At 41.2% G+C, this 67,194-nt stretch overlaps 1 protein-coding gene and 1 non-coding gene across 6 annotated transcripts; one reads left to right on the top strand and one right to left on the bottom strand.

The window, feature by feature from the left end:
* Window positions 1–3,409: 3,409 nt before the first annotated feature.
* On the bottom strand, window positions 3,410–3,513 carry LOC127215857 (U6 spliceosomal RNA). Its single transcript, XR_007833977.1, has one exon. It is a non-coding gene; the product is annotated as a U6 spliceosomal RNA (small nuclear RNA).
* An 18,963-nt stretch (window positions 3,514–22,476) lies between these two features.
* Window positions 22,477–51,969, top strand: Cpsf6 (cleavage and polyadenylation specific factor 6). 5 transcript variants are annotated; one of them, XM_051176198.1, is made up of 11 exons: window positions 22,477–22,582; window positions 30,452–30,661; window positions 32,299–32,402; window positions 34,439–34,584; window positions 35,326–35,499; window positions 35,630–35,740; window positions 36,143–36,647; window positions 36,957–37,072; window positions 38,041–38,194; window positions 40,694–40,886; window positions 47,173–51,969. In XM_051176198.1, exons 1-10 carry the CDS (start codon window positions 22,523–22,525, stop codon window positions 40,881–40,883), a joined length of 1,770 nt encoding a protein of 589 aa, XP_051032155.1. In that variant the 5' UTR covers window positions 22,477–22,522; the 3' UTR covers window positions 40,884–40,886; window positions 47,173–51,969. The 5 variants fall into 5 exon arrangements, with proteins under 5 accessions (XP_051032155.1, XP_051032156.1, XP_051032157.1 ...); XM_051176199.1 differs by lacking the exon at window positions 47,173–51,969 and adding an exon at window positions 40,971–41,327 and having other exon boundaries at window positions 22,483–22,582; XM_051176200.1 differs by having other exon boundaries at window positions 22,486–22,582; window positions 40,697–40,886.
* The last annotated feature ends 15,225 nt before the right edge of the window (window positions 51,970–67,194 follow it).

A 67,194-nucleotide genomic window follows, 5' to 3' on the forward strand; every position in this document is an offset into this window, starting at 1 on the left:
CATGGAATTTACAAGTCAAATTAGAGAAACGGATCGCCAATAATAACACTCCTGATAAATAAGCCGGAGAAAACGCTATAGAGAAGGAACACCAGCCCATCCGGAGCGATTACCATGGAGACCAGGGGTTCCAGAAGGTCGTTTGTAAGGAAATGACCCGGAAGCAGAGAGCTAAAAGATGAGGAGTTAAGTACATCGAGGGAGGTTGGGGAGGAGGGTAGCAAAGTGTGCCTCAGGGGACTGAGAGCGATGGAGCTTGGGGGACCGATTAGTGCAGAGCCCATTTTGGGCTAGAGGAAGCAGACATCACTGCAGGCTTTGTAGATAACAAACGTGGGCTTGCCTTTTAAACCGGAACCACTACTCCCTCACCCAGATGTCACATCTCATCCTGCATGGGTGGGGACAGCACAAGGCGCAGGTTAAGGATTAGACATGGGGTAGAAATCGGGAGACTGCTGTCCATGGTCCGGGTAAGGGCCCAAGGGACTGGGCTCATGAAGAAGAGCGAGCCCAAGAGCGCTCGGCTGTGATAGCAAGGTGATTCGGTCCCTGCCTCGATGCAGCCTGTGGGGAGACAGTGAGACATTTTTCCGGACAGGGGTACATACGGTGGGACTCGAGTTGTCTGAGCAGACGAGCAGAAGTTCTAAAACACCCGGCTGGACTCTGTCCTGTTCTATCGTCTGTCTCCTGGGCTGGTCTGGCCCCACACAGCCCTTTCAGATGAGCCCTGCTCCTGCAATCCCAATTACAGGGTTAGGGATCACCACACCTCAACTCTAACTAGATCCTTGCCCAGATTTCAGAGTATCTCTTTGGGGATTTTACTTGTTTGAAAAAAGAAGCCAGCGTGTGCTTAGTCACACAGTTCCGGTCTGTATCCTGGTTCGCGCTCGTTTGCAGCCTCAGGTCCAGACAAGTGCCTACTAAATGCTCAAGGATAGCAACTGTGACACCCGCAGGTCCAACCAGCCTAACATCCCAGCACCAGACCCACCCAGTGGGGGCTCCCAGCATCCGCAGATCCACGGCGGGGAGGGGGTTCGGTCTGTCAGCATCCCAGGCACCTATCCACCTTGGGGGGTTGGGGGGTTCTCAGCATCCCAGCACCTGATCCACCCACAGGGCCAAGCCCTCCTGCCCTCTCTTCGTGAGTGAGACTCAACCTCCCTGCTCTCCCCAGCTGAGTCCCACTGGCTCCAATTCAAAGGTAGGAGCATCTTCCTCTAGCTATGATGGGAGAGACACTTTTACTTCATTTCCAGCTTCTAGGAACCAGAATGATGCATCCTCACGGTAATAGACTAATAACTGGTTTGCTGAATTTTTTCACTCTGGTGAAACGATTTTAATGCTTTTACTAATGTACAAGGAGGCGGAGGAGGGCGTTCACACCAAATTCTTACTGACACTCTCTTCTGAGATAGGCAACTTTCTGGAAAGGATGGAACTCTTCACGGTTTTTGCATTAGGGTTCGGGGCACGGAAGGGAAATGACAGCTTGCTAAAACTCCCAAGATCATCAAAGTAGGCTAGAACAAAGAAACAAAAAATGGAATTTTACAATAAGCAGTTAACTGATTTTTGCAGGAATAAATTCGCGTGCAGGGCTGCATAGTAAAAACCTCCCCGAGTGTTTAATAGTGTATTGGTGAAGGACTATTTACACTGATTGTGTCTTCGACTAACCAATTCAGGCAAACTTAATAATGAGAAGCTTGAGGAGAAAATAAGCCTCTGGCTAAGTTGGAATAATGATTAATTCCCAACTGCAATTAGCACCTCAGAAGGTCTCCGCAGAGACAGAGAAGCTAGCTGGGTGTGCGGCGGCAATGACGTAATTCAACTGTTTATGTCTGGACGGAGCCTCATTGATGGAGTTGGGGGCAGGGTACAGACTGTCTCTTTTTTAAAATTCGTATTAATTTGTTTTGTGTACGTGCATATTGGAAAGGAGGAAATTCGTGGAGAGGCAGGTCTCTCCTCGGAACACATGGGCTCTGAGGATCAAACTCAGACTGTCCAGCCTGGTTGCATGTGTTCTGCCCACTGAACCATCCCACCAGCCCCTCTCCATCTGTGTTTGTTGTTGTGGTTTGTTTGTTGTTTTAACGTGTATATCGCCTGCATGTATGTCTGTATACCACCAGTGTGTCTGATACCTGAGGAGCCCAGAAGAGACGAATGGATCTCCTAGAATTGTAGTTAACAGTTGCAAGCTGCCGTGTGGGTGCTGGGAATGAAACCTGGATTCTCTTAAAGAGCAGCAAGTGCTCTTCGCTGCTTAGCCATTTCCCCAGCCCCCATTTCTCTTCTCCTTCTCCTTCTTCACAGAGTTTCTCTGTATTGCTTTGGAGCCTGTCTTGGAACTAGCTCTGTAGACCAGGCTGGCCTGGAACTGACAGAGATCCGCCTGCCTCTGCCTCCTGAGTGCTGGGATTAAAGGTGTAGGACACCAACGGCCGGCTCCTTCTTCTTCTGTTTTAAAAGATGACTTCTAATTTTTTTTTTTTTTAGATTTATTTTCTTTATGTGTATGAGTATTTTACTGCAATGCATGTCTGGGTATCATGTGCACCCTGGAACTGGTGTTGTGGACAGATAGGAACCATCGTGTGGGTGATGGGAATCAAACCAGGATCTTCTCTAAGAACAAGTGCTCTTAACCACCGAGCCGCATCACCAGCAGCCCCACCTCCACCCATCTCTGTTCTTAAAGAAGGTACCGTCTTAGTAGCTCTTTAGGAGCTAGGTTCATACAATGGTTTGTATTAGTGCCTTAGGTTTCTGTTGCTGTAAAGAAACACCATGACCACAGCAGCTCTTACAAGGAAAGCATGCTGGCATGTAGGCAGACATGGTTCTGAGATGTAGGCTGGTCTGGTCTTGAACCCACAGAGAACTACCTGCCCCTGCCTCCAGGTACTGGGATTAAAGGTTTATGTCACCTTGTCCTGCTGAGATTAAACAAACAAACCAACCCAAAAAAAAAAAAAAAAAATGTGGACAGACTCTCACACCAGAAATTCTGATTTAAGACTTAATTGATTTGAATGGAGCCCTAGCTACTGGAAAGTGTGTGTGTGTGTGTGTGTGTGTGTGTGTGTGTGTGTTGCTATATTTTAGATTTTCTCAGGTGACGGCACAGACATTTAATTCTATTAGTCAGGAGACTGAAGCAGGAGAATTACAAGCTTGAGGCTAGACTGGGCCAAGCAGTGAGACCAGCTGGGGTATACATACTGAGACTGTCTTTGAAAAGGATGATAGGGTTTGTCAGAGGGAGGGGGAGAGAAGGAAAAGAGAGGAATGAAAAAAAAAAAAACAAGAATGCTTACCCAAAGACAGTGGTACACGTCTTTAAACCAGCTAAAACTAGAAATGAGTATCTACTTTCTTAAAATTAAAAAATGTGGAATGCTTCATGAATTTGCATGCCAGCTTTGCACAGGGGCCATGCTAATCTCTGTATCATTCCAATTTTAGTATATGTGATGCCAAACTGAGCACAGAAATACTTGCTTTTAAGAGGCAGGATCTCACTGTGTAGCCCAGGCTAACCTTAAACTCACTGTGTAGCCCAGGCTAACCTTAAACTCACTATGTAGCCCAGGCTAACCTTAAACTCACTGTGTAGCCCAGGCTAACCTTAAACTCACTGTGTAGCCCAGGCTAACCTTATGTAGCCCAAGCTAACCTTAAACTCACTGTGTAGCCTAGGCTAACCTTATGTAGCCCAGGCTAACCTTAAACTCACTGTGTACCCAGGCTGCTGTCAGCCTCCTCTTTAGTGCTAGAATTACAGATGTGCACCCACACCCAGTTAATTTCTATTTACTTACTTGTTTATACATTTTATTTAGAGGCACGGCCTCACTTTGTTGCTCTGGTTGACCTAGACATCACTTTGTAGACGGGGCTGGCCTGGAACTCATATAGCGCTACCTGCCTCTGCCTTCCAAGTTCTGGGCCTGGATGTGTACAACACCACTCCTAACATCTATTTCTGTTTTAAATGAGGTTCCCAACTGGTATTCTGGTAGAAGTCACTTTAAATAAAGATGTTCTGGTACATTCCCATCTTCTTCCTTTACATTTATAATGTATATAATCCCATTCAGCCTATACAACTGATGAATTTGGAATTCATCAAATTTTATCTAAAGTCCAAGATGAAGTAACAATGGGATTTTTTTTTCTTAGTGTGAAAACATTACCTGTCTGTTGAGCGGTGGTAGCACATCCAGTATAAGACAGATTCTCTTGGTGTAGCCATGTCAGTAAAGGATTCGTGAGAATTGTCACCACCAAATAGGAGTTTCTGTCTTTATTTATGTCTGAAAAAACTCAATGGTGGAAATATTAACAGGAGGAAGGGTTAACTGAAGAACTTGCAGGGGTGGGTTTTAGGTGGTGTCATCGGGTTTTAGATGACGTCACCAGCTCAGTGACATGAATGGACACAAAAATCTGCTTGGACATTATGCAGAGAACAAAAAAAAAAAAGCTTTCTTTTTATATATACAGGAACTGTCTGTCCCTACAAGGACTACAATCTTCTCAGGACTAATACCAGATGGTTACACAGTGTTAAAATGATTATTTCCAAAATAACACAAAATTTGGACTACTTTGTCAAAGACTCTGGTGAATTATATATGAAGTTATTTCCTACTAATCCAACCTGATATTTGAGACTGACTATTTTACTCACTTTTGGGTTTCAGGCCAATACTGTGGTAAGCTGACAACAATCCAAATATGATTTCAATGTGGTTCCGATCATGACTTCCAGGAACCCAGAAGCAAATGCACTCTGTCATTTGATGCCCTACCCCATGGATTGGAGCAAGAGCTGCTACCTCAGTTGGGACCACTTAACTGGCAACTTAGGATCTGTTTACAAAATTAGATGTGCAAGACACTTTGCTCACCCAAATCATCTCCACAGAGAGCGTGGTTTGACCTTAACTAGCTCACAAATTGAATCTTAGTTTTTGCAGACAAAAGGTTAATCAGCATCGGCCATCAAATGTAGTGGTGTGTGAAGATGACATATTGCTTCTCTGAGACCTTAGGCAACATGATCTTTTGGCTGTCAACTTGATGGGACCTGGAACCACTTGGGAGCTAAGCCTCCAGCACACCTCTAAGGGATTATTTGGAGTCTTGGGTGTACCTTGGTGAATACGCTGATCATATTAATGGAGTTAGGAAGACCAAGACTAAAAGCGGGCGGCACCTGCCCCCTCACTTCGAAGAAAGGAAAAAGCCACTGAGTATACTCTTACATCCTTCTCCATTTCCTGGATACAAATGCAATGTGACCAAGATCCTGTGACTTCCCCACGATGATGGATATAGGACAGTGACCCAGAATAAGCCCTTCCTTCCTCAATAGCTTTTCCCTGGTGTGGGTTACCACAGCAATAGCAAAAGAAACTGAAACAGCAGGCTACCAAGTTACCAGACTTTGTTCTTTCACAACCCATCCTGTCTGGGTCACTGCAGAAAGGGAAAGAATTGTGTCTATAAAGTATCTGACAGTTTCCAAGAGAGACAAGGTATTTAACACTACTGCTTCCTGTTAAGAGCAGTTTTCCCACAGCATGGTCCCACCGCTATGTCGGCCCCAAAGAACACACAGAGATGCCATATTAAATATAAAGCCTGTTGGCCCGTTACTAGCGTTTCTTATTGGCTAGCCATTTCTATCAATCTAAGTGTTTCCACATGGTCTTCTCTTACTGGAGAGAGGGGCTGGACTCCTCTCTCAAGTACCTACATCTTGAATTTCCTACTACATCTCCCAGAATTCTCCTTGTCTCCTAGTCCCACCTATCTTGCTTCCTATTGGCCAATGGTGCTTTATTCATTAACCAATAAGAGAAACACATTTACAGACTGACAGCTCCCATCAGCTTCTTCTCTACTCCTTGTCTCAGGGACACCTGAAAATATTTCTAGAGATGAACCCATGGCAAATGCTTGACGAAGCATCACTCTATCTGAGAAATGTCCTAGCCTTGCAAAGAAAGTGCAAAGTGAAAATTCACACAGATTTGAGGACAGGTTTTGTTTGCCCCACCACGTCAAACTCTTCTCCTTCCTGTAATTACGAAGTGTGACAGCTCTCTGACACGACCTTGTTTCCTCTGCCTAGTACATTCTTAGGACAGTGGGTTGAAGATCTACGCCTGTGTCACTAAAATTCCTATGTTGGCCCCTAAGCCTCAGTGGGACGGAGTTAGATGGGGCCCCTGAGAAGTGGTTAGTTGATGAGCACAGTTGAGCGGTATTAGTGCCCTTATGAAAGGACTCCAAACGCTGCCGACTCTGTTTCCACCATCAGACCACACAGAGACAATGACAGTCTGTGAACCAGGAAGCAAGCCCCCAGCGGACGCCGAAATGAATCTTCCAGCACCTTCATCTTGGATGTTCAGGTTCCAGAACTCTAAGAATTAAATGGTTCCTGTCTAAACCACCCTGTCCATACTTGTTTGCTACAATAACCTGAACAAACACTAGGTTAGAGACGCCTTGGCAACCATTCATCACTCAGTGTTGGAAGCCACTAGATTAAATAAATTTTAAGATAACTTTAAATAGAAGATATTATGTAGCAACAACAAGAAAATCAAGATAGAAATGGCTAAAAATAAGTGTAGTAGGTGCAGAGCTAGCTACCAATTGGGCAATGAGGGAAGCAGAAGACTTATAATTGCACTTTAGACTATCCCAAACTATTTATTTTTTGCATGTGCTCACACACACACACACACACACACACACACGTTAATCTTACTGTTGTATTTTTAACTTTTCATCTCTCATATGTAGTGTATCTTAAAGATGCCTGAGGTCTGTAGGAGAAAGCAAGGTATTTTTCTAGGTGTGTTAGTTAAGGTTGGCTAGCAGCTATAATGAATTAACCCCAAAATGTCTAATGGCCCAAACACTATATTTAATTTTCACTTTCGGGCAAGACAGTTGTAGGTGGTGGTGAGGAGGGCTGGAGAAGTGGGGAGGAGGGAGAGAAGCCTATTTGTGTCAGGAGGCATGGGAGGCTGTGCCCAGTTTGAGTGGCTCCAGCCCATCCACTGTCTAACTGCGGGTGCATGAGCGATGCTAAACATGAACTAACCCCATAAACCCCAACGGCCACAAACGCTCATAATAATAACACTGACACTTAAACTCAGGACGTTTCAGCTGGTTATCCATCCAGAACGTGATTTTGGTCAGATGCCTGCCTCACTTTACCATAAAAACTAATAGAGGAAATTTCACTCGATAACTAAAGCACATGTTACCACCTAGCAACATTATAGAACAGCCATGCTGCAGGCCTTAATGGTGAATATAAAGCCAAGGATGTGTTCTCCACCCATTTTAAATGTCTGGTTCGAGGAAGTAATGCCAACACAGGACTGTTGGGGGCCTGTGTGTTTCCCTGGATTTTGTAGATGCGTCCTTTGATTTCATTCACATTGAGAGAATTTCCAACTGAGCAGTATTTCCTTCATGTCTAATAAAATTGCTTTCAGTGAGCTATGCTATGCAGGTCATTCTAGAGGTTCATACTACGGCTCGTAGCTGGGGGAAATATCTAACGCTGTACAATAGTTTCTAGGGCTCTGTTTACCACATCCCCATAATGCTCCGAGAATAAAACAGCAGATCAGAACTCTATCTTAATTTCCTATAAAATGTAAGAAACCAGAATCATTTGTCTTTGTAAGTCAAGATAATCATACTTGGCTTTCATTTCTTTCGGTAGACAATCCAGTACAGATTTGTAGCTGAGCTTAGATAATTAGGTGCTGTGTTTGCCATGATGCTGGCTTTATTTATTATTTATATTTTCTATTTGGGTGCATTTTTTATCACAAGCTTTCTCAAACCCCTATGGCAGAAGACATAATAATTACAAGGGAAAAGTGGATGAATATATAAGTGAATTACTCTTCTGAGACCTCCCAAATTATAGGCCTACTCTCAGACTGATTTAATGATTCATTCATTTGCTTCCAAACATGGATTAAGTTTCTATTATGTCTAGGCAGTTTATTATAGTCGCAACTGAAGTAACCCTTGAACCCATTATCCTTGCCTATAGCAAAAACAGAGTGCCTGAGATCTGTTGAGGTAGCAGGAGCTGATTTCAAATAGTAACATCCCCGAGATTCCATAGTAGTCACGAAGCCAAATCTCTTGATCTTTACATAAATATGGCAGGGGGTTCCTAGCCAAGAACTTCTCTACAAGTTTGAATTTGTTTTGAAACATTTGAAAAGTTCCTCCGAGATCTTGGAGAAAGTGTTAGTAAAGCTTGTCCCTTGGAATTCCTGTGCTACTCTCACAACTGACGGACCCGTTTAGCCTCTGCCAGCAGTAGTTCTCAACCTATGGGTTGCGACCCCTTTCAGGGTGGGGAGGGGTAGGGTATCCAGGTGGGGTGTGGATCGACCCTTTCACAGGGGTCGCCTAAGGCCATCTGCATGTCAGGTGTTTACAATACGAATCGTAACAGTAGCAAGATTACAGTTATGAAGTAGCAAGGAAAATAACTTCATGTGTGGGGTCCGCACAGCCATGAGGAGCTGTGTTAGAGGGTCTCAGCATTAGGAAAGCTGAGGACCGCTGCTCTGCCACCCGACACTTGGACCTCTGGTTTGTGATTGGCCGCTACCTTCACCTGCACACTCGTTCTTTGCTTCCCGGAGATGTCTTTGGCGCATGCCCGACCCTCCAACCCTGGTAGCTCTCAGCTTTTCCTCCTGCCAACTTAATGATAAATGCAAACTTCCCTAAAACTTCCACCTGTAACTTCCTCCCTCCTGTGCCGACTGCATCTATTTTTGGGTTTCTGCACTGTCTGTGTTGGCCTTTGCTAGTCTTTCCAGCAGGGGGCTCTGTATGCCTGTTGCCAGGATCGCCTCCTCCTTCCTGGGATATTTTTATCTTTCCTTCAGAGCGTTCCTTCCTCACTAGAAACACTCCTGGCCCATGCGATGACTACTCACATTACTTTGGAATCTAGATAGCAAGGAAGACGCTTGATTTGCTAATGTCAAATAAAACCCACGTACAAGCAAAGCTAGCCCACATCTTCAACACCACCCTGAAGGCAATATGCTAAATTCTCCATCATCTGTTTAAGCCTTTCATCAACACAGGCTACCTTCCCTCCCTCAACATTCCATTAAATAAATACCCCCCCTTTAAAAACTATTCCGACTGCCTATCCCAGAATCAAAGTGGATTTTACACACAGCACACTACGTACTCCCTTTTACAGAACCTGACTCCCACATCTTTTCATATCTTTAAACATCAGAATAGCTCTCACAACACGACAGACCCCTGAAGAAATGATGTTTTTATGGAAAACTGTCAAAAAGTATGTGATAGACTGATTAATTGATTGATTGATTGATTGATTTGCTAAGGGCCATGGAAACCTACTTAATTGGGGGAATATCATGTAGTTGTTTTTCACTTGTAGAAAATAATTTAACTGCCAGGCAGTGGTGGCACACGGGAGGCAGAGGCAGGCATATCTCTGTGAGTTCGAGGCCAGACTGGTCTACAATGCAAGTTTCAGGTCAGACTCCAAAGCTATACAGAGAAATCCTGTCTCAAAAAAAAAAAAAAAAAAAAAAAAAAAAAAAAAAAAAAAAAAGAAAGAAAGAAAGAAAGAAAGAAAGAAAGAAAGAAATGACTTATGACTTTAACCAAGGCAAATTTGGCTCGGGGTTGCTCAAAAGTTCAGAGCGAGGGCTTGCTTTAAGAGGCGTAGAAATAACGTATCACAGCACAAAAAAGGTTCTCACTATCTCTCACTACTCATTTGGTCTCATCCTTAGTTTCTACTCCAAGACTTTTGGATTGTTTTTAAATTCTCTCACAAAATAGCTACAATAGTTTCAATGTGTTATATTCTTGGAACATTGTCTACAATAGTTCTGTCACAGTATATTGCCCAGGGAGATGAAAGCAGTTTCTGAGGAATAGGCAAGCTTTTCCAGAAGCCCTAGGAAGCATGCCTTTGGGCCTCAGCTACAACCAAGATGCATGACCAGCCACAAATCACAGCTGACAGCTAGCAAATGAGTTTGGAGCCGAGAGTGGTTGTCCCAAAGAAAGACAACATGAGGAATGGAGTCTGGGAAATGGGAACAATGTCCATCATATTTTCCATCCCACAATCATTTATCCTATGTCCCACAACTTACTTGACCTAAACCGTTGCTTTGTAACAGTGCTGTTTTCAACGAAGGTAAACACTTTCCCTGGGTGTCCCTAGGGTTTCTATTGCTGAGAAGAGGCACCATGACTAGGGCAACTCTTATAAAGGAAAGCATTTAATTACAGGGCTCAATTCCAGAGGTTCCTGTCCATTATCATCATGGCACAGAGCATGACAGCATGCAGGCAGATGGAATGCTGCCTACATCTTCGTCAGAAGGCAACAGGAAGCCAAGTGGGCCACTGGGCAGCATCCTGAGCACAGGACACTTCAAAGCCCGCCCCTGCAGTGGCACACCTCCTCCAATAAGGCCATTCCCTGATGTGGGATATTCCTTTACGCTGTATGAAGATATGCCACTGTGATTGGTTTGATAAAAAGCCAAACATCCAATAGCTGGGCAGGACATCTGGGGCAGAGAGAATCCCAGGAAGAAGGCGGAGTCACCAGCCAGATGGAGAAGCAGCAGATAGATGGGCAATACCAAGATGAGGTAATGAAGCCTCAAGGCAGAAAGTAAATTAATAGAAATGGATTAATTTAAGTTGTAAAAACAAGCTTAAGCTAGCAGCCGAACTTTCATTATTTATAGTGTCTTGTGTGTGTGTGTGTGTGTGAGAGAGAGAGAGAGAGAGAGAGAGAGAGAGAGTTGGTGGCCCAAAGAAACATCTGTTCACAATATCCATTCCCACAAAGCCACAACTCCTAATAGTGCCACACCCTATGGGATTATGGGGCCAGTTATGTTCAGACTGCCACACTGTGCTTTTTCATCTACTGTCAAAGGCTCCGAAGCCATCCATGTGAAGACAACATCCTCTCAAAGCAGAGTCTTCAGGCCAGAATGTTAGTGATGTGGCCAACTGTTTACTAGATAACTAGATTTGTTCATCTGGAAGCAATCATTTTAAGGAATCTCTGTCTTTTAGACAAATGTGCTGAAATTTTCACAGAAGAAATTATAGGGGCTGGAGAGATGGCTCAGCAGTTAAGAGCACTGGCTGCCTTTCCAGAGGACACAGATCCAATTCCCAGCACCCACATGGAGGCTTGCAACTGTTTGTAACTCCAGTTCCAGGGGATCCGGTATCCTCTTCTGGCCTTGGAGGGCACCAAACAGCATGTGGTATGAAGGCATGCATGCAAGCAAAACACCCATGTACATGACATTTAAAAATAAATTAAATTTAAAAAAAAATGTGATGCACCAGTGGCGGGAGAGGAAGTCCTAAGAGGTAAGAGCATCAAAGAAATTAGAGGAAGCTGCTGGGTGATGCATGAGATTTTTTTGTACTAACTTATCCACTTTTGTAGACACTTGACACTTTTTACAAAACACTGCTTGAAACATCTTAAACTAAACAAATTAAGATGGCTGGGAGATGGCTGGTTTCATGTCAACTTGACACCAACTAGAGTCATCAGAGAGAAAAGAGCCTCAGCTGAGAAAAACGCCTTAGTGAGATCCAGCTGTAAGGCATTTTCTTAATTAGTAATCAATTGGGGGCGGGCCCAGCCAATTGTGGGTGGGGTCAATCTGGGCTGGTGGTTCTGGGTTCTATAAGGAGGTTGCTGAGCAACACAGGGGACTCAAGGCAATAAGCAGCTCCCCTCCATGATCTCTGCATCAGCTCCTGCCTCCAGGGTCCTACCGCGTTTGAGTTCCTGTCCTGACTTCCTTTGGTGATGAACGGAAGTGTAAGGCAAATAGACTCTTTTCTCTCCAGCTTGCTCTTTGGTCATGGTGCTTGTCACAGCGATAGAAACAGGGACCTAAAATAATACCCGGTTTATAGGAGAAAATATTTTCCTTTCTATATAAAAACTCTGGGCGAATACTCTACGGTGCCAGGGGACTAACTTCCTTCTACTTTGGCAGTTCCAGGAACCAGGTGATCACACTTTTAAAAAATGTTTTTAGATTGATTTATTTTATCTGCATGTGTGTGTGTGTACATTGTGCATGCCTGATGACCAAAGAAGTCAAAAGTATTGGATCCTCTGGAACTGGAGTTACGGATGGTTGTGAGCCATCATGTGGGTGCTGGGAACTGAACCTGGGTCCTCTGGAAAAGCAACAAGTTCTCGTTAACAACTGAAAAGATGGTTCACACTTTGATCAGAAAGAAAGGAGAGCATTTTTTTGTTGTTGTTTTGTTTTTTGAGACAGGTGTTGTAATTTAAAAAAAAAAAAAAGTAGCTCAAGAAAGATGCCATGCAACAGAGTTCAAGCGGAGAGGTTTTTTTTTAATTAAGGGATAAGGGAAGTGGGGATTGCGGCCACTGGGCACAGGAGCAGAGGGACAGAGGGAGCGGGGGAGAGGGGGAGAGGGAGAGAAGAGAGACCGAAAGAGAGAGAAAGATGGGAGGTAAGCAGGGCCCTTTTAAAAGGGAACATAGTGAATGTGCACAGGTGGTTCTCTTAGTGGCTGCAGCTGAGGACATATTCTGTCAGAACCCCAAGGGCAGGCCAGTGCAGATGCCTGAACACCCAATATGATTGGGCGGGAAAAAAAGATATCTATCATGATGCCATTAAAGCATTTTATTATAGGATATTAATTATACAGAATGTGATCAGGCGTGCACATACTTTGATCATAACAACCTCCATCACCCTCTCTCCTCTCCTTGCAATTCCCATCTTCTTCCTTTACAACCCTCTGACTTTTGTGAATCCACCCCCCATACTGCACATTGAGAGAAAACACACTCTATTTGTCTTTCTGAGTCTATTACCCTTTTGTGTGTTTTTATTTTATTTATTTGTGAGTTCTTTTTCAGATAGGGTTTCTCTGCAAGCTAACTACAAGCTTGCGATCTTCCTGTCTAAGGTGGTTTGAAAGAAAATGGCTCCCAAAGGGTGTGGTGCTGTTGGGAGGTGTGGCCTTGTTGAAGTAGGTGTGGCCTTGTTGAAAGAAGTTCTCACACACACACACACACACACACACACACACACACACTCTTCCTCCAGTAAGGCCACAGCTACTCCAACAAGAACGCACCTCCTAATCCTTTCAAATAATGCGACTCCCTAGGAGCCTATGGGGACATTTGCATTCAAACCACCACAGATTGAGTTGAGTCTCATTACTTTCCCTAAAGTGTTTGTTGATGTTGAAAAGGTATTTCTACCTATGCTAAGAGTAAAGAGTACTGTATTTTGCGTCTGGCTATCACCACAGCTCTCGGGTGCTTTCCCCAGAGAGCCATGTCCAGTCTGCCTTTTCTCCCCACACCATCTCTTCTCTGGACTCTCCCAGATGCTTCTGGATAGTTTCTCTCTCTTATCTACAGCTAAAGCCATTAATCATGGAACAGCCATCTCTGCAGTTTCTTTCTTTCTTTCTTTTTTTTTTGTTTTTTTGTTTTTTTGTTTTTGTTTGTTTTTTGTTTTTCAAGACAGGGTTTCCTTTGTAGCTTTGGAGCCCATCCTGGAACTCACTTTATAGACCAGGCTGGCCTGGAACTCACAGAGATCTGCCTGCCTCTGCCTCCCTAGTGCTGGGATCAAAGGCGTGCATCACCACCACCACCACCACCACCGGGCTCAGTAGTTTATTGTGTTCCTCACAACAACGAAACTAGTTTTCTGAAGAATAGTATTTATTACAGCTCCATATATTTTAAACTTTCTTTTCCACACATTCCTAGTGTCTAGGATAGTTGAACGATCACACTGTGTTCTTGTACACAGTTGTTCTTCTGAACAAAAACACCACCATCTCCATCAGATCAACTGTGCCTGCTTGTTAGAGCCTATCAGGAGGCCAGGTAGTAGTGGTGGTGGTGGCAGTGGCAGAGGCCCATCTACAGAGCGAGTTCGAGGACAACCAGGGCTACAGAGAAACCTTGTCTCAGACACACTCACACACACACACACACACTCACACACACACACACACACTCACACACACACTCACACACACACACACACACACGGAGGTATCTGGAATACCAGAGCTAGGGAATCGGGAGGCAGAGGAGAGCATGGTGAGAGAGTAGATAGCAAGAAGTAGAGTAAGTCAGTAGTGATGGAAAAAAACAACTTAAGACACAGAATAGTGAAAATAGCCAGGTATAATAAGGGTGCACACGTCTTTAATCCCAGCACTCTGGGAGGCAGAGGTCGGTGGATCTCTGTGAGTTCAAGCACAGCTTGGTCTACAGAGCCAGGTCCAGGATAGCCAGAGCTACCTAAAGAAAACCTGTCTGAAAAAAACAACCAACCAACGACCAACCAGCCAAGAAAATATATCGAATACAAGACAGGAGTCGTGAGGTAGCAGGACAGAGGTCCTGAAGGGGCAAAGCCTCCAATTCTCCTCAGTTTCGGGGAATGAAGGGGAGCTTATTGCCCCTAATATTTGGAGGGAGGAAGTTTCCACACCACGTGACCTAGTCTAGGTGCTAGAAGTAACAAGGCAGGAAGGCACCAGGTAAAAATTAAGTTATAATTTGCCAGGGCATGGTGGTGCACACCTTTAATCCCAGCACTCAGGAGGCAGAGGTGGCGGATCTCTGTGAGTTTGAGGCCAGCCTAGTCTACAGAGGGAGTTCTGGAACAGCCAGAGTTACACAGAGTAACCCTGTGTCAGAAAAATAAAAAAGTGTAAGTCACAAAACAAACTTTATTCCAAAGACAGAAACGTCTGGAATTATGAAAGACATGTGGACTGATGAGAAGCAGAGAAAATCAGAAAGGCAGCAGGAAGAAAATAGGGTGGTCTCTGCTCTAGGAAGGCAGGGGAAGCCAAGGTCTCCAAAGCAAGGTGACACAGGCTGGCTTTCCTAGCCAGGGGACAAATCTGCAAGCCTTACATCTTGGGTGATTTGCATCACAGTGGCTTCTCCAGTGTGGCAAATCGGCATTGGAGAGGAAATCCATTTGTGCACCCCTTTGTTCTGGAATGCTGTAATCGGATGCTTATCTGGGGTGGGGTTCTCTTGTTTGAGACTGAACTGCTCTGGAGACTAAGAATGTGACTTTGAGAATCTGAAGGTGAAAACCCAGCTGAGCCACAGGCCTGGGTGGTAAATATGTACATACTAAATGCTGGTGCAGCCAAAGTCATAAAATGTAAAAGGATAGACAGGGCTGGGCACAACCATAGTGGGAGACTTCAACACCTCATCCCAAGATCTAAGTCACTGAGTTAAAAATGAATGTCTCTCAGTTAAGCTTCAACAAAGACCGAAGGGAATTAACAGACACCCACAGCTGTGGGTCACATAGTTTCCTCAGCATCTCATGGAACTTTCTACAAAATAGAGGACAGATGGCAGTTTAGGGCATAAAACAAGTTTTGGCAAATACAAAAGAATCAAGATAATGCCTTTTTTTTTTTCTTGAGACATGTTCTCACTTTGTGGTCCTGCTGTCCTGAAAATTCCAGAGCTGACTGTCTCTGCCCCCTGAGTCCCTGAGTCCCTGAGTGCTGGATTAGTGCTGGAATTATGTATGTATGTATGTATGTATGTATGTATGTATGTATGTGCATATGTATATGTATATATACATACATATATGTATGTATGTATATATATCTATCTTATAGACAATATATACATCTTATAGACAATAGTGGAAGAAAAATAGAAGTAGCCAGAGAGTTAATAGAAACGATACAACACATGGACATTAAGTAATATACTCCTGATACCAAAAACTTTCTTTTTCTTTTCTTTTTTTAATTAATTAGCTAGTTAACTAATTAAGTTTATCTCTCTGTGTACTCCTGGCTGTCCTGGAACTCACAGTGTAGACCAGGCTGGCCTTGAACTCATAAAGATCTGCCTGACTGCCTCCCAAGTGCTGGGATTGAAGGCATGTATCACCACGGCCCAGCCAGAAAACTTTTATATTTGATAAACACTTTCAGGCTATAAAGTCAACATACAAAATGAGTAGCTTTAAAAATGTTTATTTACTAAGTGTGTGTGCGAGAGTGCTACAGTACATATATATATGTATATATACATGTGTATGTATGTATACATGTATATGTGTGTATGTGTATATATATATATATATATATATATATGTGTCAGAGAACAACTTGTGGGTTCTGGGGATCTCACTCAGATTGTCAGCTGTCATCTGGTCAGCAGCAAAATCAGTATCTATCTTATCTATCCATCTATCATCTATCTGTCTATCATCTATCTTTAATGCCAATAATGAAGACATTGAGAAAGAAATCAGGAATATAGCTTCATTTAAAATTTCCTCATAAATTGAGCAGTGGTGGCACACACCTTTAATTCCAGCACTCAGGAGGCAGAGGCAGGTGGATCTCTGTGAGTTCAAGGCCAGCCTGGTCTACACAGCAAGTTCCAGGACAGCCAGGATTGTTATACAGAGAAACCCTGTCTTGCAGGGGAGAGAGAGAGAGAGACAGAGAGACAGAGAGAGGGAGGGAAAGAAGGAAAGGAAGGAAGAAAGAAACAAAGGATTGCTACACACAAAAACAAAAATTAAAAGAAAAAGCTCTTAGGAATAAACCCAACCAAGGAGGTGAAAGACATGTGCAATGGAAAAAATTAAAACCCTGATGACAGTTGAAGAAGATGGGAAAATACCTCTGTTCCTGGACAGTAAATGAATATTGTGAAATAGTGGTATTACTAGAAGTGATCACAGATTCAAAGACATCACCATCAAATTTCCAGGGACATTCTTCATGGAACTAGAGAAAAACAACCTAAAATGTATTTGTAAACACAGAAGATCCCAAACAGCTAAAGCAATCCTTAGGGAAAGGTAATGCTGTCGGTATGGTGTGCAATGCCTTAACTGAAATTACACTACGGAACTTTTTGAGTAATGAAACTCCAAGAACTGGCATACCCATGCACACACAGACCAATGGCATAGAAGACAATATTAGAACTAAACTAGTATGGTCATCACTACCTGAATCTTATTAATTAAGTAATTAATTAACTTTCTGAGACAGGGTTTCTTTGTGTAGTCCTGGCTGTCCTGGAACTTGCTATGGAGACCAGGCTGGGCTGGCCTTGAACTCACAGAGCTCTGCCTGCCTCTACCTCCCAAGCACCGAGATTAAAGACCGCACATCCTGAATCTTTGCTTCTACATTTATTTATTTACGTATCGAGGCAGAGAAGCACATGGCGTGGCAAGGGTAGGAGACAGGACAACTTATGCGAGTCGGTTCATTACTTTCGCCACGTATCATCGGGGATGACAGTCAAACAGCGGTGGCCAGAGACGCCTTCAGTTGCTGAGTCATCTTACTAGACTGTTGGATTAATGCACAGGAAAGGTATGGGAGATGTTCAGGGTTAAACCAGGCCACATTCTAGCCCAGCAGTCAAGACCTGCAAACTTCCAGCCCAGCGAGGGTCCTCAAGAGACCCTCATAGGCTTTGTCAGCACAGCGCGAGCCAGCTGCTCCAGGAAGTTCAGGGCCTTGTCAGCGAGGAGTGGCTTGTAACCCTCCATGGTTGCTAGCTTTTTTTTTTTTTTTTTTTTTTTTTTTTTAACCACTGTCTTAGTTAGTGTTTCTGTTGCTGTGGTGAAACACCATGACCCAAAAGCAAGTAGGAGAGGAAAGAGTTTTGGCTCACACTTCCACATCACAGTTCATCACTGAAGGAAGTCAGGCAGGGCAGGAACCTGGAGGCAGGAGCTGAGGCAGAGGCCATGGAGGGTGCCGCTTACAGGCTTGCTCAGCCTGCTTTCTTAGAGAACCCGGGACCACCTGTCCAGGGATGGAACCACCCACAGTGGGCTGAGCCCTCCTCCATCAGTTAAGAAAAATGCCTTGTAGGCAGATACTATGGAGGCATCTTCTCAACTAAGGGTTCCTCCTTTCAGACACTTCTAGTTTGTGTGTCAAGTAGACATGAGACTAGGCGGGAGTCCCACCATTTTCAGGGTACTGTTTTGTTCTTCAGGCAAGGTGATCAACAAGGGCTTAGGAGAGGCACAGTACTCTGTTGTTGCTGCTGCCTCAACTGTTGGATGATTTGCAGGACCCCTGTAGAGTGGGTGACCTCAGAAATAGAAACAGATCTATTCAGCCCTCCCAGGGAGGAGCCCAATCTTGCATGCCATTTTTCAGGTCTCAGCGGAAGACACTATCATTCAGGATAGAGCTCTGCTTTTCTTGTAGACAAGCACTGAGACAGATTTCAGGTAACCACGTCCACGAACAATGCAGGCCACTCCCCAAGCGGGATGTGGAATAAAATGGAGCTCCAGCAGCAATCCCTAGCCATCCAGTTCTGACAAAGGTACCATAAGTCATACAATGGAGAAAAGACAGGATTGTCAACACATGATCATGGGAGAAAATGAATATCCACCCACAGAAGAAGCCGATTCAAAACAGATTAGAGGTCTTCATGTATGACCCGAAACAACGGAAGTACTAGAGGAAAAATGTTTCAAGACACAGTGTTTGCGAACACCTTCTAAAAAGAACTCTAGTAGTCCTGGGAATAAAAGCCACAGTGACAAATGGGTTTGGATAAAATAAAAAGGCTTTTATGCAACAAATGAAACAATGGAGTGAAGACACGGCCCACAGATTGGGAGAAAAATCTTCCTACTTCTTTAACTTACTGGGATTTAATATCATATATATATATATACATATATATATATATGTGTGTGTGTGTGTGTGTGTGTGTGTGAGTGTGTGTGTGTATATGTATGTATATATATATTCACAAAATTAAAGAGTCAGGGTGCCCGTGTAGTGTGGGTTAGTTGAAGAAAGAAGGCATTCCAAGATAAAATTTTAAGGCCTATGTGTCAGCAGGAAAGGCCAGACTCTCTGATGGACTAACCACCCCCTCAACAGCCATACAGAGGCATATTTATTGATTGTTACACAAAGTATTTCCTTATGACAAGGTTCATAATTTAATTTACATGTCTTACTAAAGAAGAGCATTACATACCTCCATGACTCCTGTCCTTTATTATGTGTCATTTGCAATACACAATAATATAAGATCAAAGTCATGGTATGGCTACAATGTCCCTTCAGCAAAACAATCCTTTCCTTTCCCACAAAGATTTTTTCCTCCCAGACTGGGTTTCTCTGTGTAGCTTTGGAGCCTGTCCTGGAACTCGTTCTGTAGACCAGGCTGGCCCCGAACTCACAGAGATCCACCTGCCTCTGCCTCCAGAGTGCTGGGATTAAATGTGTGTGCTGCCACTGCCGCTGCCGCCTCTGCCGCTGCCGCTGCCGCCTCTGCCGCTGCCGCCGCCGCCACCGCCACCACACCACCGTGCAATGCCTTTTTTAGAACAAGGCCATTTGTTGCTTTCTTCTTAGTTTTGCAGCTGGAACTAAGCAGCGGCCTGTTTTCTTGTACAGTAATTATTTGAACTGGAACTGAGGTTGCCATGGCTGCGCAGGTAAAAAAACAAGAAAAGAGAGCCTACTCTGGGCGGCGCCGTCACTAGGCTGGTGGACCTGGGCTGTATAAAAACAAGCAGGCAAACAAACTACCTAGTTGAGCATGAGGCTGAGAGCCAGTCGGTAAGTAATATTCCCCCATAGTTTCTGCTCCAAGCTCCTGAACTGAGTACCCTCAGTGACATCCCTCAGTGACAGACTATGACCCGAAAAGTGTAATACAAAAGCCCCTGGGGACTGGAGAGATGTCTGCTCTAAGAAAGGACCCAGGTTCAATTCTCAATACCCACCTGGCATAACTGTCTGTAACTCCAGGTCCAGGGGATCTGACACCCTCATACAGACATAGATGCAGGCAAAATGCCAAACAAATGATAAAAATAAACAAACATTTAAAAAAAAATTTGCAGACTGAAGAGATGGCTCAGCGTTATCGATAAGAGCATTGGCTGCTCTTCCAGAGGATCTGAGTTCAATCCCCAGCAACCACATGGTGGCTCACAACCATCTGTAGTGAGATCTGGTGCCCTCTTCTGGCACAGAGGTGCACATGCAGGCAGAGTACCATATACATAAAATAAATAAATCTTAATGATTAAAAAAAAATTGCAATGCCCATTCTTGGTTGTCAACTTGACCACATCTGGAATGAACTAAAACCCCAAAATGCCAGGGTGCACCTGTGAGGGATTTTTGCTTAATTTGAAGTGGGAATATCTACTTCTCGTTTTTTCTCTATGTAGCTCTGTAGACCAGGCTGACTTTGAACTCACAGGGATCCGCCTGCCTCTGCCTCTGGAGGAGGGCTAGGATTAAAGGCGTGTACCACCACCACCCAGTTCTGTAAATCATTCTAATAACTCCCCTTTCTATACACATAAAGAGAACATTCTGTAAGTCCTGTTATTCTAGAGAACCCTAATATCCTTCCCTTCCTAAGTGGCTTTGGTCAGTGTTTTACTACAGCAACAGAAAAGGTAACTGAAGCCGCCTTGTTGGACTTCCGCCCTCCAGAACTGGAGGGTAGTAAATCTGTGTTGTTTCAGACCCTGACATTGTTACTAAGTTGTTACAACAGTAGCAATAAGAAACTAACACAGGCAGGTGAAAAGGCAATACTGTGTAGCCTGTAACCCCAAAGTTTTGAATCTCTTTTAAAGACATTTGGACTTTCTATTCTATGTAGACTTGAGACAAAAAGTTTAGAATTTCCATCAAGAAATTATCATGAGAGCAGGGCATGGTGGCGCATGCCTTTAATCCTAGCACTTGGGAGGCACAATCAGCCAGATCTCTTGAGTTTTGAGTTCCAGTACAGCCAGGGCCACACAGAGAAACAAACAAAAATTGAGATCTTAGTATCACACAGTGGAAAGAGAGAAATGACTTGCAAAGTTGCCTTCAGACTTCCATACATGAGCCATGGCATCGACCTGTCCATACAAAATGCACAGGCACAAAATAAGCAAATAAGTAAACCTAAAAATAAGAGCTAACTAAGGTTATTACATTTTTCCTTTCTAATTTACATCAATCTTTCAAATTTTGAAAATTGTCAAGTAAAAAGGTACTCAGAAGTTACATTTGAAAAATCATCAAAACTTTTATGGGGGAGGGGGTTCAAGACAGGGTTTCTCTGTGTGGCCCTGGCTGTCCTGGAACAGAGATCTGCCTGCCTCTGCCTCCTGCTAGGATTAAGGGCATGTGCCACCAACGCCCAGCATCCTTAAAACAAAACAAAACAAAACAAAAGGAAAAAACCCAAATATTCATTTCTTTGTTGTAGGGTTGGGGGGTAGTCAGAGGCGCTGAGTAGGTAGTGGACTACTTAACAGGCGTAGGCTCTCTCTTTTATCCATGAGAGTGCTAGGGACTGAATTTATCTGGCTTTACCTGCTGAGGGACATCACCAGGCCTGGTGAGTTTTTCAATGGGAAGAAATGGGTAAGGCCTTTGGAACTAGAGAGCGGTCTCTGAATCACATACCCGTGTCAAAAGGTGTGTGTGTTCCTTTACGAGCCATGTAACCCCTACTTAAATCACTTAGTTCTCTATCTGTAAAATGGGATGTTTGGACCTAAGGACACCTTTTACAATTCTTCTTCTAGCTCAGCATTCTGAACCCAGGAGTTCCTAGATTTAAGATACTTTTACTTTGTTGTGTGAGCCCTAGAAGGAAGTTAGAAGCCTGGAAAGAAACCCTCCTGCAGGCACAAAGAGGAAAAAACCCCAAGGGCAATGGGGGAGAAAGGAGGATGCGGGAAGAAGCGAAAGGACGCTCAGCTAACTACACACAGATAAGAGATGCAAGCATGAAAGCCACAAATAACACAAGGAACGCAAATACACAAATTCGGTTAAGCAGAAATAAGACATTGCCCCGGGCATCGCATTTTGTTTTTAAATGTGCACACACAATAACTCCCACCTCTCGAAGCTTTGGAAGCTAAAAAAAAAAAAAAAAAAAAAAAGATAAAAAAGGAAAAATTAAAAACGTTAATAAAAAATAATATGTATATATTATATATAAAAAAAAAACTGCAAGCAGCAGCTCGAAACAAACGGTCGTCTCCGGGCAAGCTCGGGTTTCCCTGGCAAGCGGGCCGGCGATTTGCTGTGCCGCCGCGGCAGCCTGCAGCTCGGCCCTGCAGACAAAAGGACCTGCGAGCGAGCGAGCGAGCGAGCGCCGGGGGGAGCCGGCCGCGCCGCGTCCCCTCCGCCGGCTCCCGCCGGCCGGGCCGCCGCGCCTGGCCCCGCCCCTCGGAAGTGACGTACGGCGCCCCGCCCCCAGCGCTAGATCCGCTGCTGCTGCCGCGGCGGGCCGACCTGCAGAGGAGGCGGCGGCGGCGGCCCAGGCCGAGGGAAGATGGCGGACGGCGTGGACCACATAGACATTTACGCGGATGTGGGCGAGGAGTTCAACCAGGTACGGCGGGGCCGGGCTCCGCCGCCGGGGTGGCGGCGTGGGGGCCGCGAGCCGGGCCGGGCCGCGCCTGGGCCGGGCCGCGCCGCAGACCGTGCGCCCTTGGCGCCGTGGGCCGCGCCGCTGTGGGAGAGTGTGTGCGCGGCGCGGCCGGGCGCGGAGCCCGTCAGCCCCGTTCTCGCGCGTCGTTTCCGCGGGGCCGCGGGCTCTGCAGCGCGGGGCCCGCCCGCCCGCCAGCCCCGTGCTCGAGGCGGCCTCACGCCCCATTGTTGGCCACGGCGGCGGGCGCTTCCCGCCGAGCTAGGCCGCGTGTGCGGGGCGGGGAGAACGGGCCGCCGCGCCCCCTCCCCCGCCGCCCGCCCGCCCGCCCGCCCGCCGGTGGCCGCGGGGGAGGGGGCGCCCTGGCCCGCCCGCCGCCGCCTCCCTGCCGGCCCGGCCGCTCGGGTTCCCATTGCCCCCGCCGCTCCATTTTGTGTGTGTGCCGTCCGCGCACGGTCGCCCTCATGGAAGGCCGCGTTCACAGCCCTTTGTATCCCGCGCGCCGCCTCCCTCTCCCGGGCTCCTTTGCTCGCCTTGGCGGCAGGTTTCGGCGCGGCGCCCGGGCCCCCGGGGCGGGGACGCCTGCCTGCAACAAGTCACCCGGCGCCGGCTGGACCTCCGAGCTCGGTGCCGCGGCCGTCGACGGCTTGGGGGGACCGTGTGAGGCCCAGGCCTTGGCCCTTGGGAAGGGAGCTAAGCCGGGGAGGGCAAATGGCTGGCGCCGCAGACTTGGATGCGCGCGGGGAGCGGGCGTGGGACAGAACAAAAAAGATGGTGGTCCCCGGCCAACAGATCCGGGGCCTGAAACGGAGAACGTCCGCCCGGCATTCTTACCGTGCTAGCTTGCTTGCGAGCCGTCGGGGAGCTGGCTGTGCTCCGAGAGCCGAGTGTTGGGCCCTGTGGGGCTCTTCTACTTGACGATTTGAGAGGCTTGAGAAAGTGAGAAGTGTAAGTTTTTTTCCGGTCTCGCCGTCCACGGTCGCCTAGAACTAGCTGTGGTGTCTGTTGGTGAACGTCCTTGGACAGGTCTGGATGCCAGAGTCAGTAACATTTAGCCTTTTAGTCCCCTTCCCTGTTTTTATTGCATTTTGTATGTTTGCGTTTTGTTGTGTGTGTGTGTGTGTTTTCTTTTCCCCAAGTTGCACCTAACGCTAATGCTGCTAAAAGCTATGTTTTCTTTTTCTTTTTGATTTTTTTTTGTTAAAAATTCCCACATTCGGAAGAGAAGCTTGCTAAGATGCCATTGATTAATAAAATGTTTATCTTCCAATCCTTTATGACTAAGGATGCAAGATTTAAAAAACAAAGCAATGGAAACTTAAATCCTTACTGGTTTAAATATTAGAAAACAAAAGCAAATTTTGATAGGGTTTAGTTACTATTATAGACTTAGAAACTAGATGTTTTTAATTGTAATTAACCCGTTGCAATAAAACGTTAAGTTTGAAAATCTTTTTTATCGTGTCAAAGATGTCAGTTACAACCTAGAAGAAATTTTCTTTTGAGTGCTACAGAAATTACAATGCATTTAAGATCAGTAGACTAAGGCCTCGGTATTTTTTCCCTTTCATCTGTCAAGGCATGTAGCACTTCCAAAAGCAATGTCATAACTGCGACTAAAAGAAAAGATAGAAGTTTGAAACAGTCTTCATTAGCTTTTTTTTTTTTTTTTTAATACTTTCTTCAAGATAGGGTTTTTCTATGTAGCTCAGGATAGCCCCTGGAACTCACTGTGTACACCAGGCTGACCTCAAACTCAGAACGTAGAGACCTGCCTGATTCTGCCTCCTGAGTGCAGCATTGAAGGCGTGAGCCACCACGGCCTGGCTATAATTAGCTTTTTCCATAAGGAGGAGTGGAGCACATTTTTAGAAATTAAGCTTTAAATCCCAGCACCCAAAATTGTGCTTTACCAAAATGCGAAATAATATAAAACTATGCCTATTTTAAATTGTAAATGGAGAAGGAAACTAGTGTCTTCTCTGAGTTTCAGAGAACACAAAGTACAAATAAAACTGCTGTTCACAATAGAGAACAAAAGATGTGTGTAGGGGCTGGAGAGTTGGCCCAGTGGTTAGAGGACAGTGATCTCTTGAGTTTGAGGCCAGCCTGGTCTACAGTGTGAGATCCTGTCTTGGAAGGGAGGGAGGGAGGCAGGCAGGAATGTAGGCTTTCTTCGGTATCTATGAAGTATGTCCAGACTGTTGAATACTTTTTGTGGGAGGGACCTTATACTTATGATATAACTGGGTGGCATGCTACTTTATCTTTTCATTAACTGGTGCTAGCAAGAGGTCAAGAAGAGACCAAGACTTTTGACTTCAGTGAGGAGGGCTTTTTATAAATGTAGTTTTCACTGACTTGTACCTTCACCATTGTGTCTCATGCATGGTTGTGTAATTTTACAAGTAAATACAAGTAAAATCTTTGTAGGTTTAAATAGATTAATTGGTAGGGTAAGTAGAGGCTTTTTCCAAAACCCTTTGTTGCAGCTCTGGGGATTGAACCCAGGCCCTTGCACATGTAGGTAAGCACTCTACCACTGAGCTGCATGCTCACTCCAGAGGCGTTACTTGTTAGTGTTTGCATATAATTGGCTTCTGTGATTTGCTTGCTCTGAATTCCTGAACAAAAAAAGTAGCCACAAAAAGATTGCCAGTTATTTTGAGATTTGTCATGTTTTTCTATAAATGTTACTATCATTGAAGTGTTTTTATGAGGCTCTACCAGAATTGGAAGCAACAACAAAATTCATATCTGTTGATTTAATCTCCCTCTCTCTTGCTTGCTTTTCTGTCTGTCTTGTAGCTCAGGTTGACCTAGAACTTTATATGTGTCCAGGGCTGACGTTTATTTAATTTGTGGTGCAGCTCCTGCCTCAGCCTCTCCAGTGCTGGGATCTCAAATCTGCACATACCATCAGGCTCAGTTGTCCCTGTTCCCTTCACTCAGGCCCTTGCACATGCTAGGCAAACATGTTCTATTCCCGTGCTACATCCCTATTAATCTCTTCCTATGTGGTAACCTTATTTCTATTAGCTGCTATAGTTACCAATGTGATTATTTCATTGTAGTTGAGCAAATGTTTTTCAGAACTAACCATTAGCAATTTCAATTATTTTGGTTTCTGAACATTATAAATGTTAGAGGGTCCCCACCCACCCACTCCCTCACCCCCTCCACCCCCAGATAGGATTTCTCTCTAGATCAGGCTGGGGCCTCCAACTCACAGAGATCCACCTGCCTCTGCCTCCCGAGTGCTGGAATTAAAGGCGTGAGCTACCACTGCCTGGCTGTGAGCTGCAGTTTTAATTGTATTTTGTATTCTCTGAAATTCTGTGTACTCACTGGTGGTGTTTTGCATTTTGGTAAAGCACAATATTGCATAAAGTATGAGGCATTGAGTATTAAATAAACACTTTAATTTGGGGTGCGATGAGACTAAGTCAGTGCCTTCACTTTCTATAGTAGGTGATTTTTAAGAATGGAGAATAAAGACAAGAAGGTACAGAAACATGGGCAACTTAGATCTTAAGAGTTTTTGGATGTGGCCAAATGGAGAATGCGTATGTGCATTCCTGATGCCTGTGGAGGTCAGAGGAGGGCATTTGGATCATTTGGAATTGGAGTTAGAGGTGGTTGTGAGCCACCATGTGGGTGCTGGGAACTGAACCCCGTTCCCAGCCAGTGCTCTTAACCTGCGAGCCTTCTCAATTCCCAAAGTTCAAAACTTTTTGAGTATCATGTTAATGTCCAAAAACCTTCAGGGCTTTTTTGTTTTATTTTGTTTTTTAAAGTAGGTATGCTCAAGTTATATTCTGTAATCTAAATAGTGTATATTTTGTTTATCTGGGGGTCGGATGCTGGTAATGTATAGTTTGGTGTCTGCTCTGCCAGGTTGTGGGTTATTGATAGCAAGCTTTGCTGATTTAGTTGGTCTGCTAACCTTAAAAGTAAGTGGAGAGAATGACTGGGTTGGGTCAGTTTGGAATTAAGGGTTTAGAGGTCTTCTGTCAAATTTTATAGAATCATTTCAATTTATACTTAATCATTGTGTATTTATTGTAAATCAGTTATTTATCCCGTGGAACCTTATGATAAGCTAGTGAAGATAAAGATAAATCAATAGAGACTGTAAGATTTAATTTATAGGAATTACAGCATTAATGTGCTTAGCATATTCATAAAGTAATGCTTTTGGGGAATAAAAAGGACCCACATTTTCTATATCCACAAACCAATTCAGCAGGGATCTAAAATAGTGACTGGGTGAGATTGTGCTCGCACTGTGTATATACAGACTTCTTAGCATTATCCCCTAAACCTGTGCAATATAGTCACTTTTTGTAAGCATTTACTTTTTATTAGGTTTTTAAAGAAATCTAGAGATAAAGTATATAAGAGGATGTATAGCTTATATGTAAACACTGCATCATTTTATGTAAGAGGCTTAAACATGTGCAGGTTTTGGTATTAACTGTAATTCTAGGAATACCAAAAACAGTTTTGGGCTATCAGGGAAAATGAACACTTAATAGCTCTATCAGGATAATCCCAATAGTGGTATACATTATATACAACTTATTTGTAGTATTAAAAATGTACAAGGGGCTGAAGTGATGACTCAGGTTAAGAGCACTGGCTGCTCTTTCAGAGGTCTTGAGTTGAATTCCCAGCAACCACGTGGCGGCTCACAACCATCTGTAATGAGATCTGGTGCCCTCTTCTGGCCTGCAGGGATATGTTCAGATAGAGCACTGTATACGTAATAAATCTTTAAAAAAATGTATAGGGTGTGATTAGGGGAAAAACTTGGACAGAGATAGTGCTAATAAAAAAGATTAAAACATTGCCTTAAGAAAACAAGTGGGATTTTGGTCATTTTTCTATTCATCATACCTTTTTTTTTTTTAATTTTTATTTTACCTACTTGTGTGTCTCGGAACTAGAGTCAGAGAGAGCTGTGAGCTGCCAGGTGGTTGCTGGGAATTGAACCGGGAACATCTAGAAGAGCACTGAGCCACCCCTCCAGCCCCCATCATACTTTTAAGTGTATTCTCTCACTGGGCAACAGTTGTGTGTCTTGTAAAGAAAACAGTTATATATTGCAAATGAGAAGTGTGCCTCCCTTTCCTTTTTTCCCCCCCTTATTTTCTTTTTTTTAAGCAAGTGTCCCAGGCTGGCCTCATTTATGGCAGTCTTCTGTCCCAGCTTCCAACTACTAGGATTACCAAAGCTGAGTGCACAACCATTACTGGATTTTGATACCTGCATGTCATTAGAATGATTGTAGTGATTTAGATTAGTAGGACTTTAAAAAAAAAAATACGTTGTTACTTCTTTCACAACCCCTAAGAATTGTTCTCTTGTTCTTGTTTTGTTTTTTTGACAGTCTCACTATATCTTAGAAACCATTTTGTAGACTAGACTAACCCTGAATTCAGCTGCTTCTGCCTGAAGTGCTGGTTAAAGGCATGTGGCATTATTCCCTGCCTAAGAGTTGTTCTCACTAGAAGTTAGAGATGCAACTTTATTGATGATTAGGGTCTAGAGACATGGGTGAGAAACAGATGGCTTTTGGAATCTGAAATGGTTGGGATATGTTAAAATTTTACATTGTAGAATGGCATTTAAATGTATTTGAAAAAGACTTCACACAGCAGCATTTGATGTTGGCTTTCTTTGACAAAGTAGAAACATTTTAGTTTGTTTAGTAGGCTTTGCATAATTTCTGAATATGGTCATTTTCACTTCAAGTAGAAACAGTTACATGTGTTCTGGATTTTCTTTAAAATGTGAACAGTACTTTAAATAATGAAGCTTAAAAAAGGAAGACTTCAAGTATTGTTTGAATTGTTTGAATTGCATTCTTAGCAGTGGAAATTATGTATTTAGCTTCATTAAATTTTTTTTTTTTTAACCAAGTCCACTGTATTCCGTTGGGGTTAACACTGGCTGTGGCCCTGGAACACAGAGAAGCTAACTAGTCCACATGGAGATCAAACTCCAGCACCGTGATCTCAGCATCACCTCAAGTTGGATTGGAAGCAGTCCAGCTACAGACAAAATGGCTGATCCTAAGTAGTGGTAGAATATATGAATATAGAAAATATGGTTGGTGTCACCATAGAAGTCACGGATGTAAAAAAAAAAAAAAAACAGTGATTGAGATGTGACAGGTTAGTGTAGCTTCAATTACTGCCTGTAAATGATTATCTGCTAAGTAGATATTTTCATACATTTAAAACTAATGAAAATTATATAATATTTTAATCTTTTCCTGCAAATGAAAGTAGAAACTTAAATACTTTTAGTCTTACATTCAGCAACCCTTGCATTCCTTTCTCCTCTTCCTCCAACTTTGTTTGGTTAATCTCTGTTGATGGGAGCACCGTTGGCTTGGAATACTTGGGATATTTTACTTGGTGTGCAGGACTGAAGTGCATACTTTACTGAGTGAATTGCTCCTACCCTTTGAGGGCAGCTCCTTAGTACCGTAAGTGTCCGGAGCCACTGTTGCAGCCACAGGGGAATTAATGGCTTTCGCCACTACTACCTGCCTTGATTTAAAAAAAAAAAACAAAAAACAAAAAAAGTATTAATGCAGATTGCAGGGGGGGGTTATTTGAGGTCTCTTTGGCTGTGTCGATCCATATTTTCCCTTCTGTTTGTTTTTTGTTTTTCCTCTTTAAAAACAGCTCTTATTCTGGCTTTTGGTGAATAATGAAAGATTAGCTGTGCGTGGTGCCTATAGTATCTTACTGATCTATTTACTGTCATATAAAAGATCATCCCCCCCCCCCCCATGTTGTAGTCCCTAAAACTAACTCTTGTATGCCATGTGACAGCTCTTAGTCAATTGTATTCACGGGAGAACTTGAATTATGCCATTATATCTGAACTCTTATTTTGTTTTTATCTCAGATTTACCTCAGAAGGGTAAGATAGTTCACATTGATATTGATATACTTAGTCTTAGAAAAGGGACATTTACAAATTGGATTACCTCTTCCTTTTTTTTTTTTTTCTCTTACATCCATTTCTTTCTGACTTAGCACTTAGGTATGTAAGTGACATCCTAGCGTTGCTTTAATTCTTCTGTGTCAGTGGCACAGCTTTACTAAATTCTGTGTGGATTTCCTTTCACTTGGCTAGATTTTAAGAGTCAATTAAGAGTAGCTCATTGTCTACTGAGAATAATATAGTTATTGCAAGACATTACTTTGAATAGCTTTATTTATATTTTTTGATTAACTAAATATTTAAGACTTTTTGGAACATGTGTATGTGTCCCGTCCCCCATCCCATTTCTGTGGCTTAGCTTATAAGATAGTAGCTTTCTTGGAGAAGGAAAACAAGATCTGATTACCCAAAAAAAAAAAAAGCGGGGTTTTTCGCTGTGGTCACATATTGGACTCAGTTTCATTTGTGACAGTCTTGTGACAAATATTCTTTTGAAACATTGGTTTGCATTTATGTGTTGTGACTTTAAGAATACCTTACTTTCGGGGGCTGGAGAGATGGTTTAGTGGTTAAGAGCATTGACTGTTCTTCCAAAGGACCAGAGTTTGATTACCAGCACCCACATGGCAGCTCACAGCTCCAGTTCTAATGCACATGAAATAAATAAGTTATTATTTTTTTGAAAAGAATATCTTACTTTCAAGGACGACATTAAAGTCATATCCGTTAACGTGAGAGGAGACTAAGGCCTTTGGGCCTTTTCCTGTCTTGCACGAGATTTTTAAAACAAGAAATTTGAATGAATTTGTATTCAAATTTATTTAGTATTTTGACTGTCATATAATCTAGAACATTATTTCTGTGTCTTAGGAAGCGGAATATGGTGGGCATGATCAGATAGATTTGTATGATGATGTCATCTCTCCATCTGCAAATAATGGCGATGCCCCAGAAGACCGGGACTACATGGATACTCTGCCACCGACGGTTGGTGACGATGTGGGAAAGGGGACAGCACCCAATGTTGTCTACACTTACACTGGAAAGAGAATTGCATTGTATATTGGAAACTTAACATGGGTGAGTAAAGTTAACAGGTTGTTGGCACTTTATTTTGAACTGCTCCAGTAGTTCATGTTTTGACCAGTTTAAAAAAATACTGACATTACTATATTTGTTTTTCTCGTGTTAACCTATGTGATGAGAAGGTAAAATGAACTTCTTTTAAAAAGACAGTCTAGTTCTAGCTTTGAATTTTACTGTTTGGTATACTTTAAGTAGAGTTTGGATTTTTCTTTATATTCTTTTGCATTCCTACCAGTTTCACTAGGAAACATGTTCATACATGGTCTCAAATTAAGAATTCAAGATTATAGGAGAAAGATAAAAAGTTCTCATTTTCTAATTCATATTATAGATTTCAGTTTCATTTCTGTTCATAAATTTGAAACTAATGCAGAGAAATTGTATACTTTATAAATGTGCTTGCCTGGTGTTTTGAGATGGTCTTGTTCTGTAACGTTGACTGGCCTGCTAGTCTAGACTGGCCTTGAACTCCTGTCAGTCCTCCTGCCTCTGCCCTTGAGTGCTAAGTTTATAAGCATGTGCCACAGTGCCTGGAATATACTTTGTACTTTCATTGAGTTGTTCATAAGACTAAGATTATTGTGAATGCTTCATGAACTGTATGTCTAGTGTATCTGTTAATGTTCTAATTAGCATCAAACCTGAATAATCACTAAAGTGCTTCTATAAAATTTTTATCTGAACTATTATATTAAAAATTTTTATAGTAAAATTTTGACTTTATTTTGTTTTTAGCAGAATATTTTATTTGAAAATATTTTACTTCACATTGCTTTTTTGTTTTCGTTTTATTTTATGTATATAGGTATTTATGTGTCTGCATGTTTGTACACCACATACATGCAGTCCCTCAGAGTCCAGAAGAGGGCATCATATTCTCTGGGATTGGAGTTATGGATGGTTGTGAGCCATCATGTGGGTGTTGGGAGTTGAGCCTGGAGTCCAATGGGCCATCTCTCCAACCCTCACTTCTTTTCTTTTTCTTTTTTTTTTTTTTTTAAACGAAATGATTGAGTCTCCTGTCATCCAGTCTGAACAGTCTTTTACAATCTCGGAAACAATGGCAGTATAACATGAGCCTGCCGTTGCTAAGTAAGAGTTGGTATATATCTGTTTTGTGACTTTTAATAAGCTGTTATCCCCTCATTGCCTCATATGAAAAGGAAAGTAATGGGATTTAGGTGAGCGTTAAATATTTGATAAAAAGGTATGTAGTAGCTATTCATATTGGTTTCTCCATATCATAGTGAAGCATAAGATCACAGATACTTCCTTTAAAGAGGGGGGAGTTACAAGTGTTTTTATTGAAAATTTAAAACCATAGGAGTTTAAAGCTGGAAGAAGCCAGAAACTGTTTGTTTTTATTTTTTCTGATACAGAGTTATCTGTGTAGTCCTGGCTGTCTGGGAACTCACTCTGTAGACCAGGCTGGCCTCATACTCATACAGACCCACCTGCCTCTGCCTCCTGAGTGCTGGGATTAAAGGCGTGCATCACCACACCTGGCTAGGAAACAGAAATTCTTAAATAAACCTGTATCTGTCTTTCATTTGTTTTCCTTTAAAAGTTAAATTCAGACAGTAAAAACCTGAATTTATTTTAATGGCTAATAAGGGGGAAATGTCTTGCAGTGGACAACAGATGAGGATTTAACTGAAGCAGTTCATTCTTTGGGAGTAAATGATATTTTGGAGATAAAATTTTTTGAAAATCGGGCAAATGGACAATCAAAAGGGTAAGAATTTAGTTTTCTTCCTAATTAATATAAACTGTTATTGAGTACAGCTTACAAATAGTTTTCCTTCAGTTTAATATAGAACACATAAGTTCTGACGAATGGCTCAGAATCACACTGGAAGGATGATCCTAAGCACAGGCTCATACTTAAATTGTTGAAAATACGCTGGAGCTAGTTGGGGTGGGGCTGTAGACAGACTAGGACTGTTCCTGCAGTTACTTAGTACCCTGCTTCTGAGATGGAAACGACACTGCTGAGGAGCATCATTTTGTTGTGGTTAAGAGGTAAGGAAGCGTGAGTATGGAACTCAGTGGTAGAGCCATGTGCGTAACGTGGGATAGCTCTGGGTTTGACTCCACTCCAGCACCATAAAATACAGAGGTGGGCAACTGAAGGTTAAATCACACACACACACATATGCTAGGATTATTATATAAAGCATTCCTCTAAAAGTAAGAAAATGGATTGCTACACTTTCACCATTGACAGTCACTCGTAAATATGCTCACACATTTTCCCTTAAGTAATAGTATTATAATTCACACTTTGTCATGTTTGATTGAAAAGAACAAAAGAAATAATTATAAATATCTTTTATTTTTGTGTATTATGGTTGTTTACACTTGGCTATTACAATATAGTGGGCACATTATTGCATTTTTTACACTTATGTACATGAGTACAATACAATACTTTCAAGAAATATACTTACAAAGTTAAGTAACCATTGCATCTCTAATTCAGAACATTTCATTACCTCCATCACCAAAGAAACCCTGGGTGCATTTAGCATTACCTCGATCCATCTCCCTTGTCCCCTTGCTGACAGCCATTCAAGTACTTTCTGCCTCAGAGTTGGCCTGCTCTGGGTATTCCGTGTAAACAGAATCATCATAACGGTGCGCTGTGTCTGATTTCTTTCACATAGTGCAGTATTTTCAGGGTTCATCCAGGTGGCAGCACTAGCTTTCCCTTTCATGCCTGAGTAATAGTCCCATCGAATAGGGTCGCACCGAAGGCTTCTCCATGCCGGCCCATGTTTGCCTGGTTCTACTTTTAGTTATTACGGGGCATGTCTAAGTCTGTTGAACATTTCGAGAAGCTACCAGACTGCAGTTACCATCAGTGCAAGAGGGTTAGCCCCATCATTTTCACCTGCGCTGAACAGTTGTCATTCCCATTGTAGTGGGAAATCACATCTCAAGTGTGCTGTGTGGTATGTGCCCTGGTGGCTAGTGATACTGAGTGTCTTTTCAGAATTACTAATTTATGTATATGGGTGTTTTGGCCACATGTATGTGTGTGTACTCTGTAATATTATACCTAATGCCCACGAAGACCAGAGGAGGAAATTTTGGATCCTCTGGAACTGGAGTTGTGAGCTACCATATGGGCGCTGGTGATCAATCCTGAATTCTGGAAGAAGAGTCAGTGTTGTTAACCACTGAGCCATCTTTCCAGCCCTTATGCCAAATATCTTTTTTTGGCAGTAAAAAGTAAAAACAACCTAAGTGCCTGTTGACTGATGGTTGGATTTAAAACAAAACCAGAAAACAATGTCTATAATGGAACATGACTCAGTCACTAAAGGAAATGAATTAGTGATGCATGTTATAGCATGACTAGACCTTGAACACTAAGTGAAGCTGGTTGTATAGGAGTCCATTTATTTGAAAATCCAGTTGAGGCAGAACATAGAGAACAACATAGTTATAGTTCCTGTGTTTAAGGGATGAGAGTTTATAGGGATGGGGGTAGAGGTTATGGATTTTCTTTTGGGAATGATGAATGTTATGAAATGAACCATTGTTTGATGTTTATAAAACAAACACGTGAATATACTTAAACATTACTGAACTGCACATTTAAGTGAGTGAATTTCCCAGGGTATTACAGAGATAGTAGTATAAGCTTCTGTAGCCTTAAAGAGTCTTCTTTATTCTCATAAGAGTAAATTGGGACTATTTCTTCTTTTAATCGGTGGTGACGTCTCAGTTCCTCCATTTTATTCCCACCCCCTTAACATCTTTTAGATTTGCCCTTGTTGGTGTTGGATCTGAAGCATCTTCCAAAAAATTAATGGATCTGCTGCCCAAAAGAGAACTTCATGGTCAGAATCCTGTCGTGACTCCTTGCAATAAGCAGTTCCTGAGTCAGTTTGAGATGCAGTCCAGGAAAAGTAAGCACATCTCTCAGCAGTGTTGCTGGCGTTTGTTAAATATTACACTTACTACTTAGTTTATTAGCTGGACTTGATTTAATCATTGGTTATGGCTATGGGCCGATATACTGGAAACCTCCCCCCATTCCATTTTTTTTCTAGATGTCATAGACCCAACTCTGTGCAGCAGGTGGAGAGATTTACAGTGGTGTCACTCCTGTCCTGTCCTCCACAGGAGGAGTGCTATGTGGACATATGTATGGATGGGGACAGACAGGCTAATGACAGCTAGGAAACAGTCCTCTCTTCCCCTGCCCGCCCCAAGACCTTTTGTTACCTGGTAAATAACTGTAGAAAAGATTTGTCATTGCATACTTCTTAAAAGAAAGATAAGGTGGATGAGCCATGTAATTACTAGAAATACAAGTGGTTGTTTTTGTTTTAATTTTTTAGTATTTAAAACTTAACAGAAGACATGACAAAATAATCTGCTATTGAAATTAAGACTTCAGTCTTGGCTGCTGTAGAGTACTGGCATTTTAAAAGCAATGCATCTATTCAGTGAAAGTACATTTAAACTTTAAGAAAGTATTTAAATAAATGTGAATGTTTTCCTAGCCAAGTACTTTGCATAGGCCCAAGTCATCTGCCAATTGACAAAAAAGTATAAATGAATTTTGAAGTAGTTTCTAATAACACGGTTACAATTCAGAGAACTGTTTTAATAAGTGCTATTTATGAGTCTTTGGGTGTTTGCAGCTACACAATCAGGACAGATGTCTGGGGAAGGTAAAGCTGGTCCTCCAGGAGGCAGTTCACGTGCAGCATTTCCACAAGGTGGTAGAGGACGGGGCCGCTTTCCAGGGGCTCTTCCCGGTGGGGACAGATTTCCTGGGCCAGCAGGACCAGGAGGGCCACCTCCACCTTTCCCAGGTAAAACTTTCCTTAAGTTTATCACGGAGAAAACATGTCTGCCTAATACTTCTTTTCCTTTTCTCTCTTTTTCAAGCAATGCATTATTAATGTGACTTACTCTCCTTGTTATGCTATTTTTGGAACCCAGGAAATTTGATCAAGCATCTTGTTAAAGGAACTCGGCCTTTGTTCCTGGAAACTAGGATTCCATGGCATATGGGGCACAGCATAGAGGAAATACCCATTTTTGGCCTAAAAGGTCTTTATTTTTCTCCAAACTTGCTTGACTTATATATAAGAATATTTACATCCGTCTTATTTCTTACCTCTTAAAAGATTCTTTCAAGACCATTTTTCCTTGTTTCACTTTCTAGCTTGGCATCAGAGTAGAATATAAGGTGGGTGATTTCACTGTAAGAAAGAAATATGTGTGCTCAAAGATGGGAAGTATCTCTAGGTGTTCAGATCTGTTCAAATCGTAATTTGAATAGTTAAATTTGTGAGGATATTCTTCACCTTTGTAGTTGTTGGTAGAGCATTACCATATGTTTCATTTAAAGAGAGTCATGGTTTATAAGTTCTGCTTTAGAAGTATAATCTTGGCACACAATAGTTAATACCGTCATTGAAGTGGTTTTCTTTTCTCTGCTTTATTTTGTAGCTGGACAGACTCCACCACGTCCACCCTTGGGCCCTCCAGGCCCACCTGGTCCACCAGGGCCTCCACCTCCTGGCCAGGTGTTGCCACCTCCGCTAGCAGGACCTCCCAACCGAGGGGACCGCCCTCCCCCACCAGTTCTTTTTCCTGGACAACCTTTTGGGCAGCCTCCATTGGGCCCACTTCCTCCTGGGCCTCCACCTCCAGTTCCAGGCTATGGCCCTCCTCCTGGTCCACCGCCTCCACAGCAGGGACCGCCTCCACCTCCAGGCCCCTTCCCACCTCGACCACCAGGTCCACTTGGGCCTCCCCTTACACTTGCTCCTCCTCCACATCTTCCGGGACCACCTCCAGGTGCCCCCCCACCAGCTCCACATGTGAACCCGGCTTTTTTCCCTCCACCAACTAATAGTGGCATGCCAACATCAGATAGTCGAGGTCCCCCACCAACAGACCCATACGGCCGACCTCCACCCTATGATAGGGGTGACTATGGCCCTCCTGGGAGGTAAGTTAAATACGCAGTAATGATGCTGTAGTCAGTAAAAGATAAAGAGCTGTGAATGAAGTGTAAACATACTTTCTGTCCTGCAGAAAGATAGATTTCTATGCTGCAGTTTTATCGCAGCCAAAAGACAATGATAAAGGGAATTTTGCTTAGATTTGATCCAGTGGGAAAAATAGCATTTTTCCAGTCAGGAAAAGTAATAGCTGTCTTTGAGCAAATGCCAAAACCTGTTAGTGGAGTTGTTTACATTGTTACTAACTTAGGAACTTTTGTTAAGAATTAAAACACCTATTTATTTGTCTTTTGTAGGGAAATGGATACTGCAAGAACACCATTGAGTGAAGCTGAGTTTGAAGAAATCATGAATAGAAATCGGGCCATCTCAAGCAGTGCTATTTCGAGAGCTGTGTCTGATGCCAGTGCTGGTTTGTATATTTGTTTTAGTGTTCATTCTTTAACATAACTACTTATGTCAAGAATAACCCTAAACCTAGGGACTGGAGAGACGGCTCAGCCATTAAGAACTGGCTACTCTTCCAAGGACCCTGGTTTGATGCACAACCATTTGTTAACTCCTGAGGAACCAAGGCCCTTTGGAGGCTTCTGCCAACATCGGGCATGTTTGTAGTGCATAGACAGACACACATGCAGTCAAAACACCCATACACATAAAGTAAAATTTAAAAATCAAAACCCAAAGCTTAAGTGCAGTTTTAAAGATAGTTGATTTACTCATTTAATTTTAAAGCATTGAAGGAAGATACGTATCAGTGTAGTAGAAAGACCACTGGTTAAGTTACTGTACTTAGATTTAAATATTAATTGGTGGTGGAGAGATGGTTCTGATTAACAGCACTGGCCTCAAGTGCTGTGACCCAGTCTCCTCCCCTTCCCTCATTGGGTACTAAACACACTCTTGGTGCACAGACACACATGCAGACAAAATGTGCACACACATGAAATAAAATGTGAGGAATACTAACTTTGAGAATTGGAGAGATAAGCTTAGGAGTTAAGAGCACCACCTGCACCTGCATAGGATCTAGGAATGATTCCTAGCATCCATGTGGTGGCTCGCAGCCATCAATAACTCCAGTTCCAAGGGATCTGACACTCTTGTGGCCTCCATGGGCACCGGTCTTGTTTGTAATGCAAAACACTTGTAAAAAGATTAAATACTAGCTTTGGTATAATAGTTCATCGTCCTAAAGATAGCTCATTTATTCTTATATTTCCAAAATAGCTGTCACTGTGTATGAAAAAAACAATCAATTTGCAAATTTCAAAACACTGAACAAACTGAACAAAAAGTTGTTGTTTCTCCAAAAGGTTGGTTTGATGATAATTTGGAAACAAAATTTGTTTGCTAGTAACCTTTTCTTTTCCCCGGCAGGTGATTATGGGAGTGCTATTGAAACATTGGTAACAGCAATTTCTTTAATTAAACAATCCAAAGTGTCTGCAGATGATCGCTGCAAAGTTCTTATTAGTTCTTTGCAAGATTGCCTTCATGGAATTGAGTCCAAGTCCTATGGCTCTGGATCAAGGTAAAACTTTCCTGTCTCATGTATGAATTTTTAAAAATAGTTAACAACAAAAGTGGAACTGGGGGAAAAAAAAAGACTTGATACTGTGATTTTACTTAACTGTGTACCCAGCAGTCAGAGTGGGTTTTTTTTGTTTTGTTTTTGTTTTTAAAGTCAGTGTTTCCTGAAGTCCTTCAAGGCATCCTCTTACTCAGAATAAATTCACATGCAAGGGACTGTATGGCTTCTGTTTACTCTAGACTAACTGTACATAAGCACACTGTGATGTATTCCTCTATACTCGCTCACTGTTAAACCAAATGGTCTCCCTGTTCATGGACACATAAGCACTGACCACCTGACTGACTTTTGTGTTTGGATCCCTTCTTGGAACCTTTTTATTTGTTCCTTTTTTCCTCCACCTTATCTTTATTTTTTGTTTCAGCTTAGTCTAGTCTGTCGTATTTATTCAATTTCTTTTGTATTTACTATGAGTATTTATTCTTATTACTGGTGCTCAATTCTTACTGTACACATGTTGAATGATGACAGGCCCCTTAGCTATTAAACATACATTTCTTGATAGAGGGTGTTTTTGAAAGAGGGATTAATGAATGAATGAATGAATGAGTGTGGTAATCTTTTGTAATAAGAACAGTTTTATTTTAGATTTATTTTATGTGTATGAATGTTTTGCTGGCCTCATGCACCCCACGTGTACTAGTCCTAAACAAAGGTAGTCAAAGAGAACATTGACTTCCCTAGGACAACCAGAGTTAGGATGACTGTGACAGTTGAGCCATATGTGGGTACCAGGAACCAAACCCTGGTCCTCTGCAAGAGCAAAAAATGCTTTTACCACTGAGCCATACTTCCAGCCCTTGTAATAGATCAGTCTACTTTTAAAGCATTTTTACTAACCTTGAGAATTTCTGTATTTTGGGGTGTATCTTTTTTGAGATGGAGTCTGTGAGACTGTGTAGACCAGCGTGGCCTGAGCTCTGTAGAGATCAGCCTACCTCTGTACTCTGATTATTGTGATTCCACACTCAGCCACATTTTTAATATTTTAATTTCATGTGTGCGGGTGTTTTACCTGCATGTGTGGCTGTGTACCATGTATGTTGGATGCCCACAGAGGCTAGCTTTAAAAGGGCCTTGGATTCCCTAGAACTAAAGTTAGAGATGGTTGTGAACCACTATGTGGATGCTGAGAATTGAACCTGGGTCCTCTGGAAGAGCAGCCAGTGTTTTACTCTTGAGCTGTCTCTATCTGCAGCTGCCCGTATGATAGTCTTGTATCTGTCCTTCGTATGCTCTTTCTGGTGAAAGTATCTTAATGAAGAGAAAGGAATTTATATTGGACACAGGCTTTACTTTGTCATTACCTTTTGGACTACATTTAAGTTTCTCCATATTTGAACCAATTTGTCATAACTTATCAGGCATGCCTTCTTTGTGAAAGACATCCAGTTTGATCAGAATCTTTAACACTTAATATTTAAGTTTAGTTGCCTAGTTAAGAAATTATATGACAGAAGATTCTTACTTAAACTAATGGAATTATTATGAACTTAGGCTATGATTTGAGTTTTTAAGATGCAATGGCAAATTTAGCATAAATTTCTTCATTATTTCATGGGTGTTCAATGTGAGCCTCAGCAACTTCAGCATGACTGTCATTTTCACGTAAAGGGACATGTCCAAATTGCCTGTCAGCATCACTACTGTCACACTTTGGGGCTATGGCAAGTAACCTAAGGGTAATTTAAGCATCAGCACTGTCCTACTGTGATACTTGACAGATACTGAATCATTAGTGGGTGTGTGGCATAGAGTGTGTGTACACTGGACAGAGGGATGGTTCTCAGTAGGCAGGAAGGAACGAACAGCTGTATGGTAAGAGACTTCATCATGGTTGCCACAATCTAGGTGGCTTGGGTGTTGGAACCCTGACTAGGGGCTGCACAGGAATGAGGAAAGGACAGACACACTTTCAGTAGAGCCAGCATCAGGAAGGTTCCGCTACAGCTTCTCCCTGGAACTTCTACGGATATATTAGGTAAAATTATTAGGAGAGGCTAGCTTAGGTTGGTCATTGTAGAGAGGAAGCTGCTTTTGTTAGTCTTCATACACACTGGTCAGTGTCGCCTAAAGACTCCTGCTAGAACTCCTGAGAGGCGCTTGCTAGCCCTCCTGAGCCTGACCTTCATGGGAACCTTCTTTGCCAATGTTAGGTGGGGTTGTTAAGGGCCTCGGAGTCCCCACACAGCCATGGCCGTGTCAACAATACACATTCATTCAGAACTTGATTCATTCACATGGGGCTTCCTCCAACAGCTGATCAGAATGGCATTAAACAAGTTTTATTTCTGAGATTTTACATTTAATATTTTCAGATTGGTTGACTTGTAACTGAAACCATGGAAAATAAAACTAGTGATAAAGGAAAAGCAACTATATTAAATGTCTTAGAAGCTTTGCAGTTATAGAGAGCATTAATCCAGTAATTTCTTTTAGAAGACGTGAACGATCAAGAGAAAGGGACCATAGTAGATCACGGGAAAAGAGTCGGCGTCATAAATCTCGGAGTAGAGATCGCCATGATGATTACTATAGAGAGAGAAGCAGAGAGCGAGAGAGACACAGGGACCGGGATCGGGACCGCGACCGGGAGCGTGACCGAGAGAGAGAATACCGTCATCGTTAGAAGGTGGGCAACCCTTTCTATTGTTCTGTTCAGTGTGTGTGTTATTAACAGTAATTATAACTCCAAGGCTGTTGTTTATACATACAGTAAATATACCTACATTTTAAGTGGTCCAAGTACTTGTTCTGATTTAATCTTCTGGAAACGTCTGAAAACAGGTAAGCATCACAGGTAAAACATTTTGACATTTTTTTCCCCCTTGAATATTATATCATGAGTTATCTGTGACTTTTAGATTTCAGATTGTGGTCTTAAAGCAAGAAAAATAATCAAGAGGACTCATTGTGTACTTCTAAAATTGAAAAATTGGCATTCTTGTAATCACATTCATTGTTTCATATGATTTAAGATATTTATAAAACACCAGGGAATTGTTTCAGATTTTAATGTTTTGTGCTTGGATTTTTAAAAATAAAGCTTCTATCCTACTTCCCTTGAACTAACTTCATTTGTCCTGAAACTTTTAAAGAAAATTCAACATTATAATAGGGAATAATACAAAAGGTGTTTTTCAGCATTTAAAGAGGTTTTTTCCCTTTAAAAAAAAAAAAACTTTTTACAAAAAGATCTCTGAGATTTGATTTTTTTTTTAAAGGAACATTATCTTTTTAATATGCAAAGTGGGTTCATGGTACATAACTAAAAACATAAAATTGTGCCAAGCCACACATCCCAAGTTAGAAATAACTGGAAGTAATTTTCTTGGATGTTTCATTCATAAACCATAATCATTGTCTTTTTTTCTGTATTTTAAAATTTTGTGTGCATTTTTTCATAAAGTAGAATGAGTTGTCTGTTTATGCTTCATTTTTACATGTAATTTTATTTTATATTTGTGAACAGTGGGGAACAAGCGCTGTGAGTCTTGCATGTGACACCTTTGCTCCAAATATTGATTAAATTAGGCTTAAAGCAAATCCTATATACATAAATACTTCATAGGAACTTACTGAAAATCTAGTTCTAAAAATTGTTAATATTTAAATTGTAATTGGCTTTATGATGTATGTAATTCTATGACAGCAATTTCTTTAATAGTTACACACCCATGAGAAGAAAAAAAGGTATCTGTCTAATTTTTATGTAATGTAATATTTACCACTCAGGGCTTTTTGAAGTAAAGAAGCCCATTTTAATACTTTATCTTACATTTTGACTGTGCCCTTGAATATTTATCAAAACCTTTTATTATATGGTGTATTAAAATTTTTAATTCTAAAAACACCTAGTTTTAAAATTACTCAAATTGGTAGAAATTGACAGTTTGAATATAAAAATTGACATTGCCTCATATAACTACATTTTAAATGAAGTTTTTTTCATTCCACTTAAGGTGAATTCTGGTCACGTTATTACTTGAAATGTTTAATTCTATATCATTTGATAAGGTACAGGTCATACAAGCTGTATTATTTATTTATTTTAGACCTTGCAGTTCATCAACTATCTTACAGTTACCAAAGATACTTGGATACATTTTGATTAATTCAGTGTGTCCATCAAGGAGTCTCTAAGCCAGTTCATATGTAGAGTTAATTAGTAGCAGTTTTATTATGGGTCTTCATTAAATAAATTTAGTAAACCAACTGTGTTCCTTTTGAAAAATTGTTAATTTTATATACTTTGGATTTATAATCCAGTCAAGAGCATATACCTAAATATATCATGATTTGAGTTCCATGTCTTTCAGACATTAAGTACAATTTCCTAATGTGCAGTTGTTGACTTTATTTTATTTTATTTATTTTTTTTTTTTTTTACAATCGGTGCTGTACCATACCCCAAATCCCATGTTTTGTTTGTACATTAATCAGAATTAAGTTGTAATAGTGTTGTGTGCCTTCACCCAAGCAAAATTTTACAAAAGCCTTTCCGGGGCGGCTGAGAGGGGGTGGTGTTTTCCTGGATTATTGTACCTTTGCTATGTGCCAAGCAGTGTTCACTGTGGGAGTAGACGTTAAGAGGGCGGGGGCTGGGATTAAATACATAGATTTGAACGCAAACCTATTTGCAAATTTTACTACCTTATAAGGTCTGTTGGCCTCTTTAGAAGTTTTTAAAATATGAGTCCTTTTGAATGTTCATGTAAATCTTAAATGGAATAAGAAATACTTCAGTGATAAAGTAAATATCAGTCTTTGTGTAATACACTATCAAGTGATGATGGTGGGTAAAGGTCAGGTTCTGGAAACTTGATGTTGGCAGCTGTTAATGTCTGTCCCATCCTAAGTTTTTTTTTTTTGTGTGTGTGTGTGTGTGTGTGTGTTTGAACTGTTGGGTAATGTTAATTGCATTCTCATCTGAAAAATGTATTAGTTTTTCTAAAAGCATTCCATATCCAAGTTCAAGTAGATGATAATAATAATGAGAAATTTAACAGTTGTAAATTTCAGTGTGTAAATGCATTGTGCTTCATATTCTGTAACTTTTGCCTCTATTCTCAGACCACTCTGAGCAAAATAAAGATGTAAGGTTGTGTTCTTATAGAAGTAATGCTCCCGTTACACTTACCGTTGAGCTCCTTTCTTTAGATGGTGTTCATCTGACTCATTTAGAATAGCCCTACTCAGGCGTCTGTTAACAATTGAGTTGTGTACTAAAGAATAATGAAAGCGAATTTCTTTCTAGATGCTTTTTATTCAGGCTTCTCTTTCTAATTTATGAGGTTTACATGTTCTCAAATGATTACATTCCTTTATTTACTAAGTGCTGTGTTTGGAGTCTGGGTTATTAAGTAACTGTAAGAGTATGGGCATGTGATGACTTCTGGCATAAATGTCATGAACTTGAATTTAATTACTTAGGATACTTTGTGTTGCTTATTTAGATTATCACAGCTTTGTGTTAATTTGGAGGAAAGCCCAAAGAAAACATTTCTTTCATATTAAGATGTTTTGTCTCCTTAGGAGTGTTATGTTGAGGCTTTTGTGAAATTCTTTTCATTGGTGAATAATACCTGTTAACAAGATTTTAAAATCATTTCTACAACTCTTAGGTCGTATGTTACCTGCCTGGTGTTCCCTGCCTTGTTTTCCATACATCTCTCAACGGTTGTGCTTTATCTTGCTATGGCTCTCATTTCTTCTCTGATTTCTCCTATTTTCAGTATTTGAGAAAACCTGTCTGACTACACAGTGTCTCCTTTAAAGTGAGAGGGTAGGAAGTGGTCACTTGGATGTATGTATAGTGTGTTTTGCTCACTGTGGTTTAAGAATATAGTTTTGTTTATAAATAATTGATGTTTCTCTGTCTTTAAAAAATTGAATGCCAATGTGAGTCACCTTGCTCACCCTCATCTCAGTGTGAACTTCCCCACCATTGTTTAGTTTGTATATTGGATTGTTTTGAAAAGTATTTTTATTTGTTTTAAATGAATATCCAGTTAGAATTGTTTGGAGGAAACCTACTAACGAATAAGAAGAGTGACATTCGTGTTATCCAGATGAACATTTGCTTTGTGTGGTTAGCAGGGTCCAACTCTTGACAGTGGGTGAATTTTAAGTAACAGTTCCTTTTGAAATGTCCGTATCTTTTGGGTGGCTATTTTTGACACAGAACCTTTTTCTTTTTTTTGAGATGGAGCTTATGTCTACCATGTAGTCAATTGCATAGAGCACCTAATTGTGTATTTTGTAGCGTAATAAACTGCTTTAGTTGAAGTGGGGTAAGTATGACCAGAACAATAGGAAAATACAAACTTTTTGGTAGCTAGAAACTCTTTGTAAGCACCATCAATACACAAAGGATTTGTTTTTTATGCACCGTGTTCTAGTCAATATGAGAAGAAACTTAAGAGTTGATACAAGTTTAGATGCTTCTGATACCTGCCTCATCTCCAGTTCTCATTAAGGAGAACTTCAGATACAGGAGGTTAGATTTTATTTATTTAAAGCATTGCATTTCTAAAATTATGTGAGGGTCCTTTCTAATTCATCACATTAATACGAAAACCTCCGCACCTAGAGAGACTGATGCAGGAGCCTGTGAATTCTAGGCCAGCCTGAGTTACTTACTACATATGGGGCTCCAGACTAGCCAGGCCGCTCTATACTAAGATCCTGTTTCGGAAATGGAGGCAAACATGCAGTATAAAAACTTCTGAGAATCCTATCAAATAAATATTCAAAGTCTTTACTTAAAAACAGAAGTTTAAAAATACACCAAGTTTTCATACAAATAAACACTCAATTTGAGTTGTTAATAATGGTTTGATAGTACATTATCTCAAAATAGGTATTTCTCTCTGTATTGAAATTATACTGCTTGCTTTAGCTTGTAGATATTAAAGCTGTAGTTTCATTGTCTTAGTTCATTTAACAGCTTTTTACATAGGTTCCTTTATAACAGCTAAAGCAAGTAAATGTGTGGCATTAGACAGTTGATCAAATACTATTTTGAACATATGGGCATTGAATGTATTTGTCACTTTTAAGGTTTTTTATCTTTGTTTATGTAGATGTCTACTTAGACATTTAAGACTATAATATGGAATTGGATTATTGGAAATGGGTTGTATTGCCTTCAAATTTTGCTTCCATTTGAGATTGTAAAATTTGTGTTTATATGTAAAGTGTTTAGAACTAGAAATAAAAGTTTCTAGCCTATTCCCTAAAGTTATGTCTGTATGGTGGAAATTAAATTTTATTAACTAGTAAAGACCTTTCTATAAAGCACAATGTAGCAAGAGATGAGTTCATTAGTCATAAAGATATGTATTGTGACCTCACAAACAAGATTTCGTGTATGAAAGTAAAGTTTCCTTTGGGGTCATGCAATATGTACCCTGTGGCTCTTTAAAGATTGTAATTTTCTTTTTCTTTTTCTTTTTTTTTTTCTTTCCTATCCCCACACTGACTTTGCATGATTTTTCTTTCAGTGATTCATTCTTGATCTTTTATAACACAACAAAAATATTAGGGGAGATAGCATTCCCTTTTTGATTTGGTTTTTTTGTTTTGTTTTGTTTTTTCCCCCTGCAGTCTTTTTGGTAGCTTAAAACACTTGCCTTGTCTTTTCCTGGTGCCTTACTGTTTTTAAAATTCACTCGTGCTGGGAGTGTACTGTTGAGTGGGTCATGCGCTTTAGCATGCTCAGTATCAACTCAGAGAACAAACAAAAGCCTACCAGAACTGTAACCTATGTGAAAGTACTAAAGGTAATGCTATAAATAGCGTAAAGCAAACCTCTAGATGAAAAAGAAACCCCCTCCCCCCCTTTTTTTTTTTTTGGCACTTTTAAGACTTAACTTTTTTTTATTAGGAAGTATGAATACATGTGTTACATTGATACTCTTAACTTTCTTCTAAAGAGAATTGAACACAAAATTTCTAATTACTTGTAATCTTAAAGGATCCTTTAACATTTTTATGACAGAATACCACTAAGCATTGTGTACTTTTGAAAAATAATTTACCCTTTTAGTATTTCTATTTTAAGTTATTTACTATTTCAGTAATCTTTTTAAAGTTAATGTTCGTTTTTGGATTCACACGCCTGCACGCACATTCCTGAGACTAGTTAGCAATTTTATTATTGGCTTCCCTCTTCCCCCTTGATATAAGTTTTCAGTGAAACTTACCGTTGTAGATTCCCATTAGTTGGTGTTTGGTTAGTTGATATAGGTGAAATAGAGTGAAAGTAATGTCTCAAAATTGTATTATGTGTAAAGATTTGTATGTTGATGTCATATTTAATGTCCATATTAAGATATCTATAAATTTTGTAATGTGGAACACCATTGGTTTATAACAAATTGGTAGAAGTTTGTGTATGCTGTCAAATGCAGTTAATTTATTTGTAAATTTCATTGCATTTTATATTCAGTTCAGCATTTGTTAAATGAATTGTGTGGATGAATGAAGAAAATAGCTGCATTCAAATCCAAGCATTTTCTCATTTATTTTGTAGTGTGCATATTTTAGAAAATGATTTATGGCTGTTCTCATCATCACAAAAACAGTAGCTGCTGTATTTTCATTTGTTACTGTAAGTTTTTCTTTGAAAAATTGGCATGTATTGTACAAAATAATGGCCTTTCTATAACAATCACTGAATTTTAAAGATGGTAATGTGTAAAAAGAATGAAATGAGAATTTCTCATTTTGAATTTGTAAATTAGGAGCATTTCTCCACTATGCAGGCAGCTACTGTTTGAGTTACTTTTTATTTTGTGTTAGAATACCTAACAGTGAGTAGATGCACGACTTGTGTATGTATAGCTAAGCCAACATTTTTCTGTGTATTCTGGGGGAATAGCAAAATCTACATCACAAATTTTGACACATTACAGCTGAAGGAAGAGGAACACCTTCCAAGACACAACAGTCTTCATGGGGGAAAGTGACGCTTGTCCAGCAGTTTGCTTCTTGTGCTTGAACTGAACCTGTAAGGATTCATGGATAAACTGAACAGGAATAGATCTGAATAAAGCAGATCTGCATAAATGGTAACCAGTAGCTCTACTTTTACTTTTTATGTTGCTTAATTGTTTTATTTGAAGGAAACCTGTGTGATTTAAAAGTTAATAGCTTTTGCAACTTTATTACTGGTTATATATTTGGCCATTATAATGTGCAAGCAATTGGAAAAACTTCAAGTAAATGCTTGTTTTTATAGTAGTTTGTTCTTGTTAAAATGTTCATATGATAATGTCTGTAAACAGCACCACTTTGATTACAATAGATGTAGTGTTGTAATAAACTGTTGAATGGGGCTGATGTGTAAAGCTGTTCAAGTTATTTGATGTTTACACCTCAGGGAAAGTCTTGTGTGCAGCAATATCTAAAGATAATGTTACTATGACAACATTTTTACTGTCCTTTAAAAAAGCATTGCAATAGGGTGTTTGGATATGCATCAATCTAACCTTGCGTTCAGTGAATTAAACATAACCAATTAAGTGTCTCGCCCTTGATTTTGATATTAGGAAAGGTGATTACATGGATACTTAATATTTCTATATTCTGCTTTTCTAGCTGTTTTTACCTAGTTAGCTTGTGAATTTGCTGAATGGTATGTATGTAAACTTGTAAAAACTGAAATTTGGCAGATATAGCAATCCAGTCAATGTGTTAGGGGTGAAAAAATTGAGGTTGTAACATTTTTGGTAAAGACTCGTGTATTTGCTACAGTAGTGCAGCTCAGTTACACCCCCCCCCCCCTGATATGCTGAAACAGTTAACTGTGAACTGCTAGCATTTAAGAAAGAGTTGATAATTCTGATTCGAGACAGTAATTTTCTGTTTCATGCTGATGGTGCCATAGGCAGTGTAAATACAGCCGTCCAGCAGATAATCGTAAGGAAAGCCCTAGTAGTCTACTGGATAGAGATTCTGAAGGGTGTGATGTTTATTAATGTTGGGTTGTATTCTTCAGTGTGAGTAGTGGGAGATTATAGTTACTCCCTGTCCTCATGGTTCAAGGAATTCTATGTAAATTCCTGTAACCCTCTTTCTTGATTTATGCTTGATTAGAGTTAGTTGATCAGTTGATTCTTTTTTTAAGCTGGCCTTAATAAGAGGCTGCATTAAAAGCACCTGGTAGCATGTGTTTCCCAAAATTAGAAAGACTGTCAACCTGATTGCCTATTTTTATAGGAAGTTAAAAAACTGAATCACTAAAGAAATTTGAGATAAAATCCTTAAGCTAATTTGTTTTAAATATATTTTAAAGATCTTATTACTTTTATAGATCTTTGGATAGTAGGCATTGGCTTTTAAAGTTTGTCTAAATTTAAGGGCAATGCTTAAGGTGTTTATGTACCGAAGATAGAGATGAGGTGCAGCTCAATCTGCACTGCTGTCCTTCAGTCCCGTCTTGTCTGCTCTAATCCTCAACAGTCAGTTTCAGAGTGGCCTTCCACTGCCAGTTCATGTAAAACGTTTTGTGAGCAGAGTATTTTTTGCTAGAGATCATTGGTGTTTACCAGAACTGTTAGCTTTCAGAAATGATTTTTCGTAAGTGTTTAATCTTGTTAAAATGCAAGTTGCCTTTTAATTTGAGACTTGTATCAAAATCTGTTTTCTTGTTTTGTGTATAGGTATTGTAAGTTTTTGTCATTTCTTAGCTTTTTTAATAGTTTAATTGCAATACCCTAATGTGAAGACGTTTGGACATACATATGTTTACAAGGGAAATTAGTTAATAGTAAGATTAAAAGGTAAGTAAAATGTCCACAAGATAAATTTTCTCTGAACACTTTTAAAATGGAATCACAAATACATATACTTGAAATGAAACTGGAGGTTTTGTACTAATTTTAACCCCTCGCTACCTTTCCTTTCCTTTCCTCTTTAATTGCTCCCTTCATGCCCGCCCTTCTCCTTGCTTGGCTTATCTCATTAAGTGACTTCAGTTGCAGACAGTGTCAGTGTACTAGAGTTCCTTGCTGCTGCTAGCCTATTATTTTAAGTGTTGTCAGGAAGAAATAAAACAACTTTGGTTTGACTAATTTTGCAAAGTCTCCTACCTGATAACACATGAATGTATAGCAGTAAAAGTGAAAATTGCAAACCCTGTTTTGTTTATCAAAGTCCTTGTGTTGTTTAGGAGCCAATGCTATTTGAAAGTTTATTTTTGATGTGTAAGAAAAAAAAAAAACAATCCAAAGAGATAAATCTTTGCAAAGACACCAAATAAATAAACAGAGAGGGAAAAGGGGGAGGAGAGGGGAGTCTTAAGATGGTAATTCATACAGTGGCGATGGAAACAAGCTTGAGTTACTCGGAACCCCAGCATGGCCCAGTGCTGTGTGGTCAGCCCCTCAGCTAGCAGTAAGTCATAGATAGATGCCAGGGGAAGCACCCGCACGCTATTTCTCCTGGAGCAGCACCTGGAACTCATTACACTGCTGTGAGGTAAAGCAAATGTGTGTGTAGAAACAATATTTCAGTGTAAATTCAAAAGTGTTCGTGTTTTGTCAGTTTTCAGCAAGATTTTGAGTAGCTTGCCATAGCTATTGATCGTGTATGTTAGCCCGTTTAATGGCTCCTTTACCTAGAATATTCTTAAGCGGTTAACTACAATTTGGAATTCACAAAGTATAGCTTAAGATATTATTTTCATTTGGTTCTCCTATGGAGGATGTTGCTTTAGTTTTACTAGTTTAAAGTCAGTTCTAAAAATGAACATGGGGATTTTAATGAACATTATATAACATTTTATAGTGAAGGGGAATTGTTGAGAAGGGTAAGACTTTCTTTCCTTGTGTGTTGAAATGTGCCAACAATCTGAGTTCATTCTGTTTGATACAAATGAGATGCTCTTCTGTTGGGAGTGCTCTTAATTGACATTCTAGTTTTGTTACCCAGATGGTCATTGCATTATGTGTAACAAGCCCCAATGTCGGGTTTTAAGCTTCAGTTTAATTCTTTTTTTTTTTTTTTTAAGGAAGAAGTTTATGTTCTGATTCTTTACTGAAAATACAGTGTTGAGATTCTTGCTATTGCACAGATAACTGATTTTTAAATTTTATTCTTGCAGTCCATTTGCATCCCATACCCTCTGTAAATGACTCTCCCAGTTGTATGTACATACTAAATGCACGCATACCCATTGTACATATTAAACATTTTTTTGTGCTAAAATATTACCAAGTAGGAATTTTGTAGCAAAGCATTCTATTTTTATGTTCTTATAGTATATGTGTTAACATTAATCTTCAGTTTAAACACTGGTGTGTTAATTTTTAGCAACTTGACTCCTAGAAGCCTTAGACTAATTTTGACATAAACATTCAACCAAAAATTATAAATTTATTGAGATGTGGCCTTATATATGGTATTTCTTGTGTTCATAATGTCATTTTTATTTTTTAAATTTAGATTTTATTTAAATCAAGACTTAGAATTAGTTCCATAAGTGTCTAGGCTTCTGGGAGGAAGTTCTTATACTCTTCTTTCTTGGCATTAGAAAGAAGCAATATGACTATGAATATTCAGAATATTCAGGCCATTGTGTTATATTCAGATTGGCTTAGGTTTGTTTTAACCCAATGTTTCTTTAAAAGTTGCAGGTTGTTGGCATTCACTGAATATACAGCTACTTTTTGTATGGGATGTATGAACTCTTGTTACATTATACTACCCAGATTCCAGTGTTTTCAAGACTTCCTGTTACATTAATTATACTGTAGTGGGAGACTTTGAAAAAATTAGGTAAAATTCAATTGAAGTCACACAAATCTCGAATGATATCTGTGAATAGTGAATACTACGAGCAGTTTTTATGTGGGAATACCTTAAAACTCCACCATGGGAGTAAATTACATTCATTTCATAATTGGGCAGACCATTCATTTTAGTAAAAATAGTTCATTTTGAAGATGTATTTTTTTTTTTTTTGCCATGCTGTTAATGGGTAACACTTCTCAGCATTTCTGTATGCAAATTATTTTAAAATACAGTGATAAATTCATGTTTGTTTGTTTTATTTATTTTTTTTTTTTAAACTTTGGAAATTGTAGTACTCAGGTGGTATTTAATGGGAAATGGCCCTTTGAGGTGGATCATGATATATTTTGAGGACTGCATTTATAACAGTTAGGACTTTTAGCCTTAAAAAAATTCTATTATTTCTACCCTTGCATCCCATGGTATATTAGCAAAGTAGTTTACTTCCCAGCTTAGCCTTACACAGTTGTTTTAAAAATTTTAATGGAAAGCCCTTAGCAACAACAAAAAAATTGTATCATATTCCAATACCCATGAATTATTGAATAATCACCCTTTGTAAATAAGCTGTCTAATATCAGAAGGCCAAAGAAAGCGTTGAGATTTTAGCTATTGAATGTGGTGACTTCCTAAGAGTTCTGTGCAAAAGGTAAGGTAATATTCCATCAAATAGGCACCTATTTGGTGTTCATGAAAGCTAGACTTCCATATTAGCTTCTTTCAAAAAACGTATTCCCATTTTATTAAAATGTTTGTACTTGCAAATTTGTGTTTAATGTTTACTTTGTCTTTCCTTTCTTTAGCATTTAGGTGACTGTTCAGCAGTTTGCTATATGGTCATTGTTGGCCTTAAACTGCGCTAGTAACAAGCATGGTATATATCTTGTATTGAAAATAAAAACAAAGTTTTGATAACACTTTGCAGTTTGTCCTTTTTGTTTGTTTGACTTACAATTTATTTTGTTCAACTTTATTGGGAGACTGCAGTATTAACAGAGATTAGACTCTCTCTGGATTTTGTCTAAGCCAGCCTCTTTGAGTTATCAGTTAACTCTATTCTTGTGTGTTGTGTAGACACTTGACTGTCAGACCAAAGGACAATACGGAGGGTTAGTTCTTGCTTTCCGCCATCAGATAGCATGTCCCTTCTTTCTTACTACACACTTCCAGGCCAATAGGCTTGTGATCAGATGGTGAGTATTCTGTTTTTCATTTGGGTTCTAGGAATTTGTCATCAGGCTTTTGTGGTAAGTCCATTTACCTCATGAGCCCTCTTGTCTACCCAGATGGTTCTTACATTAAGTGAGGTTCCCACACAGCTCATAGGAAAGCTTTTGCTTACTTCCTTAACATTGTACTAAAACATGAAGAGCAAGGCAGATACGCCAGCTTTCTGTGGGGAGAGGGTCTTGTGAAGTCCTGTTGGTCGGATGGGTTCATTGTAACAAAGGTTTTTAAATGCTAGTAAAAACCATGAGTGGTGTTGGGTTTAGTAATGCTAGAGCCTAAGGCTTATAAGTTCTGAGAGTCAGTAAGATGGTTCATCCAGGAAAGGCATTGGCAGCCAATCCTGAAGACGTGAGTTTCTTCTCTAGGACCCGCATGATGTAAAGAGAGAACTGATTGCTGTGGTTTGCCCTCTACACATGCACATAATTTTTAAATTACCTTAAGCATCACAGAGAGTGTCTTGATGTATATGAAGTGGCACAATTCAGTTAGCATTCAAAGCATCTCTGTTGCAGATTAAGTTGGGAAAAGAGAAGATGAGGTAGGTAGGCCAGTGAAGTTTACAACTTTGTTTATGAGGAGATGGAATAAGAAGGGAGAAAGCACACGAGGTAGCGTGCAGAAAAGAGAGACACGTGTGATGTTCACCAGTAACTAAGATGGAGAGCATCAGAAGACATTCACAGACTACGTTAGCAACTGCTATCCAAGGAATGCTAATCATGTGGCCATAGAATTCTCAAATTGAGAGCTGGAGTTGTCTTAAGTTATAGTTAAATGGAGAAAACACTAAATCTAAGAATTTGGACATAGAAGAGGAATGTGAGGAGTCTGTGTGCTCTAGTTACGCTTTTGGTTTAGGAAACAAACTGAAGATATTCATTGAGGTCACTAGTATGAAGAAAGAAAAGTTCTTACTCAAAGGAGACTAAGTACCTGGAAGGCTATAGGTCTGTACTTAGGTGGTGATATGAAGTTTGTATTGTTCATATTTAGTGACCCACCTACTTTGAAGTAAAAGTTGAGATGTAGGTGTGGCTTACACTTAAACCTTAACTTTATCAAGACTTGGTAAGTGTGTCTTAAGTTTAAGCTCCATCTTATTGGTGGCAGTTGATTTACCTGCCACTGCCTCCTTAATGCTGGGATTAAAGGTGTGGATCACCACTGCCTGGCATAAAAGATAACTTACTAATGTTTAGTTATTGGGAGATCTGCCTCATATGGTGGTCAGAAAACACTTTGAGGGAATTGGTTCTCCAAAGTGTGGGTGTAAGGGTCTCGGATTGAATTTAGGTCACTGGGCTGAATTTAATCCCAGGGATTTAAAAAACACGCAAATAAAAGTCATCTCCCAGATTCTCAATTTAAGGTTTGTTTTTTAAACAAGTGTGTGCTGTCCTCAATTCTGTATAAAGTTCTGAAATGTAAGTCTGGACTTACAGAGTGTGGGAGATTAGTTTGCTTGTAGCCTTAGATGTCTGCCAGTGACGAAAGTGATGAATGTATGCTTGAGCATTTAAAGCCTTGGGCTAAGAAGGGATAACGGGCTAACACATACTGGCCATTTTTAAGGACCATTCCTGTCCTGAATAACTACAGATTATGCATTCTGGCCACTTTCTCAGTGCTATTGCGTATGTATATTAAAACCCATTTGAGTTCCTATTTTTTATAATTTTAACTCTGTATTGGTGTGAAGGTGTTAGATCCTGGAGAGCTGGAGTTAAGAGTGTTGTGAGCTGCCATATGGGTACTAGGAATTAAACCTGGGTCCTCTGAAAGAGCAGCCAGTGCTCTTAACCAATCAGCCATCTCCAGCCCCTGGGTTCCTTATTATTTTGAGGACTACAATAGTTGGTTTTAGCTTGGAATCAAGGGAGAATATGATGTTATTTTTTATGAGCTATTTACAAATACACAATGTGAAGGGATATGCAGATAAATTAGAAGTAATAGGTGAGCATGTTCAACGGATATAGAATCGATTTGGCAACCAGTGCAGCTAATGTTAAAGTAGTAAGTGCTGTGTCCTTTTGCTGGAAGTATTAAACCTTTATTAGAAGACAATAAGATAAATGAAAATTAGTGCTCATGCTATTTTATGAAGAGATAGTGTTACTACAATTTCTCCTAGTTTTTAGAATCAATGCAAATTGAATTAAAATCCCAAAGAGATTGTGTTATTGGTGTAACATGGGAGTTGGGAGGCAAATGGGTGCCAAGAGGGGAGAGAAGAGGTGGGCATGTTTTTAATAAGGAGGGTAGTGCAGCAGGCAGGTTCCAAGGAACAACATGGAGAGATAGAAACACGTGTGGTGGGACAGAGTGGGGATTTCTACGGACTACTGACATGCAGATGTTACAAGAGGATGTTTACCTCATGCTGTGTATAAATGTCAACTCTGGGTGGACTACTAAGTACTCAGTGTTAGAGGCAAATGCAGATTACAAGTTTGCTGTATTTTGCCAATTCAAACGATCTTGAATTGTGGCCCAGGCTGTCTTGAAGTTCACTGTATAAGTAACTCAGGCTGGCTTCTTCATTCATTCCTGGCAGTCCTGGAGTTGACAGTCATGAGCCACCTCACCTGGTGCAGAATAGTAAAAAGGGAAAGACCGAATGAATATTGGGTACATTAGAAACTAATAATATAAAGTGGAAAGAGGAGTTCTGGGAGGAGATAATTAAAATGCACAATTAGGGGCTAACAGGACTGAGTAGGCTACAGCAATAATAGGATATTTGTGTATGTAGGTTTCAAGTTACCCATCTAAAAACAATAAAGAAAATACAACATTGAAAATGAGTAACAAGCCAAGTGGGGTGCCCAACTACCCTACCTAGTGTCTGGAGGCTGAGTCAGGAAGAACATGAGTTCTAGTCTAGCCTATGCAGCACTGGGTGCGGGGCAGGGCCAACTACTCAGGAAGCATCAGGTGTGAACTGACATTTCAAAGGATAGTCCATAAACGTTAAATACAACCTCATTAGAAAGTTTAGGAATGTGTATTAAGGTCACGGGTGTATTAAGATTAGGGGAAATGGGGTTCTGTATTTTGGCAGAGAGAGTACAACAGGAAATACTGGTGTTGGAAATGTAAGTTGGTACACATCGTGTTGGAAAAATGGCTTAGCATTTTCTTGTGATGTGTACGCTAGAGAAATGTGTACCTTTTCATAGAAGATTCTTACAAGAATTTAGGGGTTTTGTTTTTGTTTTGTTCTTAAGAACAAAGGTTTCTCAGTGCAACCTTGGCTGTCCAGGAACTCTGTTGACCAAGCTGGTTTGGAACTTAGCTGTCAGATTCTGCCTCCTTGAGTGCTGGGAGTAAAGGCAGGAGCTGCCACTGCCCTCTAACATAGTACTGTAATATTAAACAAAAACGTGGGAGCAGCTCAGATATTACAGTCATAACAAACATTTGGTAGCCTGATAGCAAGAACTCTTAACTAAGTCCACCACATGTAAATGAGTCTGAAATTATTTTGACTTCTTTAAGTCAGAAAAATTCACAGTATTTCTGTACATTTCCAGACACTCCAAACTGCAAATGTGTGAGTTTTTGCATTAGGAAAGTAATAATTCGAAGAAGCAGTACAAGAAAACAACACAATTTAGCATATTCTTCGTAAGGCAGGGAAGTAGAGAATACTGCCAAGGAGATGCCACATATCTTGTGTGTCCTGATGTGGTTGACACGATAGTTAGGTCTCGTCTATTTTACTGCTTGGGCTGTAAATAGACATTCTGACACATAGGATACATACAGTGACCTATTATATAAAATGAATTCTGTATTAATTTAAGCTACCATTATACCGAGAGAACGATAATAAAAATCTTAGATATTTCTCCCAAAACATGATGAAAGCATACTACTTTAAAACAGTCTTCTCAGATAATTTAAACATGAAAGGAAGATGTGAGTTGAAAAAATCCAGTTGAGCACTATCATGCTCTGAGTTCTTTTTTTTTTTCCAAATAAAATCAAGGTAAGGTGATAATACTTTTAGGCCAGTGACAAGTAAACAAATCTAAAACATCTCATGCAAGTGCCAGCACTCAATCGACCTAGACCAGCTCGTCCTAAAGCATGCTGCCGCGAAATGTTCTTCTTGGGTAACACTGGTGGGCCTTTCTTACCAGAGCCCAGCCATAATCTTTCTGTACCAGACTGTTTATGGTTTCTCTTGTTTTGTTTTGCTTTTCCTTTCTTCAAAGGCTATTTTGAGTCCAAGCACTTAACACTGTAATGAAAGGAAACTATACCAAAATCAGCAGTACCACATGCAGACACTAGGTGGGGCTCTGGTACTGTGGTTACTGTAGCATAAAGCAACCACAGCTGCACAGACCAGCAGAAGGAATTTATGGATTCAAATCTTAACCCACATACAAGCCCAGAGAGGGCGCCTTTCCAGGAAAGGCTTGAGAATCATTCAGATTCTTTACAGGCTACGGGAAGTTTTCAATCTAAAACTAAGACCCTAAAGTCTGGGGAAGACGGTTGATTTCTTTGATGCTGAAATTCATTAAGACAAAGGTGGAAACAGTGGCTTGTGATGGTTAATCTCAGTAGTCCACTTGAGAGCCGGGGTCGTCTGGGAGGTAGAGCGGTGGGCATGTCTTTGAGGGTTATCTTGCCTAGGTTAGTTGGGCTGAGAAGACAATGAGGAAAGCACCATCCTATTTATTGTGGCCCCACACTGCCTCAAAGGGAAGGTAGCTGAGTGCAGGCATCTCTGCTTTCTGTTCGGATGTATTGTCATCAGCTTTAGACTCCTGTTACCTTCTCCGTAATGGACTGTGAGCCAAGGGGACGTGTCTCCTAAGTCTTTGTCAGGGTATTGTACTATAGCAATTAGAAAAGGAAGACACTCATTAAAGAAAATGGGATTGGAAGATGCTTCAGGTGATAAAGTGCCCACCCTACACACACAAAGACCTGAGCACAGACCCCAGCACAACCCTTCAAACAAACCATTGGTAGCAGAGGAGAGGGTATGCATGTGCTGTGGTAGTGGGATGGGTGGGGTGGGGTGGGTGGGTGGTGGTAGGAAGAAGGCAGAGACAGGCAGGTAGATTCCCAATAGCTTGCTGGCCCTAATCATTGAGCACTGGGCTCAGTGAACAGTAAGGTACTGGGCTCACATGCACACACCAGTTTCCAGAACGCAGCTTGAAATAGATGGAATACAGGGATCACCAAAGGATTCAAACGATCACAGCAAGGGTGCTTTAGGGTCTTAATGTGTATAGATCTATGTCCTAATTTGCTTTTTGTTGCTTTGATGAACACCCTATCTAAAACCCTGAAGGGGAAGGAGTCTGTATTTTATTTGGTTCACACTTGCAGGTAATAGTCCATCATGGAGAAACCATGGGAGAAAGCTGCTCACTGGTTTACTTCTTGGCTCAGTTTCATTTACCTTCTTATAGTCCAGGCCTACTTGGCCAGGCACGGTTCTGTCACAGTGAGCTGCACATGAATTAGCAATCAAGAGAATGTTCCAAAGAAACTCCTACAAGCCAGTCTGATGGAGAAAATTCTTCAGTTGAAATTCCCTCTTGCTACGTGTGTTGTGTTGATATTGAAGATTGGCCATCACAGCATGTAATTTTGTAATCCAGCAGAGACGTAAAAGAAGAATAAGTAAGTAGGCATTAATGTGAATAGGTATGCATCAAATACAATTTTTGCATGAAGTTGCTATTGGTTTTAGATTGTTACATCTTTAAGCTATTTTATGTAGTTGTACTGTTAAGAGTAGGAATATGTTCTGAGAAATTGGATGGACAGTTTTGTCTGTGTGAAAACATAAAATGTGTTTACAAACACTTTTAGCTGTAGTGTCTAGGCAGTGTGCTGTCAATGAAGTAAATGTTGTATATGAGCAGGTGTCTCTTTACCCCAGAAACACCAAAGACAGACAGACCATCCAGACAATTCTATTCAAGTTTAGCCTAGTGAACCAGTGACTTTATTGGGATTATTATGGATCACAAGTATGGGTTTTCTCTCTTCTGCTTGAGACAGGATATCTGTGTATCCATGGCTGTCTTGGAATTTGTAGCCCTGGCTGACCACTAACTCATCAAGAACTTCCCGCCTCTGCTTCCCAAGGGCTGGGACAAGAAAGCCCACACCAACACGGGTGACAACTTAGGAAAGCTCCATCCCTGGGCCGTTATCTTTTTTTTTTTTTTTTTTAATACTTATTATGTATACAGTGTTCTTCCTGCAGGCCAGAACAGGCCCCTAGATCTCATTATAGATGGTTGTGAGCTGCCATGTGGTTGCTGGGAATTGAACTAAGGAATTCTGGAAGAGCAGCCAGTGCTCTTAACCTCTGAGCCTTGTCTCCAGCTCCACGTGTACCACATCTCACAGGCAGCTTGGTCAGCTGGGCAGTCTCCTTTCCCTAGACGTTGTTATTGTTACTGCTTTTATAGCACTGGTGAGAGGCCTTGGGAATCTTACCAATTTCAGGAGCTTCCTGGTCCTTATATGCTCCCTTCACTTCCTGATCTGTGTGAGTGTCCCAGCAGGCGAGGGTGTTTCAGTGAAGAGGGCAGAGCTGCACAACGCATTCCTTTCCATCCTTTCAGTTCCGTCTTCCGCAGCGATCTCTGAGCCATGGAGGGTTATCTAATTGTTTTCTTCCACTTACAGCTGAACATTATAGCACTGCGCTTTAGCAGGAGCTTTACCGCTTAATGAGCCTCAGCAGTACACTGCCCATTGCAGAAAGGAAGTTTCTCTCTATGACCAAGGCTGAAAGGAGTAGTAATTTATGGCTGTAAACACAAATGCTTAGAAGGTGATTTGATAGCCACATCACATTCATATCATATCCATATGCCCCTTGGGGCATATTGTTAGCATTCAGGCATCTGTACGGGGCCTGCCCTTGGGGTTCAGACAGGATATACCCTCAGCTGCAGCCACTAAGAGCACCACCTGTGCACATTCACTACGTTCCCTTTTAAAAGGGCCCTGCCCACCCCCATCCTTGTCTCTTCCTCTGTCTCTGTCCCCCCCTCTCTTTTCTCTTCTGTCCTCTCCACCTAAGCTCTACCACATGGCATCTTTCTCTCGCCTGCTGCTTCTTAAAATTACAACACCTATGACTTTACCAGCCATTGGTGTTTGCCCTGGTTTATAAAATAGAATTCCCTCCTGTGCGGTAGGCCTTACGTCTAGTTGGAAAGCAGTTGGTTGTACCCATAATAGCTCTTGCCCAACTTGTTGGTACTGTAGCACACAGCCAAGCAGGACTGTTGGTGACAATCTCCCCCCCCCCCCACAGCGTAGTACATTCCAACACTGCAAGTGCCCAGAGGGACAGTACCAACTGAGTCAGCCTGATTTTCTCCTGCCCTGTAGCTAAAGCATGCAATGTCTTTGGTGCTGTCTAGTCCTGGCAGTCCAATAGCAGTTGTAGTGGCCCTTGTAGTTTAAGTGATCTCAAAGGGCTCCCTGGCCAACAACTCGTAGGGAATACTGAGGAAATAATACTTCCTGGAAATGCATTCTCTCTCTCTCTCTCTCTCTCTCTCTCTCTCTCTCACACACACACACACACACACACACACACAGGGGGAGTTATATCTAAACTCCTTAATGCTTTACACTTTCTCAAGATAATTTTTCTAATTTGCAAGACACTCCAGATTTAGCACTCCGTACAGGATTTCTGAAGATCTGTCCTCATCCATTATATACAGTACATGCTATTGATTTTGGGTGGCTAAGGGGATACTAACAAAGAAATGTCAGTAAATCAATACAGACTGGGAAAAGAAATCCCATCACGTCTGGCAGTGGTTTCATCAAGAGGGCATCATTGGGCACAGTGGTATTCCTGGGGGAACACTACACCACCCAGCCTTCTGCAGTCTAGACATTATCTGTGATCCATCTGTCCTCATCCTGGAGTTGAAGCCGCTATGATTTCTGCACCCCAGTGGGCTTAGCAGGGGCTGATTTGCACTACTCACCCTGACTCAGATCCAAGGAAAAGTAGGCCTATATTCTCACTGGCTCTGCCTCCCCTGGAGCTGACTTCCCAATTGACAGGCTCTACTAGTCCAGCATCATAGCTGTTTCTCTCAGTCACACCCAACAGCCGAAAGAGCCCTAGGCCAGACAATGTGCAGCCCCAGTATATTTTCCTGCAAGAGAAAAGGTACATGGTGCGCTCTGGGGAAGCAAGCGCCACCTATAGGACAAACTTTCTCTCTCATTCTCATTTGCACTGTTTTATCTGTATCATCTGTGAATTGTTGCTCAGGCTTTAAAAAAAAATCTCACTAGTACCCTGGCTTTATGTTTAAAAAGTTTCCCCAGGAGCTTTAGCTCAGCACGGATCTTGCCACATTTCCTTCCTAGTAGCTTGGATAGGAGCCTTCTTTTTCTTTTGTTCATCTTGTCATGAGTGATGTTGCACGTTATGTGGTAGTGTGTATGGTTCAGACCCACCAATGCCATCCTTTCTTGTAAATATCACACCCCAGCATGGGGCTCAGTGAAGTCCTTACGCCCCACACTGGTCCCAAGGCCCCTGATTCATCTGCTGTTCCTAAGTCTGCGTGAACTGGGCATCAAAAACCAACTTTCCCGTACCCCGTTCTTGATTTAGTGCCTGCCTTCTCTGTTGTCTCTGGTCCTTGATATTCACGGGGCTCTTGCATGGTGATAACCAACTGTCCTTAGTGGGATTATGTTATCTCAGGCTGTGACAAGCCTTTGTCACAATGAGAAATGAGTAGTTGTATTAACTTCCCTGTTTCCACAGCACGCAGACTGATCTCGTTTGTTCCCGTACCCACAGCCTCTAAATCAGGCTGCGATGGGCTTTTGTTCCTTGATTAAAAGTCTTTTCCAATAAAGACAGTTGAGATGACGAGTACTCCCTGATCATCACACTTGCCAGAACTGGACTATTATTAAGGCACCCATCTGCCTACTGGGTCTTGTTTACCCCTTCCTCTGTGTTAAAGGTTAGCTCTGAGGGGTGTCTGTCTGTCTTGTCACGTTCCCCCCCCCCACTGTCTGATTCTTCCCATGGGTTCTGAGTGCTTGGGTCACAGGATGGGCTCTTTAGCACAGACATGACCCGTGCCCTCCTTCCTGTGTGTCCTTCTGCTGTCTGAAGTGGCGGGTCAACAGCAGCTTCTCATTTTCCCGTCCCCCACTTTGCTGCCACATCAGAGGCTGCTAAGGATGACAACATCTGCAAGCCTCTCCCTACTGTAATTCTTTCCTTATGTGGGAATGGACAGCTGCGACTCAGTTACATGTCTTACTGCCCACAGAGGCCGTGCAGTTGGTGCTGTAGCAGCCTACTCATGTTCCTGTCTCATAAATTACAGCGCATTCTCTACCACAACAGTCATTTGGGGAATTTGCCCATGCCCATATGTCAGACCGCATCAAGGAGGCCTATCACCCCGATCCATGCCGAGGAGACAGCCGTTCCGAGATTTCCCGTTAGGATGCCTCCACTTTCACATATCTTGTCAGCCATCGCAGGGAGCACACAACTACCACTACACCAAGGAGACATACCATCCTGTGCCGTGGAAGGAAAGGCTGCTGTCTCAAGGTTGCCCCCACAGATGCTCCGCCCTCACTCACAACGTCATCGTAGGGGTGATGCAGCAACTGCCCCTCAACTCAACTCTGGTTCTTTCCGTCCATATGTAGGCACCAGTGATGCCACATGACTTTTTCTGGGTAGAAGAGAACATGTATTCACCCCAGATAAGGCATTGATGACAGATCAAAGAAATTATTTCACCCAAGTCTAGCTTAGTGAACCAGCGAGTCTATTGGGTAATATAAGGAACATGGGTGTCTCAACGCCATCAACATCACTGCAAAGTTGCTACTGTTACTGGCCTAGTCCTTCTTAGGAAAGGCCAATAAATAGTCCTTTTACTATCCCAGAAACAACTGTTGTTGGAGAATATGGAGTAGACTTTTCTGCTTGTTTTCTCTGTTGCCAGGATGCAGATTCCGTTGTCATGCATCAGCGTGGTAGCCCAGGACTGACCACTGAAAACAGGCTCTGGCAGCCCTAGAAGAGATGACAAAGGGGAATTCTGACACCCTGATTTTGTCCTTTTCTTAACATCGGAAAGAGCTCTCTCTTTACCAGGCTGTGAGCCTTACACAAATCCCATGAAGGCATTGCAATAAAGAAGAGAAGCTGGGAAGGTGGCTTGGTTGATAGAGTGCTTGTCATCCAAGTATGAGAATCTGAGTTCAATGTCCAGTGCCCACATGAAACTAGGGTGGTACAGACCTGTCTTCACCAGGAGAGGCAAAACCAGTGGATTCTGGGAGCTCTTTGGCTGCCCAGGCTAGTGAAATCAGTGAGTTCCAGGTTAAAAATATAAGGGGTAAGTGATTGAAGAAAACTACTAATGTCAACCCGTGTCCTTCATAGATGTGGACACACACCCCATGCCACACATCACACCACATACACTGCACACACATACACACACCACATCACATATCACACCACACAAACACACCACATCATACCACATCACACCACACACACACACACCACACACCACATCACACTACACACACACACACATCACACCACAAATACACACCACACAATACCACATCACATATCACACCACACACACACACACACACACACACACACACACACACCACACATCACACAAAAGGAAATGAAGGAAAGGAAAGGAAGAAGGAAAGAAACACAAGCAAGCATAGTGAATTATCTTTGTAATCCTAGGACTTGGGAGGTAGAGTGAGAATCTGGAGTTTGAAGCCAGCCATTCAAAAGCCTATCTCAAAACAGCAACAAAAAAGACATTCAGACTATAGAGGGTCAATGAGTCCTTTTAGGGAGCAAGGAAGAGGCCCATAGCTGCAATGAAGCTCATTATAGATTGGGTAAAGAGAAGTTGGCCTATTTCTCACTGAAATTTAATGGCTATCTAGGGGTAGAGACATTCAATGGCAGAAAAAGTCTACATACATAATTCACTTTGTTTAAGAGTAAAAGTTGCTTACTCAAGAGTAGTGGGCAACAACATTAGAAGTAGGAAAGTTGAGAAGGAGCCACTCTTAAGGAAAGTAGTCATTCCTGTAAGTTCAAAGGACTCACTCTCTGAAGGCAGAGGGAAGAGGGCAGGAAAGTTGACTGCGGAGAATAGCCCTGGGTAGTCCAGCCCCTATTGCTTTGTGGCCAGTGAACTCAAGTGCAGTTGTGAGGGCAATAGACTGGAGCCTCAATCTGTAATCCACTCAGCCAGCCAGTGCCTTAAGTGGAGAATTAAGGAAGTATGCACCGGACTAGAAAAGGCTCAGTGTTTAAGAGCACTGGCTGTTCTTTGAGTCCCAGCATCCACAGGCAGCTCACAACCATCTGTAACTCCAGTTCTAAGGCATACAACATCCTCGTCTGGCCTCTGCTAGCCACCATGAGCATCAGGCATGCATGTGGTACATGGTTATACATTCAGGCAAACATATCAAACAAGCATTTATCACAGGTCACTACTGAAAGGAGTGTGGGTCTTTTGATAAGGTGACTGTAACTTCACCCTGGAGGAATGGGCTTTGCTGGGTCCTTCCCAGAAGAAATGTTACAAGAGGATGATGCCAGGAACCTGGCAGATGCTCTCCAGGAAAAAAATCTGGCCATTGTAGTTCAGACAGCACACAAACTAGATGAGTGTGAGGAGTAAGTAGAGAATCCATATACATGAAGGCCATACATGTGGGAGCACCTTCATCTCTTCTGCGATGCTTTCTGGGAAACTCAATGGATGCAATCCATCTAGGAACCCTTCAGTACAGAGTTTTTCTCAGATAGCTATGCAAAAGAAGGAATTGTATGCCTATAAGCAATGTAACATCTTTATCACACTTGGCTTAGATGCTATGAAAAGATTCACAATGGTGAGAAACCATAGATGTATAAACAGTACAGGAAAGCATTTGCTTGTCCTGGTTCCCTGATTTAGAGAGAGAATCTCTAAACATAGAACATGGGAAAGTCCATCACCACAGTATGCTTGTTTGTTTGTTTGTTTGAGACAGGCTTTCTCTACATAGCCCTGACTGTTCTGGAACTCACCATGTAGGCCTCTGATTCATAGAGCTCCACCTGCCTTTGCCTCCTGAGTGCTGGGGTTAAAGGTGTGTGCCACCATGCCCGGCTCCACATCTCTCTAGTAAAAATGGCAATGTGCAATAAAGAAAAGTCCTACCAGTATAAAATTCTGGAACCTCTTTAGTTTTCTCCATACACTCTATGGAGAGAGAAACCTTGACTAGAAAAAACAATCTAAAAGTTATTTCTCCTACATGAGTGAATACGTACGGCATCAAAACCTTGTCAAAGTGAAACATAGTACAAAATTGTCACTTACAACAAATGTTTTCAATGTTCTGTGAAAATCCTTCATGAGGGCTTAGAAAGGCTGCTCTCCAAAGGCCAGAGGATGGGTGGGCAGTGTGTGCAAAAGACCTCCCTTGATCGAAGCAAAAGCTAAACAAAGAAGAAAGACAACAGCCAACAACTCATTAGGTTGGCACTCTGTCACCTCCAGCTTGGAAAAGTAATGGGACCTGAAGCCCAGGTAGACAGAGCTCTAGGATATTAGTTCTCAGATTGAGGGGTCTGCCAAGGGAAGGTCCCTTGTGCTTTATGATATTGAGGAGGTGGAAAACAATGTTAACAAAACAAACAGCCACATCTCAGTCACTTTTCAAACCGATGTAGTTCATCCCAGGAATCCAGCCTGAGAAGAGTAGATGCATCTGGAAGCCAATTCAGTTCAGTCATCACAGAGAAGTTGCCATTTCATTCAAGATTACAGTTGACTCTGGTTACACACTAAGCTTAAATTGTATGTATTTTTGTGTATACATATGGGAAAAGTAGGTTTGAATTAATATATGCAGACAACTCAAAATAGGTCATAAATCTAAATGTGAAACTTAAAACTGTAAAATTTCTAAAAGAAAACAGCAGAAAATTCATTGGCCTGGAAGTAAACATAACCCATAAAAGAATCCTATAAATTAGATGTAGTGGTAAATGAAATTGCCACTCTTCCAAAGCTCCTATTGGAGACACGAGTCACACCACACAAAAGGGTTACTTACAATGGTTTAGTTAACTTTTAGAAGTTCATCAATAAGAAAAAAGATACCTCATTTGAAGGGACAGAGTCTTTCTATAGATACCGCCAATTAATGTATGAATGGCACGTGAATCCAACATCATTAGTTATTACAGAGATGAAAATCCGAAGTATGACATGTCACTGCACACCTATTAAAATGGCTAGAATTAATCAGGCTGCCCATAGCATGTGAGTTCAAGGATGCTACTGCAGAACCACTTTTACAGGCTGATGGTGGAAACAAAAAATAGTTAAGACAAATTTGGGAAATGGGCTAGCAGTTTCTTTAAAAAAAAAAAAATTAAGCATATTCTAAAGAGATGGCTCAGTGATGAAACACTTTTCCAGAAGTTAGGCAGTGCAAATTTCCTTTGTGGAGAATGTCTCATTATGAATGTGGAAATAAATATGGAATTGTACTTGTTGCTTAGCTCTGACTTCCACCACCTAAAGCTTAGTTGTTTGTGGTTCTAGCAGAGGGAGAGATGGACTCTTAAAATCAGAATTCCTATTTACCATCATAAATGCTAAAGAAATTACAAAATGAATGTTTTACTCTTCTAAGTTTAGCTCTAGCTTCTATCGGAAAGGCACCAGGATCTAGCTGCTTACCAGGCATACATATACACCTACTGTACTATAAGCATGTTGTATCAGAATTGAAGGAGGGTCTCCTGCTACCCTCTTCATTCAGGATGTGCTGGTGGCACATCTTCCACTACCCAATGTTGCCCAACAAAAATGGAAACATCAAGTTAGATTTTCCCTTCTAGTTTATACCTTCCCGTAGAAGCAATAAAACTCATCTGTTGACTGCACCCTTGGCTCCTCTTGCCTTTCCCCTCATCTTTAGACCTCATTATTACAAAGCCATATTTATGCTCAGTGAAGTTTAATTATCATTTCTCGTTAGATTGTAATAGTCATTTCTCAAGGAACGATTGATTCCCAGTCCACCGTCCCTCTAGGAGCCCATGAGCCAACCATATCAGGCAGCTCACAATAGCCTGTCATGCTAGCTGTGTGTGGGTGTCCAACACCCTCTTTTGACTTCTGTGGGCACCACTATTCACATACACACACACACACACACACACACACACTGAAAAATAGAATACGTCTTTAAAAACTATGAACGTTCTATTTTCATTTTAATGATCTTGTGATGCAAAGTTATATCTATTTTCATTTTTGTCTACAACGGAGATGATTGCTGATGAGCCCCTGAGTGATTCGCCAGGGGTTGCTGACATGCGTTAGATTGATGTTGTGCGTGCGTTAATAGCAAAGCTCGGATTTCTCTGAACTAATATCCTACAAGGACGCTGGGCTGAATGCAGCATTATCGCGTCCCGGTGGTACAATTACCCTAGCTTTCAGAAAGGATGCCTTCAGGTTGTGTCATGATTTCCAGGGCCTGCTGTTGGGCCTGTGATGCTGAGGACTAAGCCAATACCTCAGGCATAGTGAGCTTCCCCTCAGCCCAGTTCCTGTTTTCAATTACAACTTCCCCAAATTCAGATTTATACCACAGATTTAGGTTACCCAGACTGCATGCTCCAGTGTGGAAGCACCAGTTTCCTTGTGATTTTGTAGCTTTGCAAAAAGAAATCAAGGCGAGTTCAAAGGTCGCTGGTGGGGACATGAGGGAGGACAGTTACGGCAAGATGGGGGAGCCTCCCTAAAGCCTGAGACTCTGACTCGTGACCGTCTTCGTTC

This window comes from Phodopus roborovskii, unplaced genomic scaffold, assembly GCF_943737965.1.
Source record: "Phodopus roborovskii unplaced genomic scaffold, PHOROB, whole genome shotgun sequence".
Lineage (NCBI taxonomy): Eukaryota > Metazoa > Chordata > Mammalia > Rodentia > Cricetidae > Phodopus > Phodopus roborovskii.

Excerpts from the sequence above, each read along its gene's own strand:
- Cpsf6 (XM_051176198.1), top strand. The coding sequence starts at position 22,523 with ATGGCGGACGGCGTGGACCACATAGACATTTACGCGGATGTGGGCGAG. Across the intron at positions 32,403-34,438 it reads GCAAATGGACAATCAAAAGG|ATTTGCCCTTGTTGGTGTTG; the intron begins GTAAGAATTTAG and ends AACATCTTTTAG. Across the intron at positions 35,500-35,629 it reads GCCACCTCCACCTTTCCCAG|GAAATTTGATCAAGCATCTT; the intron begins GTAAAACTTTCC and ends TTTGGAACCCAG.